At 43.9% G+C, this 72,089-nt stretch overlaps 2 protein-coding genes across 8 annotated transcripts; both read left to right on the forward strand.

Annotated features, from left to right (window-relative positions):
- Nucleotides 1–11,193: 11,193 nt before the first annotated feature.
- LOC140736315 (uncharacterized) lies at nt 11,194–25,574 on the forward strand. Of its 3 annotated transcripts, XM_073062319.1 has the most exons (3): nt 11,194–11,255; nt 22,734–22,880; nt 23,709–25,574. In XM_073062319.1, the coding sequence occupies exon 3, from the start codon at nt 24,172–24,174 to the stop codon at nt 25,276–25,278; it is 1,107 nt and encodes a 368-aa protein (XP_072918420.1). In that variant the 5' UTR covers nt 11,194–11,255; nt 22,734–22,880; nt 23,709–24,171; the 3' UTR covers nt 25,279–25,574. The 3 variants fall into 3 exon arrangements, with proteins under 3 accessions (XP_072918420.1, XP_072918421.1, XP_072918419.1); XM_073062320.1 differs by lacking the exon at nt 22,734–22,880 and having other exon boundaries at nt 11,216–11,255; XM_073062318.1 differs by lacking the exon at nt 11,194–11,255 and adding an exon at nt 11,301–11,673 and having other exon boundaries at nt 22,734–25,574.
- Nucleotides 25,575–28,029: 2,455 nt separating this feature from the next.
- LOC140736313 (uncharacterized) lies at nt 28,030–41,334 on the forward strand. Of its 5 annotated transcripts, none has more exons than XM_073062314.1 (3): nt 28,031–30,636; nt 32,651–32,896; nt 36,666–41,334. In XM_073062314.1, exon 3 carries the CDS (start codon nt 37,906–37,908, stop codon nt 39,439–39,441), a length of 1,536 nt encoding a protein of 511 aa, XP_072918415.1. In that variant the 5' UTR covers nt 28,031–30,636; nt 32,651–32,896; nt 36,666–37,905; the 3' UTR covers nt 39,442–41,334. The 5 variants fall into 5 exon arrangements, with proteins under 5 accessions (XP_072918417.1, XP_072918415.1, XP_072918416.1 ...); XM_073062315.1 differs by having other exon boundaries at nt 32,678–32,896; XM_073062316.1 differs by lacking the exon at nt 32,651–32,896 and having other exon boundaries at nt 28,030–30,636.
- The last annotated feature ends 30,755 nt before the right edge of the window (nt 41,335–72,089 follow it).

Genomic DNA, 72,089 nt, shown 5'->3' on the forward strand with positions numbered 1-72,089 from the left:
TCTGCCTCAGCAAGGACCTGGACCCATTGCAATTTGCCTATCGTCAAAATAGGTCAATGGCAGATGCAATCTCCATGGCTTTTCACACTTCTTTAGACCACCTAGACAACACAAACACCTAAATCAGGATGCTGTGCATCGACTATAGCTCAGCATTTAATACCATCATTCCCACAATCCTGATTGAGAAGTTGCAAAACCTGGGCCTCTATACCTCCCTCTGTAATTGGATCCTCGACTTCCTAACTGGAAGACCACAGTCTGTGCGGATTGGTGATAACATATCCTCTTCACTGACGATCAACACTGGCGCACCACGGGGGAGCTAGGGCTTTACTCTTTGGAGAGAAGGAGGATGAGAGGAGACATGATAGAGGTATACAAGATATTAAGAGGAATAGATAGAGTGGACAGCCAGTGCCTCTTCCACAGGGCACCACTGCTCAATACAAAGAGGACATCGCTTTAAGGTGAGGGTTGGGAAGTTCAAGGGGGATATTGGGGTTAAGTCTTTTACTCAAGAGAGTGGTTGGTGCATGGAATGCATTGCCTGAGTCAGTGGTGGAGGCAGATACACTAGTGAAGTTTAAGAGACTACTAGACAGGTATATGGAAGAATTTAAGGTGGAGAGTTATATGAGAGGCAGGGTTTAAGGGTTGGCACAGTATTGTGGACCGAAGGGCCTGTACTGTGCTGTATTGTTCTATGTTCTATGTGTGTGCTTAGCCCACTGCTCTACTCTCTGTATACACATGACTGTGTGTCTAGGCATAGCTCAAATACCATCTACAAATTTGCTGATGATACAACCATTGTTGGTAGAATCTCAGGTGGTGGCGAGAGGGTGTACAGGAGTGAGATATACCAAATAGTGGAATGGTGCTGCAGCAACAACCTGGCACTCAACATCAGTAAGACGAAAGAGCTGATTGAAGACTTCAGGAAGGGTAAGATGAAGGAACACATACCAATCCTCATAGAAAGATCAGAAGTGGAGAGAGTGAGCAGCTTCAAGTTCCTGGGTGTCCAGATCTCTGAGGATCTAGCCTGGTTCCAATATATTGATATAGTCATAAAGAAGGCAAGACAGCGGCTATACTTTATTAAGATTTTGAAGTGATTTGGCATGTCAACAAATACACTTAAAACTTCTATAGTTGTACTGTGGAGAGCATTCTGACAGGCTGCATCACTGTCTGGTATGGAGGGGCTACTGCACAGGACCGAAAGAAGCTGCAGAAGGTTGTAAATCTCGTCAGCTTCATCTTGGGCTCTACCTTACAAAGTACCCAGGACATCTTTAGGGAATGGTGTCTCAGAAAGGCAATGTCCATTATAAAAGACCTCCAGCACCCAGGGCATGCCCTTCTCTCACTGTTACCATCAGGTAGGAGATACAGAAGCCTGAAGGCACACACTCAGCAATTCAGGAACAGCTTCTTCCCTTCTGCCATACAATTCCTAAATGGACTTTGAAGCTTTGGACACTACCTCACTTTTTTTTAATATACAGTATTTCTGTTTTTGCACATTTTTAATAATCTATTCAATATATGTAATTGATTTACTTGTTTATTATTATGTTTTATTTTATTTATTTTTTCTTTCTCTCTCTCTCTCTCTGCTAGATTATGTATTGCATTGAACTGCTGCTGCTAAGTTAACAAATTTCACATCACATGCTGGTGATAACTAACCTGATTCTGAAATCCAAGAATGATAATAGAATCATAAAAACTGCACCCAAAAAGATAGATGAAAACAATGTGTAAAAGACAACAAACTGTGCAAATTACAAAAATAATAATAATTAATTAAGCAATAAGTATTGAGAACATGATATGAAGAGTTCTTGAAATTGAGTCCATTGGTAGTGGATACAGTTCATTGAGGAGGCGAGTGAATTTGATTAAAATCTTCCCATCTGGTTCAGAGGGGTTGTTGCTTGAGGGGTAATAACTGTTTCTGAACCTGGTGGCATGAGTTCTGAGGCTCCTGCACCTTCTTCCTGATGGCAGCAGTGAGAAGAGAACATGGTCTGGGTGGTAGGGAGGGAGGTCCTTGATGATGGACACTGCCTTCCTGTGACAGCACTGTGTAGAGATATCTCCAGTGGTGGGGAGGGTTTTATTCATGATATACTGCACTATTTTTTGTAGAAATTTCCTTTCAAAGGCTTTGGTGTTTCCATACCAAACCATGATGCAACCACTGAACATGATCTCCACACATCTGTAGAAATTCGTCAAGGTCTTAGATGTCATGCTGAATCTTTGCAAGCTTCTAAGGAAGCAGACATTGCCATGCTTTCTTCATAATTGCACTTACAGTGCCAATAAAAGGTATTCACCCCTCTTGGATGTTTTCATGTTTTACTGATTTACAATATTGAAGCACAGTAGACTTAATTTGGATTTTTTTTGATAATGATCAGCAGAAAAAGACTCTTTCATGTCAAAGTGACAACAGATCTCTACAAAGTGATCTAAATTAAGTACAAATATAAAGCACAAAATAATTGATTGCATAAGTACTCACCCCTTTCAAGTTAGTACTCTACACCTTGCAATCCTATGTCACCTTTCAAAGATTTTATTTTATTTTTACCAACAGAGCCTCCTCTCCCCCTCTGCCTACCTGCCTGTCCTTTAAATACAATGTGTATCCCAGCTATAATCTTCTTTCCACCATTATTTAGTGATGCCCACAAGATCATTATGCCAATCTGTAACTGTCACAAGTTCACCTCCTTTATTTCATAGACTGCACACATCAAATCTTCAGTCCTGTATTCATCAACCTTTTTGATTTTCTCACCCTTTTGCATTGCAACTCATCCTGTCCACTGAAATTTTGCCCTATCACCAGCCTCTCATTGCTGGCAGATCTCATTGTTAAAATCACAGAAACATAGAAAACCTACAGCACAACACAGGCACTTCAACCCACAATGCTGTGCTGAACATGTACTTACTTTAGAAATTACCTAGGGTTACCCATAGTCCTCTATTTTTCTAAGCTCCATGTACATATCCAGGAGTCTCTTAAAAGACCCTATAGTTTCCGCCTCCACCACTGTCACCGGCAGCCCATTCCACGTACTCACCACCCTCTGCGTAAAAAGCTTGTCCCTGACATCTCTGTGCCTACTTCCAAGCACCTTAAAACTATGCCCTCTTGATTTTAATCGAGTTAAAATCAAGCTGAGTTCCTCTAGAATTCTGTGCATATTGTTTGATTTCCAGCATCTACATATTCTCTCTTGTTTGTGATTCCTTTCTAGCCATTCTCTTTGGAGCTCATCATGATATCAGCTGTGTTACTTCAGGGGCCACATGCCTGACTGGAGCCAGTGACGGATGCATCTCGAATGCTTACACCAGTTGGACAATGATATGCAACATGTGAGCAACATCTATTAGCATGTTTTGGACAGTTTGGATAGTTGGATGAGTCAGCAAGGGAGATGAGGCTGAGTACAGGGCTATGGTGGGAAACTTTGTCACATGGTGTAAGCAGAATCATCTGCAGCGTAATGTAAAAAAGACTAAGGAGCTGGTGGTGGACCTGAGGAGGGCTAAGGCACTGGTGACCCCTGTTTCCATCCAAGGGGTCAGTGTGGACATATTGGAGGATTACAAATACCTGGGGATATGAACTGACAATAAACTGGACTGGTCAAAGAACACTGAGGCTGTCTACAAGAAGGGTCAGAGCTGTCTCTATTTCCTAATGAGACTGAGGTCCTTCAACATCTGTTGGACGATGCTGAGGATGTTCTATGAGTCTGTGGTGGCCAGTGCTATCATGTTTGCTGTTGTGTGCTGGGGCAGCAGGCTGAGGGTAGCAGACACCAACAGAATCAACAAACTCATTCGTAAAGCCAGTGATGTTGTGGGGGTGGAACTGGACTCTCTGACGGTGGTGTCTGAAAAGAGGATGCTGTCCAAGTTGCATGCCATCTTGGACAATGTCTCCCATCCATTCCATAATGTACTGGTTAAGCACAGGAGTACATTTAGCCAGAGACTCATTCCACCGAGATGCAACACTGAGCGTCATAGGAAGTCATTCCTGCCTGTGGCCATCAAACTTTACAATTCCTCCCTCGGAGTGTCAATCCTGGACTTATTTCCACTTGGCATAATTTAGTTATTATCATTTAATTATTTTTGGTTTTATTTTGCTATGTTTCTACTCTATTCTTGGATGGTGCAACTGTAATGAAACCCAATTTCCCTCGGGATCAATAAAGTATGTCTGTCTGTCTGTTAACCATTTCACTTATTTTGTGGGTCTTAATCCACTGACCATTTTAACAGAGTAAACTCCAATTCAGCTTATTCTGGATGGTTGTACCAATGATGGAACAGTCAATCAAACTCAACCAGTCCAATGGATATTGTTATTACAGGATTGTAATGTCTGTAGCGTTGTGCTACACACAGCGCTGAAATAATGACACGGAGTCCGTGAGCTGCAGTTGCAAAAGAGATTTATTCAAACTTCACGGCCTCGCTTTAAAGCCTTCCTGATCCCGCCCTCCCCGGGCGGGAATACTGTAGGGGGCGCGTATTCCCAGTCCCGTCCTGTGCGCGGGCTTTTCCCCTTGCTGGTGAAGCAGACTTGCCGCCCTTTTTGGGACTGGCCTCAATGCCGGCGCGCGCCACTTTGTGAGCCGGTTCGAGTGCGCTGGGAAGTGGGTCGCCACATGTCGTTGTTAACAGTGTTAACAGTACAAACATACTCACTGACAATTTAACTTACCGGGCAAACCTCATGAGTGTCAGGTGACAGTAGTATAAGTATAGAATGGACCATTCATTCCCATATTAAAATCAGGAGAGGAAAATAAAGTTGGGCCCCTCATCTTAGAAAAGATCTGCTAGCATTGGAGAGGGTCCAGAGGAGGTTTACAACGATGATTACAGGAATGAAAGGGTTATCATACGAGGAACATTTGATGGCACTGGGTCTGTACTCGCTGGAATTCAGAAGGATGAGGGGAATCTCACTGAAATTTTTTGAAGGTTGAAAGGCCTACACAGAGTAGATGTGGAAACGATGTTTCCCATGGTGGGAGAGTGCAGGACAAGAGGGCACAGCCTTAGGATAGAGGGGTGCCCTTTCAAAACAGAGATGCGGAGAACTTTCTTTAGCCAAAGGGTGGTGAATTTGTGGAATTTGTTGCCACATGCAGCTGTGGAGGCCAGGTCATTTGGTGTATTTCAGTCACTCCCTTAACTTCTCTATGTGCAAGACACACCAAAGAAGATATACTTTGAACACTTGGAATATGATAAAAACACAAAATGCTGGCAGAACTCAGCAGGCCAGACAGCATCTATGGGAGGAGGTAGTCACTACCTCCTCCCATAGATGCTGTCTGGCCTGCTGAGTTCTGCCAGCATTTTGTGTTTTTATTTATTTCCAGCATCTGCAGATTCACTCGTGTTGCCTTTGAATATGATAGAATGTTTGATGATTTTCTGACAGCAAGTCTACCTACTGCTAGAATGTCTTGTTTTAAGAGTCATCAGAAGAGAAAAGGAATCTAAAAAAAAAACTTTATAAGGACAAATTTCTTCCACAAACTGTAAGCCTTAAATGATGGCAACCAATTCTGCTGTATATACTGATAAATGGTTGGCAAGTTGTTCCTTAATCGTATGTGTACTTCAGGCAAAGAAAAACAGGCAGACTACCATTCACAGTTAAATTATCTTTTAAACCAACTGTAAAAGCAGTCAACATAATAGTTCTCCTCAATATACTGATGAACCAACCGACTTGCAGGCATAACAGAAGCCTTAGACTTTATTAACTCTTGTAACCTAAAAGCACTTAAACCATTGGGGGGAAAAAAGGTGGGGCTACAGAGAAAGCTGCATTGGGACATATTGTGTAATCCAACAAACCCATATTCCGATTGTGATAAGAACCCAGCCACCCAAAACTAAAAGCAGTTTAGTTTAATAATCCCAAAAGTCATCCAACATACCTTTAACAGGATAATCTTTTGTTTGCCCCTCAAATTAATCCAGTATGTTAACATGAAATTCAATGTCCATAATTGTAAAGATAATTTGTATTATTTCAACCAGTAAAGCCTAAACAGCGATGACCTTATTCTGCCGCAATATAACCTTAAAGCCTGTGCTTGAATCACATCTAGACATTTTAAAGTTGAAGATGAAGCTGACGCATAATCCACTGTCAAATCAAGAACAGATCTAATTAAACAAATATAAATGGTCAACAATGAATTTCATATAGCACCCCAAGAATACCCACAAAGACACCTGAGAATATTTAATATGCCTGTACATTTATCAATTATGTTACTGATATGGTGCTAACATGTCAGCTTATTACCCAGCCTCATGGCTAGAAATCCTACCACTGACACTTTTTCAAGAGTTTAACCATATAATTTCAAATCAAGTGCGCTCTATGAATTTTATTTGTAAAACACGTAATTTGTGTTTTAGCTACTGTCTATCTTCCCACATTTTAAACTTAATAATCGTTAATTATTTAAAAACCCTATAATTTCTATCTCTAATCCATAAAGCTCCATCATCTGCACATTGTGATTTACCCACAACAGTACCTATCTCAGAGAAAATATTATTAATCATGATATTAAATATTAACAGGGTATGAATACTTCCTTGTGGAGTCCCATTCTCTAACTCAGGAAAATACCTTGCCCACCAATATCTGCATAAATTGTCCAAATTGAAAACTTGGAAAAAATTAAACAAGTCCCTCACTCTAAATTTCCATTATTTAATTAAAAGTCCGTCCTTCGATAACATATCATATGCTTTTTCAAAGTCAAAAAATATTGCTATTACAACCTCCTGAAAACGGCCGTCTGGCCCCAATACAAAACCCAACCCAAGCTTAAAGAGACAGGAAAATGATTACTACCCAATGTTTCATTACCCAAAACTTCCCACATACTTAGTCCAGCCAGTGTTCAAAACTATAGTTAAATCCATAGCAGTTTCAGAATTATTATGAACATTCCATTTCATACCCCTCCCATCATGAAGACACATAAGATGGGAAATATCTAAAAGGCTTTTCTACAATCAATCTATTACCATCATTCCATGAACAACACCACAGAGAACTATGTGCGTTAAAATCCCCACATCATACAACCCTTCATGAGCTAGAACTATATACTGTATACATTCTAACAAATCTGTCACAACCACAGATTCAGCAGCACAGGAGATACGGCAATTGCGCTCGTGAATATGCACGTGTCAGCTAATTACTACTTCATTGTGATAGTATTTAACTCCATTCATTCCATCGTAATGGTTGTCGAGACTTGACCCCAACATGGCAACGCTTCGTTGCCTGCTTGCATTTGACCTTGCCTGAGAAATTGGACTGTCGAGTCAACTGATGCTGAAAACTAAAAGTGTTTGTTTTATATTTAATTATTCCTTTCAACTGCAGTGTAGGCTTCGGTTCCCATTTGAGAGTTTTAGTTGAAGGCCCTGTTTGGCTTAGCATTTATTGTATTTGCTTCCCTTTAACACTGGTTGCATTAAAGTCGGTGAACTATCAACACGCTTCAGTGTCTCTCACTCCACGCTTGGGCCATATCCGAACCAGGTGACACAAATCAATAGAAAGTTTTCCACAGGGTTACAAAAATTAACCACTTCAATACTCACGGAAACATAGAAAACCTACAGCACAATACAGGCCCTTAGGCCCAAAATGCTGTGCCGAACACGTACTTAGTTTAGAAATTACCTAGGGTTACCTATGGCCCTCTATTTTCCTAGGCTCCATGTACCTATCCAGGAGTTAGAATAGAATAGAATTAGAATTGACTTTATTTCTTACATCCTTCACATATGAGGAATAAAAATCTTTATGTTATAACTCTGTCTAAATGTGCAATGTGTAATCATAGTAATTTATAATAAATAGTCAATGTAACATAGAAATACACTCAAATCAACATGAGTTAATCAGTTGATGGCCTGGTGGAAGAAGCTGTCCCGAAGCCTGTTGGTCCTGGCTTTTAAGCTGCGGTACCACTTCCTGGATGGTAGCAGTTGGAATAGATTTTGGGTGGAGTGACTCGGGTCCCCAGTGATCCTACAGGCCCTTTTTACACACCTGTCTTTGTAAATGTCCTGCATCATGCATCATGGGAAGTTCACAACTACAGATGCACTGGGCTGTCCAAACCACTCTGCAGAATCCTATGATTAAGGGAGTTACAGGTACAGTTCCCATACCTGGCAGTGATGCAGCCAGTCAAGATGTTCTCAATTGTGCCCCTGTAGAAAGTTCTTAGGATTTGGGGACCCATACCATACTTCCTCAGCCATCTGAGGTGCTATTGTGTCTTTTTCACCACACAGCCGGTATGTACAGACCACGTGAAGTCCTCAGTGATGTGGATGCCAAGAAACTTAAAGCTGTTCACCCTCTCAACTGCAGATCCATTTATGTCAATGGGGGTTAGCCTGTCTCCATTCCTCCTGTGGTCCACAACCAGCTCCTTCGTTTTTGCAACATTGAGGGAGAGGTTGTTTTCTTGACACCACTGTGTCAGAGAGATGACTTCTTTCCTGTAGGCCACCTCATTATTGTTTGAGATTAGGCCAATCAACATAGTGTTGTCAGCAAACTTAATTAGCAGATTTGAGTTGCAGGTGGCGACACAGTCACGTGTATACAGGGAGTGAAGGAGGGGACTTAGTACACAGCCCTGAGGGGCTCCTGTGCTGAGAGTCAGAGGGGTGAAGGTGAGGGAGCCCACTCTTACTACCGGCCAGCGATCTCTCACACACACACACACACACACACACACAAATTGCTGGAGGAACTCAGCAGGCCAGGCAGTATCGATACAAAAAGAATAAACAGTCAATGTTTCTGGCTGAGATGGAAGGGGAGAAGTCTGAGTAAGAAGGTAGGGAGATGAGAGGCAGAAGTGCTACGTGGCAGATGATAGGTGAAACCGGGAGAGAATGAATGGGTGATGGAAAGCTGATTGGCTGGAGAAAGGGCAATCTCATCAGAGAAGACAGAAGACCATGGAAGAAAGGGAAGGAGAAGCACCAAAGGGAGGTGATTGGCAGGAAAGGTGGTGAGAGGGGGAAATGGAAATGGCAATTGGGATGGCAATTACCAGAAGTTCAGGAAATGGATGTTCATGTTATCAGGTTGGAGGCTATCCAGATGGAATATCAGGTGTTGCTCCTCCGAGCTGAGTGTGGCCTCATTGCAGAGGATATGGATTGAAATGTCGGAATAGGAATGGGAAATGGAATTGAAGTGAGTAGCTGCAGGGTGATTCCACTTTTACTGGCAGATGGAGTGGGGGTGCTCAATGAAACAGTCTACATCGGGTCACATCACACCTGGAGCACTGAATACAGATGACCCCAACAGACTCGCAGGTAAAGAGTCACCCAACCTGGAAGGACTGTTTGGGGCCATAAGTGGTAGTGAGGGAGGAGGTGTAGGGGCAGGTATTTGTCCCACTTGCAAGGATAAGTACCATGACAGAGATCATTGGGGAGGGAGGAACGGACAGGGAGTCGTGTGAGGAGTGATCCCTGCAGAAAGCAGAAAATGAGGGAGCAGGAGGGAAAGATGTACTCAGTGGTGAGATCCGTAGCAGCAGAACCATAAGCAATACAACCATAATCAATTACTGATCTAATCATAGCTAGATATATTAAGTACATAGTTTCCCACCCTGCTCCCCAGTCACATCCAGCAATACTTCTCATAACATTTAAAACTTTCTCACACTTTCCAATTGTTTTATCTATATGAACCCTCCAAGTGAGTCTTTCATCAAGCCAGACACCTAAAAACTTGAATACCTTGACTCTTTCTAATGGAGAATCATATAGACACAACTCACAATCAGGAATCTTTCTTCTAAAGCCAAAAATCATATATTTGGACTTAGAAGCAGAAATCCTGGAACCCCATTTGTTTGCCCAGTTTTCAACTTATCTTAAAGCCTTTTCTTTAATATATACTTGACGTTTCTTCCTCTTTTTCAGACTGCACCATCGTCTGCAAGCAACGATTTGCCAAAACCTGTCCCTACCTGCTCAGAGATATAGTTTATCATGATATTAAAAAGAACTGGACTAATGATGCTTCCTTGAGGGGTACCATTATCTATTTTAATTGACTTGGAGCTTGTTCCACCTATTCTTACTTGAATTGTCCTTTCCTTAAGAAAATCTTCGATCCAATTAAACATTCTACCTCTAATTCCCACATCATAGAGTTTAATTAATAAATCATCCTTCCATAGTGAGTCATATGCTCTTTCAATAATCTAGAAATACAGTTACCATTACTTCTCTATTTTGAAACACCTTTTTAATATCATGATCTAAAAGGGCAACAGATTCCATTGTTGATCTTCCTGCTCTAACACCATTTTGATTGGCAGCAAAATGTCCCTTATTTTCTAAAAAAATAAACAAGTCTATTGGCAACCATTCCTTCCATAGTTTTACAAAGCACTGATGTTAAAGCTATAGGCCAATACAAACTAAGACTAGACACGTCTTTACCTGGCTTTAAGACTGGAACTACCACCGTATGCTTCCATTCTACTGATAATTTTCCTTCTTTCCACACTGAATTAAACAAAGCTCATTTCTATTAATACAGAGTCATCTAAATGCTTAAACAATTCATAACACAGTCCATCCCTACTAGAAGTGCTTGAACCTGATTGGACAGTTTCCTGCAATTCCTGAGCTGTTATCATCCAAGCTCCTGTCCTATTCCCACTTTCCTTTAACATAATTTCCTTTCTCAAATCACCAGACTCTCCAGAACTGTGTAATGCTTGGAACACCTCTACAAAGATAACAGCCTTTTCCTTGTTGGTTACAGCTCCAATATCTCCTTCCAGCAAAGGTTTTCTATATGTTCTTGACATTCTGTGAATGATCATCCATAGCTGCTTTACAGGTATCATCAGGGCCTAGGGTTCCACAAAGTCTTCTCCAACTATCTCTTTGCATCTTTAATTACTCTCCTTGCTACTGCTCTTTCCTTTTCATATTCCATAACATTATCTTTCTTAATTTGTTGCTTTGGATTTCCAGCATCTGCAGATTTTATCGTGTTTGTTGCAGTATTCACTGCCCGTGACCAGACGACCAAATGCGCATGCGCAAACGCAAACAGCGTCGGGGAAATTGCGCGTCAGCAAGGATTTCGGGAGCAGGTAGGAGCCACGGTAAAATCCGGGATTTATTTGGCACCGGCGTCCGAACCATGACTGAGGGACAACTTCTGTGAGCTCTGGACACAACGAGGCTCCGTACCCTGACAGTCCCGGTCCTTTCCCTCTTTCTCAGCTCCACGATCCGTACCTGGGCCCTGGCGAGCTTTCTGCTGGTCTGCGAAGGTGGTGGCGCCTTTTCTGCGGCGCATGCCCATCGCTGGGACATTGACGGCTGGATGACTTTCTCGCTCTTGGGGTTTCTGGGTAAAGAGGCAGCCATTGTTGACCTGTGCTTTTCCCTGCTCGGCCATTCGGTGTGTTTGGAAGCGCAGGGGCATGGCAGAGGAGCAGATGGGTCTCCCAACACTGCTGAGCTCCAGATATTTAAATCCAGTGATTAGGAACTCTGAACAAAAAGGTAGTTCCTAGTTTACCTTCCAGTCAAAAAATGGCAATTAGTGCTGCATGGAAAAAAAGAACAGAATCCCTCTATTTATTTGTTTTTCTTCTTAACTAGATTCATCACCTCTCTGGACATCCAAGGTTCTCTTATCTTTCCATCCCCATCCTTCCTTCAAACAGGAACATCCCTTTGCTGCACTTGTGCAAATGATCTTTAAACACCCTCTACCCATGCAAATCACTTGTTCTACCACCTTGCGTTCTGGAACTTTCTACCTGTGAGAACATGTTTTACACCATTCTGTCAGGGTATATACTGATATCAATCACTGTTGTCCTGAGTGACAATAGTGCAGGAGTAGACCATTCAGCCCTTCGAGCCAGCACCACCATTCACTTGATCATGGTTGATCATCCACAATCAGTACCCCATTCCTGCCTTCTCCCCATATCCCTTGACTCCGCTATCTTTAAGAGCTCTATCTAATTCTTTCTTGAAAACATCCAGAGAATTGGCCTCCACTGTCTTCTGAGGCAGAGCATTCAACAGATCCACAACTCTCTGGGTGAAAAAGTTTTTCCTCAACTCCATTCTAATGGCTTACCCCTTATTCTTAAACTGGCCTCTGGTTCTGGACTCCCCCAACATCGGGAACATGTTTCCTGCCTCTAACGTGTCCAATCCCTTAATAATCTTGTATGTTTCAATCAGATCCCCTCTCATCCTTCTAAATTCTAGTGTATACAAGCCCAGTCACTTCAATCTCTCAACATATGACAGTCACGCCATCCCGGGAATTAACCTCGTGAACCTACACTGCACTCTCTCAATAGCAAGAATGTCCTCCCTCAAATTTGGAGACCAAAACTGCACATAATACTCCAGGTGTGGTCTCACCAGGGCCCTGTACAACTGCAGAAGGACCTCTTTGCTCTTATACTCAACTCCCCTTGTTATGAAGGTCAACATGCCATTAGCTTTCTTCATTGCCTGCTGTACCTGCATGCTTACTTTCAGTGACTGATGAACGAGGACACCTAGATCTCGTTGTATTTCCCATTTTCCTAACTTGACACTATTCATAGTAATCTGCCTTCCTGTTCTTGCCACCAAAGTGGATAACCTCACATTTATCCACATTAAACTGCATCTGCCCACTCACCCAACCTGTCCAAGTCACCCTGCATTCTCCTAACATCCTCCTCAACTTTTCACACTGCCACCCAGCTTTATGTCATCTGCAAATTTGCTAATGTTACTTTTAATCCTTTCATCTAAATCATTAATGTATATTGTAAATAGCTGCGGTCCCAGCACCAAGCCTTGCAGTACCCCACTAGTCACTGCCTGCCATTCTGAAAGGAACCAGTTAATCCCTAGTCTTTGTTTCCTGTCTGCCAACCAATTTTCTATCCATGTCAGTACCCTAACCCCAATACCATGTGCTCTAATTTTGCCCACTAATCTCCTATCTGGGACCTTATCAAAGGCTTTCTGAAAGTCCAGGTGCATTACATCCACTGGCTCTCCCTTGTCCATTTTCATAGTTACATCCTCAAAAAATTCCAGAAGATTAGTCAAGCATGATTTCCCCTTCATAAATCCATGCTGACTTGGACTGATCCTGTTACTGCTAGCCAAATGTACCGCTATTTCATCTTTTATAATTGACTCCAGCATCTTCCCCACCACTGATGTCAGGCTAACTGGTCTATGTCACCCCTCACAAGGAACTGAATTTCATTCCTCAGCTACAGATCCACCCCACCCCCTCTGCCCACCTGTCTGTCCTTTCGATAGGATGTATACCTTGAATATTCATTTCCCAGCGCTGGAAAACAAGTGACCTGTAGATTTCACATCACAAAAGTGCAGTACCCCTTCCCAAGTATTCATTGGCATTGCCATCAATGAGTTCACCACCATCAATCAACTGTGGGAGAGGGTCAGTAATCCAGGATTAGCCATCTAATATCACATGCTGTGGGACATGGCCAGAATATCAATGTTCCCTCTAGCATAGACCAACCATTGGTGTGAACAGGAAATTTTTACACGGCCTGAAAATGGCTCAGCATTTTAAATTAAAATCATAAAAAATCCAGCTGTGGCAACAAAGGCCTGGGAACATTTCAATAACTCTGTGGTCAGACACTCACAGCTCACAGGGAACAGCAAATAATACTAATGGAAGGAATGAAACTGAGCCAAGCCACAGACTGAAGATGGGCAGAAACATCCCGGTCATATAGACATAGACATGAATGCTCGTTAAAATAAGTTTTTCAGGCGGCTGGGAATTGGAAGGTTTGGACCAGAAGGTAAATATCAGGAGAAGTACCGAAAGTTAAAATCGAAATAACGTATGATGGGTTGGACAGTTTGAATATATTTTAATGCTAAGAGTATTAGGGGTAAGGTGATGAACAGAGCATGGATCTGTACAGGGGACTACGATGTTGAAGTCATTGGTTGAGAGGTGGCCAGGAATGGGTGATCAATATACCAGGTTTTTGAAATTTTACAAAAGATAGAGGAGGTAAAAGAGGGGGTGGAGTTAGTAAGTACTTAATGAGAACTTTGCTTCAGTATTTACCAAGAAAAGAGATATGGAGGACCAGGAGATCAGTGCTGAGTCTATAAATACATGAGGGCATTTAGAGGTCAAGGAGGAGGAAGTGTTGGATTTTCTCATGAGTATTAAGGTGGATAATGGGGCTGGTGAGATTTACCCCAAGTTATTGAAGGAGGTAAAAGATGAAATTGCTTGGCCCTTGACCAGTATTTTTTGTGTTTCTCTGGGCACAGGTGTGGTCCTGGAGGACTGGTGAGTGGCTCATGTGCCTCTGTTTAAGATCATAAACATAGAACGTGACACAGATCCTTTGTCCCACAATGCTGTGCCAAACATGTACTTACTTTAGAAATTACCTAAGGTTACCCATAGCCCTCTATTTTCCTAAGCTCTATGTGCCTATCCAAGAGTCTCTAAGAAAACCCTATCGTATCCGCCTCCACCACTGCTGCCGGCAGCCCATTCCACGCACTCATCGCTCTCTGTATAACAAAAACTTACCCCTAACATCTACTCTGTACTTACTTTCAAGCACCTTAGAACTGTGCCCTCTCGTGTTAGCCATTTCAGCCCTGGGGAAAAAGCCTCTGACCATCCACACGATCAATGCCTCTCATCATCTTATACACCTCTATCAGGTCACCTCTCATTCTCCGTCACTCCAAAGAAAAAAAGGCCAAGTTCACTCAACCTGTTTGAGTAAGACATGCACCCCAATCCAGGCAATATCCTTGCAAATCTCCTCTGCACCCTTTCTATGGTTTCCACATTTTTCCTGCAGTGAGGCAACCAGAACTGAGCACAGTATTCCAAGTGGGGTCTGACCGGGGTCCTAATAGCTGAAGCATGACATCTCAGCTCCTAAACTCAATCCCACGGTTGATGAAGGCCAATGCACCATATGCCTTCTTAACCACAGAGTCAACCTGCGTAGCAGCTTTGAGTGTCCTATGGACTCGAACCTCAAGATACCTCTGGTCCTCCACACTGCCAAGTCTTAACATTAATGCTATATTCTGCCATCATATTTGACCTACCAAAATGAACCAACTCACACTTATCTGGATTGAACGCCATCTGCCACTTCTCAGCCCAGTTTTGCATCCTATCGATGTCCCACTGTAACATCTGACAGCCCTCCACACTATCCACAACACCCCCAACATTTGTTAGCAGATTTACTAACCCATCCCTTCACTTCCTCATCAAGGTCATTTATAAACATCACGAAGAGAGGGGGTCTCAGAACAGATCCCTGAGGCACACCACTGGTCACCAACCTCCATGCAGAATATGACCCATCTGTAACCACTTTTTGCTTTCTGTGGGCAAGCCAATTCTGGATCCACAATGCAATTTCCCCTTGGATCCCATGCCTCCTTACTTTCTCAATAAGCCTTGCATGGGGTACCTTATCAAGTGCCTTGCTGAAATCCATATACACTACATCTATTGCTCTTCCTTCATCAATGTGTTTAGTCACATCCTCAAAATATTCAATCATGTTCATAAGGCACAACCTGCCCTTGACAAAGCCATGCTGACTACTACTAATCATATTATACTTCTCCAAATGTTCATAAATCCTGCCTCTCAGGATCTTCTCCATCAACTGAAGTAAGACTCACTGGTCTATAATTTCCTGGGCTATCTCTACTCCCTTTCTTGAATAAGGGAACAATACCTGCAATCCTCCAATCCTCCAGAACCTCTCCCGTCCCCATTGATGATGCAAAGATCATTGCCAGAGGCTCATCAATCTCCAACCTTGCCTCCCACAGTAGCCTGGGGTACATCTTGTCCGGTCCTGGTGACTTATCCAATGCGATGCTTTTCAAAAGCTCCAACACATCCTCTTCCTTAATATCTACATGCTCAAGCTTTTCAGTCCACTGTAAATCATCTCCCTACAATCACAAAGATCCTCTTCTGTAGTGAATACTGAAGCAAACTACTCATTAATTACCTCTGATATCTCCTCTGGTTCCATACACTCTTTTCCACTGTCACACTTGATTGGTCCTATTCTCTCACGTCTTATCCTCTTGCTCTTTCCATACTTGTAGAATGCCTAGGGGTTTTCCTTAATCCTGCCCACCAAGGCCTTCTCATGGCCCCTTCTGGCTCTCCTAATTTCATTCTTAAGCTCCTTCCTGCTAGCCTTATAATCTTCTAGATCTCAATCATTACCTAGTTTTATGAACCTTTCATAAGCTTTTCTTCTTGACTAGATTTTCAACAGCCTTTGTGCACCACAGTTCCTGTACCCTACCATCCTTTCCCTGTCTCATTGGAACGTACCTATGCAGAACTCCACGCAAGTATCCCCTGGACATTTGCCACATTTCTGCCATACATTTCCCTGAGAACATCTGTTCCCAATTTATGCTTCCAAGTTCCTGCCTGATAGCTTCTTATTTCGCCTTACTCTAATTAAATGCTTTCCTAACAGATGGAGTTCAACCCGGAGAAGTGTGAGGTGGTACACTTTGGAAGGACAAACTCCAAGGCAGAGTACAAAGTAAATGGCAGGATACTTGGTAGTGTGGAGGAGCAGAGGGATCTGGGGGTACATGATCCCTGAAAGTTGCCTCACAGATAGATAGGGTAGTTAAGAAAGCTTATGGGGTGTTAGCTTTCATAAGTCGAGGGATAGAGTTTAAGAGACATGATGTAATGATGCAGCTCTATAAAACTCTAGTTAGGCCACACTTGGAGTACTGTGTCCAGTTCTGGTCGCCTCACTACAGGAAGGATGTGGAAGCATTGGAAAGGGTACAGAGGAGATTTACCAGGATGCTGCCTGGTTTACAGAGTATGGATTATGATCAGAGATGAATGGAGCTAGGGCTTTACTCTTTGGAGAGAAGGAGGATGAGAGGAGACATGATAGAGGTGTACAAGATATTAAGAGGAATAGACAGAGTGGACAGCCAGCGCCTCTTCCCCAGGGCACCACTGCTTAGTACAAGAGGTCATGGCTTTAAGGTAAGGGGAGAGAAGTTCAAGAGGAATATCAGAGAAAGGTTTTTCACTCAAAGAGTGGTTGGTGCGTGGAATGCACTGCCTGAGTCAGTGGTGGAGGCAGATACACTAGTGAAGTTTAAGAGACTGTTGACAGGTATATGGAGGAATTTAAGGTGGGGGGTTATATGGGAGGCAGGGTTTGAGGGTCGGCACAACATTGTGGGCTGAAGGGCCTGTAATGTGCTGTACTGTTCTATATTCTATCTTGTCTGTTCCCATCCCTCTCCAATGCTATGGTAAAGGAGATACAATTGTGATCACTGTCGCCAAAATGCTCTCCCACTGAGAGATCTGACACCTAACCAGGTTCATTTCCCAATACCAGATCAAGTACAACCGCTCCTCTTGAAGGCTTATCTGCATATTATGTCAAGAAACTTCCCTGAACACACCTATCAAACTCCACCCCACCTAAACCCTTCGCTCTAGGGAGATGCCAGTTGACATCTGGGAAATTAAAATCTCCCACCACAACAACCCTTATTATACCTTTCCAAAATCTGTCTCCTTATCTGCTCCTCGATGTCCCTGTTACTATTGGGTGGTCTATAAAAAACACCCAGTAAAGTTATTGACCCCTTCCTGTTTCTAACTTCCACGCAGAGACTCAGTAGACAATCTTTCCATGACTTCCTCCTTTTCTGCAGCCGTGACACTGTCTCTCATCAGCAGTGCCTTGCCCCCCACCTCTTTTGCCTCCCTCCCTGTCCTTTCTGAAACATCTAACACCTGGCACTCTAAGTAACCATTCCTGCCCCTGAGCCATCTCAGTCTTTGTTATGGCCATAACATCATAGCTCCAAGTACTGATTTACACACTAAGCACATCCGCTTTGTTCATAATACTCCTTGCGTTAAAAATAGACACATCTCAAACCATCGGTCTGAGCACATCCCTTCTCTATTACCTGCCCATCCTCCCTCTCGCACTGTCTTCAAGCTTTCTCTATTTGTGTGCCAACTGCCCCATCCTCCATCTCTTCAGTTTGGTTCCCACGCCCCAGTAATTTTAGTTTAAACTCCCCCCAATAGCCTTCGCAAACCTCTCTGCTGCGATATTGGTCCCCTCAGATCCAAGTGCAACCTGTCCTTTTTGTACAGGTGACTCCTACCCCAAAAGAGGTCCCAATGATCCAGAAATCTGAATCCCTGCCCCCTGCTCCAATTCCTCAACCACACATTTATCATCCACCTCACTCTATTCCTATACTCACTGTCGCGTGGCACAGGCAGTAATACTGAGATTACTACCTTTGAGGTCCTGCATTTCAACTTCCTTCCTAACTCTCTGTAGTCTGTTTTCAGGTCTTCCTCCTTTTTCCTACCTATGTTGTTGGTACCAAAATGTACCACGAAGGGAACGAGGGAAAATCTTGGAAACTATAGACTGGAAAATTGCTGGAGAAAATTCTTCAGAATAGGATATATGAGCATTTGGACACCTTTGGCCTAATTTGGAGGAACCAGTATGGCTTTGTGTGTGGCAGGTCTAGCCTTAAAATTTGATTGAGTTTTCTGACTAGGTAATGAGAGAGATTGATGAGGGTAGGGCAGTGCATGTTGTCTACATAGATTTTAGTAAGGCATTTCATGAAGTCCCTCATCGGAGGCTAATCCAGAAGATGAAGATGTATGAGATCTGTGGCATATCGGTTGTTTGGCTTCAGACCTGGCTCTGCACGTAGAAGATGGAGGGTAGTGAGCTGGAGGTCTGTAACTAGCAGAGTAGTGCAGGAATCTGTGCTGGGACCTCTGCTGTTTGTAATGAATGTAAATAATCAGTTGCAGATATGGTCAGAGAAATGGTGGATGGATTTTCATCCAGATAAGTGTGAGGTGTAGCACCTTGGTAGGGCAAATGCAAGAAGGCAGTAAAGTGTTAAGGGCAGGACCTGTCAAGGAGCGCTGAAAATGGCTATAGTGGTTGATAAGATGATTAAGGTTTATGGAATGATTGCTTTTATTAGTCGAGGCATTGAGTTCAAAAGTCAGGAGGTTATGTTGCAACTTTATAAAACTGATTAGGCCACATCTGGAGTATTGTGTACAGTTCTGGTCACCCACTATAACAAGGATGTTAAGGCTTTGGAGAGGGTGCAGAAGTGATTTACCAGGATGCTGTTTCATTTAGAGGCGTGTGCTATCACACAAGAGGATGGACAAACTTGGTTTGTTTTCTCTGGAGCGTCAGAGGCTGAGGGGAGATCTGGGAGAGGTTTACAAGATTATGAGAGGCATAATTAGAGCGGACAGAGAGTATTTGTTTCTCAGGGTTGAAATGTCTGATACCAGAGGCATGTATTGAAGGTGAGAGGGGCTAGGTTCAAGGGGGATGTGAGGTGTGTTTTTCACTCAGAGAGCCGTGGATGCCTGGAATGTGCTGCCTGGTATGGTGGTCGAGGAAAATGCATCAGAGGCTTTTGTTACGTACCCTGTAACTGGGTTGTCAAACCAGCAGAAATGGAACACTTGTTGGAGTCTGTAATTACTAGAAACTAATAATGTTTATTAGTAAATTAAGTAATACAGTACACTAAATGCAAGGATATAAATGTAACAGGTTAGCAATGATAATATACACCTATACACAAAAATATGGGAATAGGAATCAGCTAAGCTCTATCGAAGTCTAGGGGTAAATGATCAGTCTTCAAGTGAAGCAGAGTTCAGTTCAGTTTAGTGTAGTTCGAGGTAATTGTTGTGGTACCGTTGGAGAGAGAGAGAGAGTGAGAGATACAGCTGAAATTTAAGGCAAACCTTACGTTGTCTTCTTGTCCCATTGCGGTCACCGACTATGACCCCTCTGTTCCAGATGCAACCATTGTCCCGTTGAGGTCACCGACTGTGACCTACCATTCCAGATGCGATCGTTCTTCCATGGTGAACCTGTCACCCAGCCAAGGATGGACACACAACAGGTCCCCACCGGTCGTACCTTTACACCCTGTGAGCCTCTGGCCGATTCCTGTGAATCAGTCCTCCAAACTCCCACCAACTTGTGGGGGCACAATGCTCTCTTCAGGGTCTCTTGGCGTGTCTCCTGTGTCTTAGCAAACCCACTATGTTATCCCCCCTCTGACGGGGTTTCACCTGTCCATCAAACCACCATTTCCTGTTGTCTCAGCAGGAGTGTTAACGAACAGTTCAGGTTCAAAGCAAAATGTCCATGGCAGTATCACTGCAGACGCCAAAATACTGAATTGTATGTCTCTCTCTCGTTATCTCTCTCTTATTAGCATTTTGAATGGCTCTCCCTTATATCTCTCTCTCTCGTTATCACCCTTATCTCTTTCTTATTAGCATCACCCATTCTGCAGCTCTGCTTGGTTTCACACATAACACTTTTTAGAGACGTTTGGATAGTCACATGAATGGAAGGAAGATGGAGGGTATGGACATGGTGTAGGTAGGTGGGATTAGTTTGTGGGTGTTCCTGATTTGCTTTTTATTTGGCTTGGCACATATTGTGGACAGAATGGCCTGTTCCTGTGTTGTACTCTTCTATGTCTATATCTAAGGTACAGATAAGAAAAGTATCTTATCAGCCCGTAAGATATAGGAGCAGGATTAGGCAATCTGGTCCATTGAGTGCTGAGCTATTTCATAATGGCTGATCCATTTTGCCTCACAGCACTGATCTCGTGCCTTCTCCCTGTATTCCTTCATAACCCTGACTAATCAAGAATCTATCAACCTCTTAAATATACTCGATGACTTTGCCTCCATGTCTGCCTCTGGAAATGAATTCTGCAGATTCACCACTCTCTAGATAATGAAATTCCTCCACGTCTCCGTTCTAAAAGGACATCTCTTTATTCTGAGACTGTGTGCTCTGGTCTTAGACACTCCCACCATAGGAAACATCCTCTCCACAACCATGCAACACAGACAAAATGCTGGAGGAACTCAGCAGGCTAGCCAGCATCTTTGGTAAAAAGTACAGTCAATGTTTTGAGCCGAAACCCTTTGACAGGTCTGGAGAAAATAAGCTGAGGAGTAGATTTGAAAAGGTGGAGGGAGGGGAGGGAGAAACACTAGGTGAAACCTGGAGGGTGAGAGATAAAGTAAAGAGCTATGAAGTTGATTGGCAAAAGAGAGAGAAGGCCATGGAAGGCAGATAAATGGGGGAGGAGCACTAGTAGGGGGTGATAGGCAGGCAAGGACACAAGATGAGAAAGGAAAGGGGGATAGGAAATGGTGAAGGGGGGGGGGGTTCTTTACTGGAAGTTTGAGAAATCAATGTTCATGACATCAAGTTGGATGCTACCTAAACGGAATGCAAAGGTGTTCCTCCAACCTAAGTGTGGCCTCATCACGACAGTGGAGGAGGACATGGATGGACATATCGGGATGGGAAATGTAATTAAAATGGGTGGCCACTGGGAGATCCCGCTTGTTCTGGCGGATGGAGCATAGATGTTCAGTGAAGCGGTCTCCCAATCTACGTCGGGTATCACTGATATACAGAAGGCCACACCAGGAGCACTGAACACAGTAAATTACCTCAATAGCTCTCTATCAAGGCTTATCAACATTCTGTAGATTTTATAGAACACAGAAATTTACAGCACATTACAGGCCCTTTGGCCCCTAATGTTATGCCAACCATGTAACCTGCTCTAGAGACTTCCTAGAATTTCCCTAGCAATTAGCTCTCTATTTTTCTAAGCTTCATGTACCTATCTAAGAGGCTCTGAAAAGACCCTACTGTATCTGCTTGCACCACCGTCGCCGGCACTGCATTCCATACACCCACCACTCTCTTTGTAAAAACCTTACCCCTGACATCCCCTCTGTACCTACTTCCAAGCACCTTAAAACTATGCCCCCTTGTGTTAGCCATTTCAGTCCTGGGAAAAAGCCTCTGGCTATCCACATGATCAATGCCCCTCATCATCTTATACACCTCTATCAGGTCACCTCTCACCCTTCATCGCTCCAAGAGAAAAGGCCAAGTTCACTCAAACTATTCTCATAAGGTACGCCCTCCAATCCAGGCAACAATCCTTGTAAATCTCCTCTGCACTCTCTCTATAGTATCCACATCCTTCCTGTAGTAAGGTAATCAGAACTGAACACATTACTCCAAGTGGGGTCTGACCAAGGTCTTGTATAGCTGTAACATTACCTCAGGGCTCTTGAACTCAATCCCATGGTTGATGAATGCCAATAAACCATACTCCTTCTTAACAACACTGTCAACCTGCGTAGCAGCTTTGAGGATCCTATCAACACAGACTCCAAGATCTCTCAGATCCTCCATACTGCCAAGAGTCTTATATCTATATTATATTCTGTCTTCAAATTTGACCTACCAAAATAAATCACTTCACAATTATCTGGGTTGAAGTTCATCTGCCACATCTCAGCCCAGTTCTGCATCCTATTGATGTCCTGTTGTAACCTCTGACAACCCTCCAGACTTTATGTCATCAGCAAACTTACTAACCCACCCTTCTACTTCTTCATCCAGGTAATTTATAAAAATCCTAAAGACGAGGGGTCCCAGAACAGATCTCTGTGGAACACCACTGGTCACTAACCTCCATGCAGAATACGAATCATCTACAACCACCCTTTGCCATCTGCGGACAAGCCAATTCTGGATCCACAAAGCAAGGTTTCATCGGATCCCATAACTCCTTACTTTCTGAAGGAGCCTTACATGGGGAACCTTATCAAATGCTTTACTGAAATGCATATACAGTACATCCACTGCTCTACCTTCATCAATGTGTTTTGATAGATCCTCAGAGAATTCAGTCAGGCTCAGAAACAGGACCTGGCCTTGACAAAGCCATGCTGACTGTCCCTAATCAGATTATGTCTCTCCATATGCTCATAAATCCTGCCTCAGAAGATCTTTTCCAACAACTTGCCCACCTCTGAAGTAAGACTCACTGGTCTATAATTTCCTGGATTATCTCTACTCCCTTTCTTGAACAAGGGAACAACATTTGCAACCCTCCAATTCTCCAGTACGTCTTCCATCCCTATTGATGACGTAAAGATCATTGCAAGAGGCTCAGTAATCTCTTCCCTCGCTTCTCACAGTATCCTGGGATATATCTCATCCAGTCCCAGTGATTTATCTAACTTAATGCTTTTCAAAAGCTCCAGCACATCCTCATTCTTAATGTCTATATGCTCAAGCATTTCAGTCCACTGTAAGTTATCCCCACAATTGTCAAGGTCTTTTTCCCTGGTGAATACCGAAGCAAAGTATTCATTAAGTACCTCCACTACCTCCTCCAAATCCATGTACATGTTTTTTGCCTTCCTCACCACCACCTTCACAGAATCCTGCACAAGGGGTCCCAAGTGTCTTTGCGCTTCAGATCTTGAATTTGCTCTCTAATTTCTTATTTCTTCTACCACATTATATGAACATACTCTTCCAGAAATGTGGTCATTCACCAACTGTTGACTTTTGTAAATCTTTTTACAGGTTAGAAGCAGGAAAAAGTTTGTGTACAGGAATCTCAAAAACGACAACACGTCAATTTTGCTGTGTTTAGGGAGTGACCAGATATTTTCTTTGTGACACCAGTTGTTGATCCTTGAAGATCCTTGAAGTATCTCATCCCAGCTAGAAATGTGTTTTATGTCTGAAATGAAGTCTTCTGTTGTAACTCAGTGAAATCCACTGAAACCCGAGAGTTGAGAACACATCAGCATTTGTTCACAAGTGATCATTTCTTCAATTGCACTAATTGTATGAAGGATTCACTACGTCTGACATCTGACTTGATGAATTGAGTGAGAACTAGGGGAGGGGATTCACTGACTCATCCCACCTGCAGACACATCAGCAAGTTCACACTGACAGGCTGTTCACCTGCTCAGTCTGTGGGAAACAATTTGCTTGGTCATCCAGCCTACAGACACACCAGTCCGTTCACGCTGGGGAGATGTCGTTCACCTGCTCTGATTGTGGGAAGGAATTCACTCGGTCATCCGACCTACTGGCACATCAGTCAATTCATACTGGGGAGATGCCGTTCACCTGCTGTGACTGTGGGAAAGGATTCAATCAGTCATCCAACCTCCGGAGACACCAACGAGTTCATGCTGGAAAGCAGCTGTTCACCTGCTCAGACTGTGGGAAGGGATTCACTTGGTCATTTGAACTGAAGGTACACCAGCGAATTCACACAGGGGAGTGGCGGTTCACCTGCTCAGACTGTGGGAAGGGGTTCAGTCAGTCATATGACCTACTGACACACCAATCAGTTCACACTGGGCAGTGGCCATTCACCTGCTCAGACTGTGGGAAGGGGTTTACTCAGTCATCTAAACTGAAGATACATCAACGAATCCATACTGGGGAGAGGCCATTCACCTGTTCAGACTGTGGTAAGGGATTTGCTCACTCATCCGACCTACAGACACACCAGCGATATCACACTGGGGAGAGGCCGTTTACCTGCTCAGACTGTGGGAAGGGGTTTACTCGGTCATCTGAATTGAAGGTACATCAGCGAATTCACACTGGAGAGAGGCCATTCATCTGCTCTGAATGTGGGAAGAGATTCACTCGTTCGTCCAACCTACAGATGCACCAGCAAGTCCACACTGGGGAGAGGCCATTCTCCTGCTCTGAATGTGGGAAGGGATTCACTCGGTCATCTCAACTGACAGTACATCAGCGAATTCACTCTGGGGAGAGGCCATACATCTGTTCAGACTGTGGGAAAGGATTCATTGACTCGTCTAGCCTTCAGACACACCAGCGAGTTCACACTGGGGAAAGGCCGTTCACCTGCTCAGACTGTGGGAAGGGGTTTACCCGGTCATCTCAAATGAAAGTACATCAGCGAATTCACACTGGGGAGAAACCGTTCTCCTGCTCTGAATGTGGGAAGAGATTTAATCGTTCATCCAACCTCCAGACGCATCAGCAGGTCCACACTGGGGAGAGGCCATTCTCCTGCTCTGAATGTGGGAAGAGATTCACTCGGTCATCCACCCTACAGAGACACCAGGAAGTTCACACTGAAGAGATGAAGTTCATCTGATCTGAACGTGGGAAGAGATTCACTTGGTCATCTAACCTTGTGGCACTACGGAGTTCACACTGGGGAAACCGTTTAAATAAACTGATGGATATTTAACCATCACGGTTGGTGAATCCAAAGTTCAGTTCAAAGTTACCATTGGTATTGAACTCTAATTATTTGCTGTTGTTCATCAAACCCAGTTCTTCACCCTGGTCACTGGGCTCGGGAGGAGCTTCTTCTGCTGCCGTTCACCATTTAGGTGACTGGAATTTAATATTCTGGATCTGTTGCAAATAAATCAGTTCTATTTTAAACTCTGCCTTGGATACTTATTGAATTTACAACACACAGTGTACAGTAGGGTGTCACCTCAGCCCATCTGGTCCCTGTCAGCGTTTCTGTGCCTTGACAGTCCTTTTAAATTCATCCTTGCTGTTAACCTATCTCACTGCTTGTTCATGGATTCTGAACAATCACCATTCTGTGGGCAAAGAGTTTTCCCTTGAATTTACTGCGTGACTTTCTGTTGCCTGTGCGGGTGACATCCTCAGTGACTGTGTATAATGAGCAACTTGAAACTACTCATCCTTTCAACTGCAGTCCCATTGATGTTGATCAGTGTGAGTCTGTCTCCGTACCTCCTGTAATCCAATTAACTCTTGATTTTTGGACATTGAGGGAGAGGTTATGTTATGTTGGTACCACTGTGTCAGGGTGTTAACCACTCCTCTGTAAGCTGCCTCATCACTGCTAGAAATAAGGCCAATCAATGTTGTGTCATCTACAAATTTGATCAGATTGGAGCTGTGTGTGGCAGCACAGTCATGGGTGTAAAGAGAGAGGACTCAGGACACAACCCTGAGGGGGCACCTGTGTTGAAAGTCAGAGGGGCAGAGATGAGGGAGCCCATCCTTGCCACCTGTTGGTAATCCGATAGGAAGTCCGGAATCCAGCTCCACAAGGTGGAGTACGGATCGAGGTCTCTGAGCTTCCTGTCAAGACTGGAGGGAACTATGGTGTTGAATGCTGAATTGTAGTCCAGGAACAGCATTTTAACATATTTATTCCTCTTCTCCACGTGTGTGAGGGCAGTGTGTAGTAGTGTAGCTTTGGCATCATCGGTAGACCATTTCCTTTGGTAGGCGAATTATAGGGGGTCCAGTGCGGGTGGTAGCATGCCACAGATGTAATCATTAACCAGCTTCTCAAAGCATTTGCTTATAATTGAGGTGAATGCAATAGGTTGCCAATCGTTCAGGCATGCTACCTTGGTTTTCTTAGGTACAGAGACAATGATGGATGATTTGAAACAGGAGGGCACTACACACTAGGAGAGGGAGAGATTAAGAATGTTCATAAAACACACCAGCTGTTCTGCACACACTTTGAGGACCTGCCCTGGGATGCTGCCTGCAACTGTTGACAATTGGAATGTTCTACGTACCTCAGCCGTAGAGATGACCAAAGAGCAGGTCTCAACACTGTCTCTCCTCGGGGGTTCAGTCTTATTAACCTTGAATCAAGTGTAAAACAATTTAGCATGTCCTGGGTGAGGCAGCACTGTTGGCTGTACTGCTTTGTTTCCTCTTGAAGTCCGCAATGCTGTACATTGCGTGTGTCACTGTCGCAGAGTTGTGACTGGATTTTGTCCCTTTATTGGAGAGGGAGGGAAAGAGAGAGAGAGAGATCTTCCCTTAACTCATCCAGGGGCCATGCTTTTGCAGAGCCCTCAGTGCTGTCAAGGAGTCCATCCATCCGTCCCATAACCTCTACCGTCAGTATGAAGGTACCGCAGTATAAGAACAAGGTCTGCTAGGCTGGGTACGAGCTTCTTTCCCCAGGCTGTGAGACCTATGAACACCCTGCTACCACCTAGAACACATTATTGAATGCAAAACCAGTAGGGTTATACTGTTACAACACACGCAAAATGCTGGTGGAACACAGCAGGCCAGGCAGCATCTATAAGGAGAAGCACTGTCGACGTTTCGGGCCGAGACCCTTCATCAGAACTAACTGAAGAGACAGATACTGAGAGATTTGAAAGTAGTGGGGGGAGGGGGAAATGCGAAATGACAGAAGACCGGAGGGGGTGGGATGAAGCTAAGAGCTGGAAAGGTGATTGGCGAAAGTGATACAGAGCTGGAGAAGGGAAAGGATCATGGGACAGGAGGCCTCGGGAGAAAGAAAGGGGGGGGGGGAGCACCAGAGGGAGATGGAGAACAGGCAGAGAGAGAGAAAAAAACAACTAAATATGTCGGGGATGGGGTAAGAAGGGGAGGAGGGGTATTAACGGAAGTTAGATAAGTCAATGTTCATGCCATCAGGTTGGAGGCTACCCAGCCAGTATATAAAGTGTTGTTCCTCCAACCTGAGTTTGGATTCATTTTGACAGTAGAGGAGTCCATGGATAGACATATCGGAATGGGAATGGGACGTGGAATTAAAATGTGTGGCCACTGGGAGATCCTGCTTTCTCTGGTAGACGGAGCGTAGGTGTTCAGCGAAACGATCTCCCAGTCTGCGTCGGGTCTCACCAATATATAAAAGGCCACACCGGGAGCACCGGATGCAGTATACCACACCAGCCGACTCACAGACAGGTGAAGTGTCACCTCACCTGGAAGGACTGTCTGGGGCCCTGAATGGTGGTGAGGGAGGAAGTGTAAGGGCAGGTGTAGCACTTGTTCCGCTTACAAGAATAAGTGCCAGGAGGGAGATCGGTGGGAAGGGATGGGGGGGACGAGTGGACAAGGGAGTCGCGTAGGGAGCAATCCCTGCGGAAAGCAGAAAGGGGGGTAGGGAAAGATGTGCTTGGTAGTGGGATCCCATTGGAGGTGGCGGAAGTTATGGAGAATTATACGTTGGCGGGGTGGTAGGTGAGGACAAGGGGAACCCTATCCCGAGTGGGGAGGATTATACTGTTGTATATTTAACTGTACACTGTTTTTGCACCTTTATTTCAACTTATATATCTACAGAATGTTTTTTATCTGTTAATACTATTCTGTTAATTCTATTTTTATGTATTGTATGTGATACATTTACTGTGTTTTGTGCCTTGTATATTCCCTGTGGAAGTTCATTATCAAATTCATTGTCGTTGGCAGTGTCATGTTACAAAGTAAACAGAATTCAAAACACTACTTTGTACACGAGGTGGCCATCTTTTAGATACAGGAGATATCTTATAAGCTGGCCACTGAATGCATGGTCTTCTGCTGCAGCCAATCTACTTCAAGATTTGACAAGGTGACCTGATGGAGGTGTATACAATGATGAGAGGCATTGATCATGTGGATAGTCAGAGGCTTTTTTCCAGGGTTGAAATGGTTGCCACAAGAGGACACAGGTTTAAGGTGCTTGGGAGTAGGTACAGAGATGTCAGGGGTAAGTTTTTTACACAGAGAGTGATGAGTGCGTGGAATGGGCTGCCAGCAACAGTAGTGAAGGCGGATACGATAGGGTCTTTTAAGAGACTTCTGGATATGTACATGGAGCTTAGAAAAATAGAGGGCTATGGATAAGCCCAGTAATTTCTAAGGTACGGACATGTTCAGCACAACTTTGTGGGCTGAATGGCCTGTATTGTGCTGTAGGTTTTCTGTGTTTCTATTTTGTGCGTACAGAGATGCTCTTCTGCACATCACTGTTGTAATGTGTGGTTATTTGTGTTACTGTTGCTTTTCTGTCAGCTTAAACCCATCTCCCCTACCTACAATCATGAGATCAATGGGTTAAAACTACCTGCCCCCACCTATCTTTGTGTCATCTGCAAACTTGGGAACAAATCTATCAATTTCATCATCAAAATCATGGATATATAACGTAAAATAAGTGGTACCAAAAAAGGCCACTGTCAAACACCACCAGTCACTGGCAGCCAATCCCAACAGGACCCATTTATTCCCACCCTTTGCCTCCTGCCAATCAGCCAAAGCTCTGTCCATGCCAGTATCTTCCCCGTAATATTGTATCTTGTTTAGCAAACCCGTGTGGCACCTTGTCAAAGACCTTCTGGAAATTACCAGTACACAACGCCACTGATTCTCCTTTGCCAATCCTGCTTGTTATTTCTTCAAGAAATTACAACATTAACCTTTCTCATTAACAAGATATTTTAGACCACACACCTGCTGCTCACTGTTTTTTTCTTTTTTTGTTCATGCCATTCTCTGCAAACTCTGGACACTGTTGTGCATGAAAATCTCAGGAGATCAGCCAATACTTGGTCTTGTACCAACAATCATTCTACTGTCATTCACATATCAAATTTCTGCCTGATTTGGATGGTTGATGATTCCAATTCCATTATGCTGGTCTATGGTCTCTTCAATGAGGCTAAACACTAATGCAGAGCCCTCAGCGCTGTCCATCAGTCCCAATCTCTACGCAGTTTAAGAACAAGGTCTGTTTGACTGGGTAACAAGTTCTTCCCCTATTGAGAAATATACCTGATATAATCATTATATATACCTGAACTATAATCACTATGTATTAGCTATTTACTATACTATGTAATCACTTCTAGGTACCGAATATTAATATGTATTATTTTACTAGGCACATTTTGTTATGTGTTGTTTTCACTAGATACTTTGTACTCTCTTAGCTGCATATTATGGCACTTACAGTACACCTGCTTGTTTTGCAACACCATTAGCTGCGATGTATCCCATGTATTACACTCAGCCTTTGTTTAGTACGAGATAACGGTGGCGGACAGGATGCTGCGAGCAGGAATGTACTGTGAGGGAGGTTGTCTGAAAAACATAATCTTGGCCACGAATAAGGCCCCAATGCGAACGGGTGAAAAACAATGGTGACGTACCGCGGGCTAGGCAAAAGCGATTAATTAATTCATATATAGATGATATGCAACTAAAAATTGATTGGGTATGCTAATAAAACCGAAATGTAACTGAGATAAGAAATTACTATAAAGAATGCTGTACACTGGAGTTCGGTGGGCTTTCGGTGACAAGTTCATTGATTGCCTCAGCCTTTGTTTGCAAATAAAGGTTTAATTTTCTTGAAGAATTGTCTGTGTCTCCAAGTCATTTCAAGTAACCACGACAAAATTGGCGACCGCGAGCAGGGTCGGAAAGAGACCCGCGGAAAAGAAACGGCAGATTGGGGACGCTTCCCAGTCCTCTAGGGACCCCCATAAGGCTAACAGAATTAAGGGTGCACTCAAACAAAAGGTAAGCGCTTTTTGCGACAATTTGGACTAAGAATTCTGTTGGCTTTGGGGAGGTCTTGGAGTCTCAGAAGTGTGGAACCACTGCCGAAGGGTCTCTCCGGTCCAAAGAATCTGGCAGAATTGGGAGTTAACAGAGGAGGCTCAGAGGATTGATCAAGAACACTGCAGTGAGGGTAAGTACAAATAAGTTAATAAGAAGTTAAGTTTAAAAAAAATTCCACGTGGTGTTGGTAAATCCCTGTGGATACCGCTTCGCATTGAGCGAAGGGCTGCACGGGCAGGGTAAGGAAAAGTAGAGTAAATCCCTGTGGATACCGCTTCGCACAGAGCGAAGGGCTGCATGGGCAGGGTAAGGAAAAGTAGAGTAAATCCCTGTGGATACCGCTTCGCACAGAGCGATGGGCTGAACGGGCAGGGGAAGGAAAATTGAGTAAATCCCTGTGGATACCGCTTTGCACAGAGCGAAGGGCTGCACGGGCAGGGTAAGGAAAAGTAGAGTAAATCCCTGTGGATACCGCTTTGCACAGAGCGAAGGGCTGCACGGGCAGGGTAAGAAAAAATAGAATAGAATTAGAGTAGAAAATCCTCGTGGATACCGCCTTAAGAGATAAGGGTCTGAACAGACGAGGTGCAAAGAGCAAGTTCTGTGGGTACCGCTCTGAATAGAGGTCTGCACGGGCAGAACAGAATAGACTAGGCATAGAATTAGAGTAAATAATATTATCCAGTAAACAAACTGTGAATCTCTGAAATACCTTAAAAAGAGAGAATAACACGACAGGTGAAGGAACGGCAGTAGAGATTCTGAGCAAAAAATTCCCGTTAATTAAATATGAGATCACAAAAACTTCAGAAAAATGGGGAAAAAAAGAACCAAAAACCTGGTCACAAAGTGGCCAAGAGAAGGAACGTTTGATGTAAGTTTGTGCGAAGAAATGGAGGGACTAATTAAAAAATTACAAACCAGAAGATAAATCTAAGAAAAGAGGGCAAAAAAGAGAACGAGAAATAGAAGTGCTAAAACTCTTCAGAACGGAGGGAGAAAGGCTGAGGAGGACAGGTAGAATATTGATTACAAACGAGGAAGACACTAAGGTGCTGCCTGTTAGAGAGAGAGGAGGGTACGGTGAGAAGCTGGCTTCAGCTCCGTACCCGGATGCGAAAGAAACAGAAAAACCCCCTCCCTATAATGAGGAAGGAACCCCTAAGCAGTGCCCCCTGCTGACGGGAACAGTAAACATGCAGGGAGAAGTCCAAGTTTGGGATAATGAGGAGGAAAAAAACAATACGAGAAGGAAAAAAGCGGCGATGTAGAACGAGATAGAGGGAGAAAAGATAAAGATAGAACAGGAAAGAAGGGAGATGGAAAGAGAAGTGGAAAGGCTACAGCAGCTGAGAGAAGAGGGATTATGAGGAGTATCGGTTATACTGTAGAGACAGACAGACTAGAAGAGAACAGGAATCATCTAGACAGCAAGAATGGAGTGAGTTGAGAGGAAGTTGGAGGAAGGTAGGAGACGAGAGTTTGGAGGAAATACGAGAGAGGACGGAGAAGCAGATATTGGAGATGGAAGAGGGGTCTAGAGTGGAGAAGGAGCAAGGAAGAAGGTATACCCCAGGAAGGTATGAGTGGCAGCCAGTAGTACTAGGCCAGCAATAGATAAAGAACCAAGTGAGGAAGGAAGCTTGATTACATGGAACGGGGAGAAGGAAATGCTGCCACTGCTGGTAAAGGGATCAGGACAAGTACAGTATATCCCTTGGGGATCCCAGGACCTGGAAGGGCTGAAAAATATTCTGCCTAGTCTGCACGAGGGGGCAGGAAAGTGGATTAGAGCCTTTGAGGAGGAAACAACGGGACAATTGTTGGCTATGGGAGATTTGAAGGCACTGCTGATAAGATTGATGGGAACTTCCAAGTTGAAAGAACTGATGGAGATGGCTGGCTTACAGAATGTGGACAGTCCACAGACTGATGGGGCCAATTTTGATCCAGTGAGACAGAGGGTATGGCAGGCCCTCAGGAAGCTTTATCCACCCAGAGTAGACCCCAAAGCCTTAAAGGGGGAACTACTGGGAGACACTGAAAACCCAGCAGCCTATGTAGAAAACCAGTTGAAAAAGTGGAGACTGGAGACTGAGCAAGAGGTGGAAAATAACTTGTTTCTGAACTCACTGTTCCGACAGAGCATTTTGGATGCAATGCCTCCGCAGGTCAAGTCTAAATTGGAGGAGGTGGTTGGGCTGTCATCACTGACCCCACAAGCATTCAGTGATCACGTAGTTCACACAGTGGAGAAATATCGGAGAGACAAACGAAAGCTGGCTGAGCAGCAAGAAGAGGTGCAGCGAAAGCTATTGCAAATGCAGCTCGAAGAACTGAAAAAGAAGGACAAAGACAAAAGCAAAAAGATGCTACCAACCATCACTAATGTGAGTACAGCCATTACACCATTAGATGGAGGAACCGGTCATTCTGTCAGTCAAGGGCCAGAAAACCCCATGCCAATAATGAATGTCTCCGGCGGAACATTTCCACAGATGCCCTATTGGGGACAGAGTAGAGTTAAGCAACAGCCCAGACAGGACTGGAACTCCCGAGGGGGGCAGAGGAGTTATGGGCAAAGAGAATTAGAGAGGAGACAGGGGGAAAAGAGAGGCAGAAAGAATGTGCTGGGGATGCAGCCAGCCTGGACACATGAAGAAAGACTGCCCATTTAAACCATGGCCTGTCTCATATCAGCAGGAGCCGATGGCAAGGGAGCCACAGTTTGGCTACATGCCGGCTCCTGGGGGTCCGAGCGGACCTGTAAAACCCTATGCAAGGTATTAGGGGTGCCCCGAGAACTCGAGTGGGAAGGGACATTACCCAATGATAACGAGGGAGGCAGAGGAGGAACCTATGGTTCAGGTTATGTTAGAAGGGCAACTGACACCAATGATGATAGATACTGGAGCCACGTACACTTGTGTACAGCCACAGTATGCCCTTCACCTTCCCATGTCAGGAAAGTTTATTAAGACGGTAGGGTTCTCGGGGAAAACACAGTTGACACAGTGCACGGCTCCAGTGCATTTGAAAATGGGAAATAAAGGAATTGTCTTACCAGTACTAGTATCTAAAGGAACTCCGATTAATTTGTTAGGCAGAGATGCTTTATTGAAACTGGAATTAAAATTAGAATGCACCAGAAATGGGTTAAGTGTGGAAAGAGCAGGGGCTCAATTGATAGTGCGAGAAGATAAGAGAGCCAATGTTTTTTGGATGGGGACATAGAAGATCAGATCTGGGATACCTGGGAAAAGTGGAAACAGGGTGTGCAGGCCATATTACCTGAGGCTGTAGCGCCCAAATCTGAGTTACATTGTACTGTAATTTTCGATGAGGCTCAGAATAAGGAGGTAGAGAGGAGATGGAACATGAGGACAGATATTTGACAACACCTAAAAGGGGAAGCCATAGTAATTGGGAAGCAGGGGGCAGCCCTGCAAGTCAGGTGGAATACCTTCTTGAAAGAATGGTACAGGATACCGGAAGCTGTACCCCACATAACCTTGCTGGTAAATGAGGGATACCAGTCTAAAGACTTAGGACCCCTAGTAAAGCAGGTAAGCACCATAACGGTTTGGAGAAAGGTTATGCCTGAGATATGGATATCCGGAGACAACAACTACATTAAGATAGGGGTAAACATAGATGTGACAGGAACTATGAAGGAAGTTGAAGTAACTCCTCAGCCACACATGCCGCTGTTGGGGCAGGCAAGGGGTCGGCAGAAAAATAAAATATTGGACAAGTTGCCATCTATTCTGTGGTCGCAACATGACACGGACGTGGGGAAAATAGAAACAGCCAGTCCGGTGGAGGTAAGGTTAAAGAAAGGAGCAGTTCCACCTAGGAGACCACAATATCCCTTAAGACCGGAAGCAGAGGAAGGTATAGTGCTGACAATACAGGGACTGTTAGCGGCAGGAGTGCTTAAGAGAGTAAACAGCCCCTGCAATACTCCGCTGTTGCCTGTCCCAAAAGCGGACAGGTCTAAATGGAGACTGGTGCATGACTTACGAGCAGTGAATGAGGTAGTGGAGGATGTGGCAGCAGTGGTCCCAAATCCACACACACTGCTAATATCCCGCCAGAAGCAAGCTACTTTTCAGTAATTGATTTGTGTTCGGCTTTCTTCAGCATTCCCCTAGCCGAACAGTGTCAGTATTTGTTTGCATTTACATACAGAGGCAACCAGTACACCTACACTAGAATGCCACAAGGATTTAAGCATTCACCACATGTTTTTAATAAAGTATTGAAGGAAGATTTGGATGGCATTTCGTTGGAAAGTACACTGATACAGTATGTGGATGATTTGTTGATTTGCTCTGAAAGTGAAGAGCAGTGTGAACGGGATACTGTGATACTTTTAGAGAAACTGGCGTATGAAGGGCATAAAGTATCTAAGAAAAAGCTGCAATTTTGTAAGCAGCAGGTGGAATATTTAGGAAGGATGGTATCTAAAGGCGTAAAGGCAGTAGCGCCGAGTCAGATTGAGGCGATAACGAAGGCTCCAAAGCCCCAAACAGTAGGGCAGATGATGACGTTTCTGGGAATGACAGGATATAGCTCAGATTGGATAGGAGAATATGCTGAGATTGTGGCACCTTTGAGAAAGATAATGAAAGAAGCAGGACATACAAATTTGAAGAACGGCTTACAGTGGAATGGAGAGGCGGAGATAGCTTTCAATACTATTAAGCAGGAATTGCAGTCAGCACCAGCTTTGCCTGACTACGAGAAGGTTTTTCATTTGTATGTATCCAACCGACAGGAGGGTTATGTCACAGCGGTTCTAACACAAGAGACAGGCACAGGAAAAGCAAAGCAGCCAGGAAAGCGTCTGGGTGTACATCAGTTATTATTGCACCCCAGGTAAGCCTAGAGCCGGAACCCATGATAGAGGACCTGGTTGAAATGCAAGGTAGGGCAACGTTGGCAGAACAGACAATGTGGAGGCGACGGGGGGGCCAAGCAGAACTTAGAAGGCCTGTGGAGCACAGAGGATGGTTTGTGGGTAGCTCCTACTCCTTTGTTGACTATCCTAATTTCAGAAGCACATAGAGTGGACCATTGTGCAAGGGGGGAAGTAATAAGGAAAATAAAAAAGGATGGTTTCTGGTCGCCTTATTTACAGGCTTCGGTAGACTATATTTTAGCACAGTGTGAGGTTTGTGCACAGAATAATGTTCGAAGGGGGATTGCAACCCCAATAGGTCACATACCCGTGCCTGAAGGACCATTTCGACATCTGGTGATCGACTACGTAGATATGATAAAGACGGTAAGAGGAAAAAGATACATTCTGGTGGTAATTGACAGGTTCAGCAGATGGGTAGAGGCAATACCCTCGAAGGATCAAGGGGCAGGAACAGTGGTAAGGTTCCTGACAAATGAAGTGATCCCAAGGTTTGGAATACCTTCGGAGATTAGCTCGGACAGCGGTTCAGCCTTCATTCAAAAGGTGGTCAAATTGGTATTACAAGTACTGAGAATATAACAAAGGTTTGAATGTGTGTACCACCCACAGTCACAGGGCATGGTGGAAAGAATCAATGGCACTCTGAAGGCCAAACTAAACAAAATTTGTGCAGACACTAAACTTAATTGGGTCGATGTTTTACCGTTAGCATTGATGAGTTACCGCATGCAAACTAATCGAGTGACATGCCTGACACCGCATGAGATGCTCACTGGGAAGCTATCATACCTGTGATAGGGGTAAGCAAAAATGTTGAATGGATAAATTATATATACTACAATCAACAGAGGTTCATCAACTACACTGATGATGCACTGGAGGCCTTAGGGTAACAGCTGGATGCAACTAGCAGGATGGCGTGGCAAAACAGACAGGTACTGGATTGGCTTTTGGCAGAAAAAGGGGGTGTGTGTGTGATGTTTGGAGATCAATGCTGCACTTTCATACCGAATAATACTAGCCCAGAAGGGTCTTTCACCAGAGCAATGAATAAATTAAAGGATCTGCGGAAGGAGGTCAAACAGAATGCAGGATTTGGGCATCGGTGGTTTGACTGGTTAGAAAGCAAACTAGGGGGATGGGGTGCGTGGCTGATTAAATTGGCAATGACTGCAGGCATTGTGCTGATAAGTTGTGCATTTATTCTGTGCTGTTTTTTTCCATGTCTCAAGACTTTGATAATGCGTGCGACAGCAAAACAATTCCCGATGCTCCTGGAAATTGTTGAATCTGACCCTAGACAAGGAGAAAAGCCGATGATGTACTGTTACAGTCTGCACGATGCATCAAGCAGACTGGAAGGTGTTAATAATGTGGACACTAGTCTGTAAGGGTGTCTGAGTCTTTTTTCCTGTCTCATCTACGGAGGGACAGGTTTTTGGCTCAACAGAGAGAGATCATTTTGAGCTCTGAGTATGGAAATTGTAGTTGACCCAAATTTGGGATTAAAATGCTGGACTTTATTTTGGTTTTGGTTGTTATGATACCAGCCCCCCCTCCTTTGTGAGAATTGCAAGAGCCCTAGAAAAGGGGGGTCAATGACCCAAAAGAGAGAGAGAGAGACAGGCTGAATGGACACAGGAAATGGAAAGACATTCCACTGGGACAAAAGCTGGTGACTGTGGCATTGTTCTCAGGAGACACCTGGGAACTGCAGACGTGCCAACTCGCAGGGACATTGTAAAGCCCTCGGGCAAAGTGGGCTGGTTGAGAGAGAGATTGCATCACCTGCAACCTGATTGACACCTGAGATCCCGTGAGGCAGTATAAAGAAGGGTCTGAAAGAGGACGACCCTCAGACGCACCAAGGAGACACCAAGAAGCACGATAACGCTTCCCGTGGGAACGGGAAGCCATTTTGAAATAAGCCACGTGCGTTAAATTCCGAATGCGGGGTTTGTGGCTGGAACCAACGGAAGATCGCTTTTTAACTAACAACGGGGAAGATCGCTCCCCTGATTCCACGGATGTAAACAGCAAGTTTTTCCGTTTTATCTCTCTCTCTCTCCAACACGTGAAACCAAAAGAGAAAAGCCTGCAGACTTCAGAGTGACTCTTTATATTTCCAATTGGACTCAGTATTATACCCTAGACAACGAAAGAGCTTATTTCTGAGTGATTATTAATGTACCTGCGTTTTAGATTGAGTATTGACGCATGTTATCTGAATGTTTGTATTAACCTTAATTTTTGTGCCCCTTTATTAATAAAACTTTTGAAAATAGTAGCATCCGACTCAGCTGATCCATCTATCTTTGCTGGTAAGTTACCTGGTTACGGGGTTTTCGTAACAAGTGGGGGCTCGTCCGGGATTTGACACCAAAAAGGGGGAGGTCAGTCAATCGGGATTGTAAGTCAAAACAAAATAATTTGGATCTGGTACGCAGGTAGCCAGACAGAAAACCAGCAAAGATGGACGTGTGTGAATTTATGAAAAACGCGACTGTGGCGGCGCTAGAGGTGAGCGCCAAAGCAGACTTGTTAAATTTGGCGAAGGGGTTAGAGATGGAAAACGAGCAGAATCAAGCGGAGAGGCAAAGACAGCATGAAATTCGGATCAGAGAGTTAGCAGCAGCCGAGAGAGCGGCAGCGGGGAGAGAAAGAGAGAGGGAGGAGCTAAGGAGAGAGCGGTTTAATGTTAGTCGGGAGCTGAGATTAGTACCTCCGTTCGAGGAGACGGATGTTGATAGTTATTTCTTGTTTTTTGAAACGGTGGCAGTGAACCAGAAGTGGCCACAAGAGCAGTGGGTCGCGTTGTTACAAAGTGTGTTAGCAGGAGGGAGGATTTGGGCAGCCATGATGCCGACCCGCCGACCGGCGAGTACGGTGGCCCCGCCCCTAGAGTCCCAAAGCTATCGCGCATGCGCGGTCACTCGCAGCCTGTCGGAAAAAGCGGCTGAGAAAGAGGACAGTTTAAATGAAGCCAGCGGTGATCTGGCCAAGATGTTTGTACCGACCCTGTACCATGAGGGTTCCGAGGGTGGTAAAACAGAAAGCAGTAAAGTAAAAGGGGGTAAGGGAGAGGAAATAGCCCTGCCCTTAGTGAAGAGAAAGGTCCTAGAGGTAGGAACGAAAGTTGAGAAACGGATAAAGTTGTTAAAATGTCCAGAGTTGGACATGGTTAATCTGTCTGGTTTGGCAGAATTGTTTGAAGAAGTTCAGAGTTCTAAAGGTGTTCTCGATTGTCCCGAGAGTGAAATGAGGGCAGTCTTAGAGAGGAAGGGTATCCTTGCTGTGGAGAAGTCAGCTGAAATGGCCGAGGAGGTTGTTCCAGCTCGCAGGGTTGCGCCTTCCCCAACGGGGGGCTGCCTAGAGAGTAACTGGAAGGATCGGGAGACGTTAGAATTTGAAAAAGGTACGGGTATTGAAAGCCTGGAAGGGGCCAATGTCCCGTTTGAGTGTGTCCAAGATGGGGATGCACGTGGTGCTGAACCTGGTAACAGAGCTCAGGGGAAGTCTGAGGTGTTTGATTCGGGGGGACGGGGCGGCCGTCTTTGTGGATCAGATAGGGTTGGTTCAGTAGGAAAAGGGTTAACCTTGGTAACCGTGGGAAGTGTGAGTTCCACGGTGTTTGTATTCGAGAGTGGGGCCAAGGTTAATGCCGAATTTAAGGGGGGAATGAGGATTGTTATTGAAGGAAACGGAAGGTCTGTAGTTCCCAAGTCGAAGGAAGAAATTTTAAACCTGGCAGATCGCTCACAGAGTGAGTCGGGAAATAGCGGGGCCCCCCACTCTATTGTTACGCCAGGGTGGGGTGTGAAGAGGTTGCATTCGAAATGCTACCTGAAAGAGGAGTTGGAATTAAAAACAAATAGCCTGAAGGGTCTTGACAGTTTGGGGCATGGTGTTGAAAAAATAGCCCCGATGAACGAGGCGGGCGGGAGTTCACCACGCCAAATTACTCAAAGTCCCAACGGGGGGACTCGCCAGAAAAGAGGTGACGGTTAATGGGGATGCCATTTTTTTTTAAAACAGCAAAGCAGGTTTTACGGGTTGCGCTAAAGCCTGTGAATAATAAAGACAGACCTTTGGAGACCTGCCGGCGAAGTAAACCGACCGAAACGATTAGTATTCGCATAAACTTTTGTAGATGCACCTAAGCTAAGATCACACCTCCTTAGTTATGTTGCTGAAGAAAGCAAATAAATAAGGTGGTTATTGAGCTGAAGTTTGATGCTACCAGGCGTTAGTAGGGCACATGAGGTTAAGGTATTAAAGGAAAGGGGCACTGTACTTGTTAACTGTTTAGATGCTGACTTGAATGTATAACTGTATTACTCTGTATTAGATTCAAAATTTCTGTAAGACTGTACCACTCTGGGTTTTAACCGCTGGTAAAAACCTTTTTAAGAGGGGAGGTGTTATGATACCAGCCCCCCCTCCTTTGTGAGAATTGCAAGAGCCCTAGAAAAGGGGGGTCAATGACCCAAAAGAGAGAGAGAGAGACAGGCTGAATGGACACAGGAAATGGAAAGACATTCCACTGGGACAAAAGCTGGTGACTGTGGCATTGTTCTCAGGAGACACCTGGGAACTGCAGACGTGCCAACTCGCAGGGACATTGTAAAGCCCTCGGGCAAAGTGGGCTGGTTGAGAGAGAGATTGCATCACCTGCAACCTGATTGACACCTGAGATCCCGTGAGGCAGTATAAAGAAGGGTCTGAAAGAGGACGACCCTCAGACGCACCAAGGAGACACCAAGAAGCACGATAACGCTTCCCGTGGGAACGGGAAGCCATTTTGAAATAAGCCACGTGCGTTAAATTCCGAATGCGGGGTTTGTGGCTGGAACCAACGGAAGATCGCTTTTTAACTAACAACGGGGAAGATCGCTCCCCTGATTCCACGGATGTAAACGGCAAGTTTTTCCGTTTTATCTCTCTCTCTCTCCAACACGTGAAACCAAAAGAGAAAAGCCTGCAGACTTCAGAGTGACTCTTTATATTTCCAATTGGACTCAGTATTATACCCTAGACAACGAAAGAGCTTATTTCTGAGTGATTATTAATGTACCTGCGTTTTAGATTGAGTATTGACGCATGTTATCTGAATGTTTGTATTAACCTTAATTTTTGTGCCCCTTTATTAATAAAACTTTTGAAAATAGTAGCATCCGACTCAGCTGATCCATCTATCTTTGCTGGTAAGTTACCTGGTTACGGGGTTTTCGTAACATGGTGCACGGCCTCTGAGTGTTCTCTTTCTGTGTGAGACCCTGTGGGTCTCAAAGGGGGGATTATATTGAGAAATATACCTGATATAATCATTATATATACCTGAACTATAATCACTATGTATTAGCTATTTACTATACTATGTAATCACTTCTAGGTACCGAATATTAATATGTATTATTTTACTAGGCACATTTTGTTATGTGTTGTTTTCACTAGATACTTTGTACTCTCTTAGCTGCATATTATGGCACTTACAGTACACCTGCTTGTTTTCCAACACTATTAGCTGCGATGTATCCCATGTATTACACTCAGCCTTTGTTTAGTACGAGATAACGGTGGCGGACAGGATGCTGCGAGCAGGAATGTACTGTGAGGGAGGTTGTCTGAAAAACATAATCTTGGCCACGAATAAGGCCCCAATGCGAACGGGTGAAAAACAATGGTGACGTACCGCGGGCTAGGCAAAAGCGATTAATTAATTCATATATAGATGATATGCAACTAAAAATTGATTGGGTATGCTAATAAAACCGAAATGTAACTGAGATAAGAAATTACTATAAAGAATGCTGTACACCGGAGCTCGGTGGGCTTTCGGTGACAAGTTCATTGATTGCCTCAGCCTTTGTTTGCAAATAAAGGTTTAATTTTCTTGAAGAATTGTCTGTGTCTCCAAGTCATTTCAAGTAACCACGACACCCCCAGGCATGCTTTTATGGATTGAGCTGCTGCCACATGATTGGCTGGTTTGATAGGTGTATTAATGAGCAGGTGCACAGGTGTATGCAATGTAGTGGTCACTGAGTGTACATGACAGATGGCGTGAAGAGCTCAGTTCTTCCCTCTCATCCCATCTTACCGAATACCCAAGCACACAAACTGCATGACATGTTTCAGCCTTTCTGTTGAAGCACAGATGTTGTTCAAGGACTGGAAGGTCCCTGTGATAGTGATACTTGGTGTCACAGTATCTAAACCAATACTTCATTAAATCAACCCTCTTCACTCCACAGAAGAGAAACAATTCCAACACCTGTCTTTATTCCTCATCCCTCACCTCCATTCAGGGCCCCAAATGGTCTTTCCAGGTGAGGCAAGACTTCACCTGTGAGCCCATCTGGTTTATCCCCATTGTATCTGGTGGTTTCAGCGTAACCCCTAGATCATAGAGCACAGCACAATCCAGAACAGGAACAAACCATTCAGCCCACAATGTTGTGTGAACCAAATAAATTAGTAATCAATAAATTAAGCTGTTCTTCCTACCAGATGTTGATATCCCTCCAGTTTCCTCTTATCTGGAGGAGTGGCACCTCATATTCTTTCTGGGTATATGGCACACCTTGCCTGTGCCAATCACACCAGTACCCAAAAAGAGCAGGGTGAACTGCCTCAATGACTATCATCACCCAGTGGCAATCATATCTACTGTGCAACACACACAAAATGCTGGAGGAACTCAGCAGGCCAGGCAGCATCTCTGAAAAAAAAATAACAGTTGACGTTTCAGGCCTTTTGCAAGAATGGAGAGAAAAGGCTGAGCAGTAGATGTAAAAGGTGGGGGGAGGGGAGAGAGAACCAACAGGTGATAGGTGAAACCTGGAGGGGGGAGCGATAAAGTAAAGCACTGGGGAGTTAATTGGTGAAATAGACCGATGGCCTTGGAACTTATCCACTAGCTTCTCCCCTCTGCCATCAGATTTCTAAATGGACAATGAATCCATGAACACTTACTCAGTATTTTCCCTCTTTTTTTGCACTACTTTTTAAATTTTAATTTTATACATACTTATTGTAATTTATAGTTTTTATTACTATGTATTGGAATGTACTGTTGTCACAAAGTAACATATTTCACACACATGCCAGTGATATTAAACCTGATTCTGGAACACAAACACACACAGCTGGGCTCAGACATACAACACTCCCACATTCCTCCCTTTGTGACACCCTGCTTGTTCCGTGGCCCCCCAACTCCCAGTATGATTCTCAAACTATTGCAACACCTGCCTTTTAAATTCATGGCTGTGGGTGTGTTGTATCTTTTCACTTAGTTCAATATTAAATGAAGAACATTGAATGGGAAGGAAGGTTTGAATTATAGGAGGAATGAAGGCGGGCTCAACCCTAATGATATCAATGGATCTGGGGTTGAGAGGGTACACAGTTTCAAGTTCCTCAGTATATTCATCACTGAGGACCCCACGAGGGCTGTGCACACCAGCTGTGTGGTGAAAAAGGCACACCACCACCTCTTTCACCTCAGACGGTTGAGGATGTTCGGTATGGGCCTCCAAATCCTAAGAACTTTCTACAGGGGCACAATTGAGAGTATCCTGACTGGCTGCATCACTGCCAGGTATGGGAACTGTACCTCCCTTAATCACAGGACTCTGCAGGGAGTGGTGTGGACAGCCCAGCACATCTGTAGTTGTGAACTTCGCATGATTCAGGACATTTACAAGGACAGGTGTGTAAAAAGGGCCTGTAGGATCATTGGGGACCCAAGTCATCCCAACCACAAACTATTCCAGCTGCTACCATCTGGGAAGCGGTACCGCAGCATAAAAGCCAGGACCGGGACAGCTTCTTCCACCAGGCCATCAGACTGATGAACTCATGTTTTACTTATTATAAATTACTGTGATTGCACATTTAGATGGAGACATAACGTGAAGATTTTTACTCCTTGTGTATGTGAAGGCTGTAAGAAATAAAGTCAATTCAATAAAGATCTCCTCTGAAGGTATATGGGGTTCTGTTGAGATTGTAAATCGAACACTGTGCAGAAGTCTTGTCTCCCTCCCAGAGACACCCTGTGAGATGAAGGAAATGAAGAGAAGGTTTCCCAGATTGATTTGAGGGGTGAGGTAATGTCCACGGAGAGATTACACTGACTAGGCCTTTTTAAGAATAAGAGAAATAAGAGGTTCTCTGACTGAGACATACACAATTTCACAGGGTAGAGGCAGGAATGATGTTTCCCCTGGCTGGGGTGTGGAACCACGGGTCACAAAGTCAAAATCAGAGGTCACCTCAGCAGGACTGGGATGAGGAGAGATTTCCTCACCCAGAGTGCTGTGAATCTTAGAATTTTCTTCATAAGGTTTCTAAATTCAAAAGGCAACTTCAGGGGTTCAGGGATTATGGTAATATTGCAGAAAAGTGAAGTCGTCAAAAATCAGGCATGTTCTGAGTGAAGGGCAGAACAGGTGCAAGGGACCGAATGGCCATGCCTGCTCCTGTTTCTTTTTTTTTTGTAATTTTTTTTATTGAAGTTCATCATCAAACATTTCCGTAAGATGTATTTCAGACATTGTACATATATATCCTATAATCATATATATCACAAATCTCCACAAAGTATTTATCTGAGGTATACACTTATAGAAAAGAGTGGAAAGGAAAAACAAGCAAAAGGAAAGAACTATGTACAAGTAGGGAGTGATCTTTTTTTTTACAACAGATTCATTGATTTGTGAGAATAAAATCAGGCCTATGAGGGATTATGTAGTTAAACCATTTTTCCCAGTATGAATCAAATTGTTCCAGCTTATGATTAACAGATGCTGTTATCTTCTCCATTTTGTAAATGTCCATTGTAATTTCCATCCATGTATTTAAAGTTGGGCTCTCCTGTGATAACCATTTCCTAGTAAGAGTCTTTTTACCAGCCACCAACAGGATATTCATTAAATATTTATCTTTTCAACCACTCTTGAGGTATATATCCAAAATATATGGTCTTACTCTCTAAGGGTATTTACATTTAACGATGTCTTGTAGGGCATTGTGTATCCCCATCCAGTAGTTTTTGATAACAGGGCAGTCCCAAAAAATATGATAATGATTTGCATTTTGATTTCCACAATTTCTCCAGCAAACAGGGAGGTTACTATCATAATGGGATTTCTGACAGGGTGTAATAAAATATCTTATCAAGTTTTTCCATCCAAACTCCCTCCATTTCTGTGAACTGGTACACTTCCATTGATATCTCCATATTGTTGTCCATTCTTCCTCAGATATAATTATCCCTCCTTCCTTCTCCCATTTTGTTTTAATGTATGAAGTCGAATGTGTTTTAAGATTTGACAAACCCTTATACATGCTTGAAATGATTCTACTACCATTGTCTGAATTATATGCTTTTCTAAAGAGCTCTATCAAGCATGTATTTGCCTTGGTTACATTTTTAAGCATCTTATTAACATATTGTCGCATCTATAAATACCGATAAAAATCTTGTTTTTCTAATAAGTGTTTCTCTTTAAGCATTTCAAAACTGAACAGTGTTCTTTCTTTCATTATGTTGCAAAGAACTGTTATTCCTTTAGCTGTCCAGTCCTTAAATCTAGCATCCAGTTTATTTGGTGTAAAATCCGAGTCATAGGCACACCATTTAAGAATTGCAATATCTCCCTCTAGATTATATTCTTTTATAGTAGTTTTCCATATTTTAAGAGTCAATTTCACCCATGGGTTATCAATAGTATTTATGTACCTTTGCAGGTTGTTATCAGCCAAAATTGCTTGTATGGGGATGGGAAGTACCCGCTCCTCAATGTTTTTTCATTGAGCGTCATATGATGGGTTGCACCAACATATCACAGCTCTCAACTGTGCTGCAAAATAATAATCTCTAAGAGAAGGTAGGCCCCATCCCCCTTTTTCCTTTGCTAATTGCAAAGTTTTGAGATGAACTCTAGGCCTTTTATCCTGCCAAATATACCTTGATAGCATCTTGTTCCATTCATTGAATTGATTTTGAATAATCTCTATTGGTAGGGTCTGAAAGAGATATAATAGTCTGGGCAGTACATTCATTTTAATAGACTCAATCCTTGAACTGAGACTGAGAAAAGGAATCAGGTTCCATCTTGCCACATCTTCCTTAATTTTTTTTATATAAAGGCTGATAATTACATTCTGATTATTTTGCCAAATCTTTTGGTATAATGATGCCCAAATATTTGAAAGACTCTGTGTGCCATGCCCAGGGGTATCGAATTTCAATTTCTCTTGGTGGGCTATAGTAATATGAAAGTAATTGTGTTTTATCTATGTTGATCTTATATCCTGATAATTGACCATATTGTTCAAAGGATTGCATCAATTTAGGTAAAGAGTATGTCGGTTGCCCTAGATAGATCAAGATGTCATCTGAATAACAAGCCAATTTATGCTCTGTCCCTTTAATAGTAATTCCCTTGATATCTTCATTCTGTCTGATGTATTGAGCTAATGGTTCCAGATATAACGCGAAGAGTAGTGGTGACCATGCACGACCCTGTCTCGTGCCCCTTTCTAGGGTAAGACTATTTGATAAATATCCATTGATTTTAATCCTAACAGTAGAATCGTCATATAATGTCTGTATAGTTTTAATAATTGTGTCTTGGAAACCAAATCTATGTAAAACTCTGTAAAGGAAATTCCAATTAACCGAATCAAATGCTTTTTCAGTGATCACGCTTATTACTATTGCTTCGATTTTATTTTTTTTGTAGATGATCCATAATGTGGAGTGTCCTTCGTATATTGTCTTGAGGCTGGCGTTGTCGTATAAAACCTGTCTGATCGTTACGTATCATTATGGGTAGAAACTCCTCTAATCATTTGGCCATGATGGAGGTAAATAACCTACAATCTACATTAAGAACGGATATTGGTCTAAATGACCCGCATTCCATTTTATCCTTGCCTTCTTTTGGTATAGCTGAGATTATCGCTTCCTTCCAACTGGGTGGCATTTGTGCCTTTTTTAGAGCCCAGTTCAGTGTGGGGAGTAAAACAGGAATTAACTCATTTTTAAATTCTTTGTACCACTCTGCCGTATACCCATCTGATCCTGGTGACTTGCTTAATTTAAGCCTATTAATTGCAGCTTTTAATTCAACTTCAGTTATATCAGCAGTCATCGTTCTATTTTGTTCTTCGCTTAAAGTGGGTAACTCTAGAGAATTCAAGAAGGTGTCAATTTGGGTTATGTTTCCCCCTGGAACTTTGGAATATAGAGTTTTGTAAAACACTTCAAAAGCTTCTTGAATTTCACTTAGCTTATGTTTTATCATTTTCGTTCTTGGGTCCCTAATTCTATGAATTGTATTTTCTGCTATCTTTTTTTTCAGTTTCCATGCCAGTATTTTCATAGATTTCGATCCACTTTCATAATGTCTCTGTTTCAGAAACATTAAGTTTTTCCTGATTTCTTGCGTAGCCAAATTATTTATTTCATCCCTAATTCTTTTAATTTCCCCTAATGTATCCTGTCCCAAATTCAATTTGTGTTTTTTCTCTATTTCCTTCAGCCAATTTTGTAATTCCTCTAATGTTTTATTCCTTATTTTTCTCTTATATGAAGATATCGCCATAAGTTTCCCTCTTAAGACTGCCTTCAGAGTATCCCATAAAATGGGAGGTGAAACCTCTCCATTATCATTAAATTCTAAGTAGAGACCAATTTCTTTTTTAATTTGTTCCTTAAAGTATGGATCATTGAGTAGACTTGAACTTAGTTTCCAAATAGTATTCTTTGGTTGTAGGTCAAAATCAACAGATAAATATATAGGTGCATGGTCACTTACCTCTATTGTCCCAATTCCACAGGTGTTTATTTTGTCTTTGTCTTTTCCAAATGTTATGAAATAGTCTATTCTTGTATATACAGAATGGGGAGCAGAATAATGAGTGTAATCCCTTTGTCAGGGAACAGGTCCCTCCATATATCAATTAAACCAACATCCTCAAAAAGTGTATTAACTTTCTTGTGTAAAGATTTTGTTTCATAGGTTTTTCTATTGGAAGAGTCTTAAGTTTGGTTGTAATTATAAATTTAAGTCTCCCCCACATATCAGGAGACCTTCTGTTTCCATTACCATAATATCAATAATTTTCTGAAAGAAACCAATATCACTTCCCGGGGGTGCGTATATATTCAATAGAGTAACTGAATTGCCATCTATATTCCCCCTTACCAGAATATATCTGCCCTCTTTATCTCCCATTTCGAATACTTTTTCAAAATTTACCTTACTTGAGATAAGAATAGCAACTCCTCTCCTATGTCCTGATTTATATGAGGAGAAAAACAGATTAGTGTAGCCCATTCTCTTTAGTTTTTTATGCTCATTATCACTTAAATGAGTTTCCTGTAAATATACTACATGGGCTTGTTCTTTTTTCATTTTGGATAAAATTCTCTTACATTTGATTGGATTTAATAGCCCATTGACATTAAAAGAAATTAATTTTACTTTATCCTTAGCCATCTGTATTTATCTGTCAATGTATCATTGAAATTAGAATAAAACTTAATCGATCTACTTCCTGAACAAATAAGAACCAAGAAACGCAAATAATAACAAAAATGGCAACGAACGTGTGATTCCAAGGCTGAGGTGTCTAGTAGAGGACCCTGTGTTGAGCTAGAGGAAATGTCTAGCTGTGGGGGATAACCCCTCCTAGTTGTGAGTTGAGGGCCCCCATTGCAGTATTCATAAAAGTCAGTGAACAAATCCATTACACAGAAAAGGTTTCCCTGTGTACTTCTCCTATATATATATGTGCGCACACACACACACACACACACACACACACACACACACACACACACACATTACATACATACACATATATATTCTTATTTTGGTGGGGAAAAAGGAGTAAGTGAGCGAATAAAGAATAACAACTAATTAATATAAAATCAACATTATAATCAGTGTTTCTTGAGATAGGTATATCACTATGTACTTTCGCTTCTGTTTAGCTTCTCAACATTTTTAAAGTTAGCCAAACCTTATGGCTCTTCTGAAGGGGGTGAGGACTGTCTTTGGGAAACTCCCGGTCCCTTCCTGATATATTTCTCTTGGCCTCCTCCCGTCTCCTGCCTTCTCGATTCTCATAGTATTTCCCAAGCGGAGCGGGATAATTCCTGAGTCAGGCTTTCCTTTGTTTTAGTCATGCTGACAGGCAACCCTTTGGTGTTCATGTCTGTAGTTGCCTCTTCCACTGTCTGGTACAACCGCGTCCTGTTGTCATAAAAAACTTGAAGTTTAGCAGGGTACAGAGTTTGAAACCTAATCTTATTTTGCTTTAGTACTCGCTTTACTTCAAAGTATTCTTTGCGTTTCTGGAGGACCGCGGGGGGGGGGGTAATCTCGGTCAAAATATATTAATTTATCATCAAGAAACACTCTCTTCTTACCCCAGGACCTTCGTAGAATCTCCGCCTTGGTGCTGTACCGAAGGAATTTTATTATTATTGAGCGTGGCTTTCTATCCCGGGTAGGTTTCGGGACAAGCGCGCGGTGCGTTCTCTCGATTTACAGCTCCATAGCCGGGGGAAGCTCCAGTGCGTCCCGCAGTAACTTTCCGACAAACTCCGTCATGGACGAGCCCTCCGCTCCTTCGGGAACGTTGTAGATTCTGATATTTCTCCGCCATGATCTTCCCTCCAGATCAAGCAGTTTACCTTCTTGGTGATGTATTATTTTTATTGTCTTGTTCAGTATGCACTCCATGTTTTGAACGCGATCTTCCACCTTCTTAATGCGAGTCTCTGCTACCGCTATTTTTTGATTAACGCTGGCGAGCTCTGACTTAATATCCCGGAGCTGCTGCTTTATATCTTTCTGGACCTCCATTATTTCTTTCAGGATTTCGAAGACATTCGCCGCTTCGACTGAATGAGGCCCGGCGGCTGCCTCGCTAGCACACAGTCGGGTCGGAGAGCCGCTCGCTGCACTCCTCTCGGACGCAGGCTCCGCAGAGTCACTTTTTTTATTTCCGTTCTTTTTCCCCATTCTTGCCCCTCTTTTCAGTTCAAATATTTTTTGAAAAATATTATATTTGACGGGTTAATAGGGCTTAATACGCGTTTTTCAGGAGGAGCTAGTGACTTAAGCTGCCATTCTCGACAATGACGTCACCGGAAAAACCCTGTTTCTTATTTTCTAAAATCCACATACACTCCCAAATCTATGTGCACCCCAAACCCACTAACACTCCACCATGCACGTGAGATTATTCTAGAGCAAGAATCACTTCAAACAGTTCATAAAATGGCCACTTCAACGTTAAAAAATAGCAATACAGACAGACAGACATACTTTATTGATCCCAAGGGAAATTAGGTTTTGTTACAGCCACACCAACCAAGAATAGTGAAGAAATATAGCAATATAAAACCATAAATAAATAGATAGATAGATAGATTGATTAATCATGCCAAGTGGAAATAAGTCCAGGACCAGCCTATTGGCTCAGGGTGTCTGACACTCTGAGGGAGGAGTTTTAAATTTTGATGGCCACAGGTAGGAATGACTTCCTATGACGCTCAGTGTTACATCTCGGTGGAATGAGCCTCTGGCTGAATGTACTCCTGTGCCTAACCAGTACATTATGGAGTGGATGGGAGTCATTGTCCAAGATGGCATGCAACTTGGACAGCATCCTCTTTTCAGACACCACCATCAGAGAGTCCAGTTCCACCCCCACAACATCACTGGCCTTACGAATGAGTTTGTTGATTCTGTTGGTGTCTGCTACCCTCAGCCTGCTGCCCCAGCACACAACAGCAAACATGATTGCACTGGCCACCACAGACTCGTACAACATCCTCAGCATCATCCGGCAGATGTTAAAGGACCTCAGTCTCCTCAGAAAATAGAGACGGCTCTGACCCTTCTTGTAGACAGCCTCAGTGTTCTTTGACCAGTCGTTTATTGTCCATTCATATCCCCAGGTATTTGTAATCCTCCAATATGTCCACACTGACCCCTTGGATGGAAACAGAGGTCACCAGTGCCTTAGCCCTCCTCAGGTCCACCACCAGCTCCTTAGTCTTTTTCACATTATGCTGCAGGTGATTCTGCTGGCACCATGTGACAAAGTTTCCCACCGTAGCCCTGTACTCAGCCTCATCTCCCTTGCTGATGCATCCAACTATGGCAGAGTCATCAGAAAACTTCTGAAGATGGCAAGACTCTGTGTTGTAGTTGAAGTCCAAGGTGTAGATGGTGAATAGAAAGGGAGACAGCAAAGTTCAAAGTGCATTTATTTATCTATAAATGAAACAACCTTGAGATTCGTCACAACCCGGAAATCCATGCACACCCACAAATCTGTGTTTAACCCGATATTCACCCCCATAGGCAGAGCTCTGAGCAGTTGAGGAATTAGAGTGACCAGTCAGCAAAAGGCATTCATTAGAAAGTGGTACAGGTACAAGTGGAGCCAGCATTCATTTGAGTCTGCCAGTGTTTAGAGTGGCTTTGGCTCATTAGGCTTAAGCCAGATAAGGCTTAGGTGAGGTAAATTGTCTTGTAAGTTACTCTCTCCCTCTGTTCTTATTTGTTCAGTCCTCAACTATTCGTGCACAGTGTAGAGAGAATGACTCTAGGGCAGTGTTCTGTACTGTGTGTAGAATGTTGGAAGTCTGGGAGACTTTGAGTCTTCCATATCAACACATCTGCACCAGGTTCACTGAGCAGCAGCTCCTAAAAGAACATATTAAGGAACAGGAGCTGCAGCTCAATAACCTTTGACTCATATGGGAGAACCAGGATTTGATAGACAGCAGCAGGAGGTAGTCACTACTAACTTTTAGGAGACAGGTAAGTGGGAAGGAAAAGAAATGCACAGCCAGTGCGGAGTACACCAGTGGCCAACCCCCTCAATAATAAGTCAATAACTTTAGATGCTATTGAGAGGGATGTCCTACCAGAGGGAAGGCACAGTGACCGGGTCACTGGCAATGAGAATAGTGCTGTGGCTCAGAGGAGCAGAGAGGTGAAGAGGACCGCAGTGTTGATAGGAGATTCTTCAGTCAGAGGAACAGAGATGAGATTCTGTGAGTGCGGTGGAGACATCAAGATGGTATATAGCCTCCCAGGTATCAGATTTAAGGAGCCCCTGGCATTCTCAAGGGTGAGAGGCAATTGATACAGTCTTGATTGGTCAGGGCATGAAGGGGTTCAGGGAGAAGGCAGGAGCTTGAGAATGAGAGGAAAAATGGATCAGCCATGATGGAAAGGTGAAATGCACCAGTCCTGTACATATTGGCACCAATAACAGAGGTAGACGGTGAGGAGGTTCTGAGAGAGATTTTAGGGAGATCTTAGAAGAAACAGGACCTCCAGGTTAGTAATAGCTGGATTGCTGCTGGTGCCATAAACTTGTGAGGGTCAGAATAGGATGGCTTGGCAAGTGAATGAGTGACTGAGGAACTGGTGCAGGGAGCAGTGTTTCAGATTTATGGATCATTGGAATCTCTTCTGGGGAATATATGACCTGTACAAAAAGGGATGGATTACACTTGAACGTGAGGGGGTTCAATATCCTTGCGGGCTGTTTGGCTAGAGTGGTTCAGGTATGTTTGAATTAATTTGGCAGGAAGATAGGAACCAGAATGAGTGCTGAAGATGAGATAGTTGGTTTACAAACAGAGGCATTGTGCAGTGAGACTCCTAGCAAGGAGAGGCTGGTGATAGGGCAAATTTGCAGTCAACAGGATGAGTTGCAATGTTAAAAAGTGGACAAAATCGAAAAGGGTGAATACAGAACTAAAGCTGTTATATTTGAATGCATGCTGTATATGGAATAAGTTCGATGAACTAGTAGCACATTTACAGATTGGCAAGTATGATGTTGGACACATCACATCACTGAATGTGAAAGAGGTGGCATTGGATTGGAAGGTGTTGAATCATTGTGGATAGAGCTAGGGAAATGCAAGGATTAAATCACACTGATGAAAGATATATACAGACCCCCAAACAGTAGTAAGAATGTGGTCTACAAGTTACAATGGGAGAAAGAAAATGCATGTCAAAAGGGCAATGTTACTGTAGTCATGGGGATTTCAATATACAGGTAGACTGGGAAAAGCAGGTTGGTGCAGGATTACAAGAGGGGAAACTTCTAGAATGCGTATAAGATGGTATTTTAGAGAAGCTCGTGTTTGAGCCCACTAGGGGATCAGCTATTCAGAATTGAGTGTTGTACAATGAACCAGAAAAACCCTTCAGGGCAAGTGATCATGATATGATCGAATTCACCTTGAAATCTGAGAAGGAGAAGCTAAAGTCAGATGGATCAGTATTACAGTGGAGTAAAGGGAATTAAAGAGACATGAGAGAGGAGTTGGCCAGAATTGATTGGAAGAGAACACTGGCAGGGATGATGGTAGAGCAGAAATGGCTGGAATTTTTGGAAACAATTTGGAAGGCACAGGAGATATACATCCCAAAGAGGAAGAAGTATTCTAAAGACAAGATGATACAACCATGGCTAACAAGAGAAGACGAAGCCAACATAAAAACCAAAGAGAGGGCATATTAATGATGATACCAACAGTTTCTTCAGTTACATAAAGTTAAAAGAGAGATGATAGTGGACATCAAACCGCTGGAAAACAATGCTGAGAGGTAGTATGGAGAGCAAGGAAAAGGCAAATGAATTAAGTATTTTGCAGTCCTCGCTGTGGAAGGTATGAGCAGTATGGTGGAAGTTCCAGGTGTGAGGGCTCATAAAGTGTGTGACGTTACCATTACTAGGGAGAAGGTTCTTGGGAAACTAAAGATCTGAAGGTAGATAAGACAACTCAAACAGATGGTGTACACCCTAGGATTAGAAACATATAAACATAGAAAACCTACAGCACAATACAGGCCCTTCAGCCCACAAAGTTGTGCCAAACATGTCCCTACCTTAGAAATTACAAACCTATGGTATTACAGGAAAGATTCTAGCATGGATAAAGCAGTGGTTGATTGGCGGAAGGCAAAGAGTGGGAATGAATTGAGCCTTTTCTTGTTGGCTGCCAGTGACCAGTGGTGTTCCACAGGGTTTTGTGTTCAGACTTATTATTTTTACATTATATGTGTCAGTGATTTGGATGGTGAAATTGATGGCTGTGTTGCAACGTTTTTAGATGATAGGAAGATAGGTGGAGGAGCAGGTAATTTTGAGGAAATAGAGAAGCTACAGAAGGACTTCTACAGATTAGGAGAATGGGCAAAGAAGTTGCAGGTGGAATAAAATATCATGCATTGTATGTTCATGTACTTTGGTAGAAGAAATGAAAGGATTGACTATTTTCTAAATGGAGAGAAAATACAATAATTTGAGGCGCAAAGGGATTTGAGAGTCCACATGCAGGATTCCTTAAGGGTTAATTTGCAGATTGAGTCTGTGGTGGGGGAAGGCAAATGCGATGTTAGCATTCATTTCAAGAGGACTAGAATATAAATGCAAGGATGTAATGTTGAGACTTTATAAAGCATTGGTGAGGCCTCACTTGGAGTATTGTGAGCAGGTTTGCACCCCCTTCTCTTAGAAAGGATGTGCTGAATCTGGAGAGGGTTCAAAGCAGGTTAACAAAAATGATTACAAGATTAAACAGCTTGTTATATAAAGAGCTTTTGAAGGCTCTGAGCCTGTATTCACTGGAATTCAGAAGAATGACGGCTGACCTAATTGAAACCTGTGGAATTGTGAAAGGTTTTAGAGTGGACATGGAGAGGATGTTTCTTATCATGGGACTGCCTCAGACCAGAGGACAGTTTCAAAATAAAGGGGCATCATTTTAGAATGGAGACTAGCAGGAATTTCTTAATCCAGAGAGTAAATAATCTGTATAGAGGGAGAAGACAGGAGACTAGGGTTGAAAGGAAAAATGGATCAGCCATGATGAAATGGTGGAGTAGACTCAATGGGCTAAAGGGCTGAATTCTGCTCCTATATTTTATGGTCTTATAACAATAGTCATTCAATGTCAGCAACAGCAAGGTTATTGATTATTGACTTCAGGAGCAGGAAACAGGAGGTCCATGAGCCAGTCCTCATTGGGGATCAAAGGTGGAAAGGGTCAGCAAATTTAAATTCCTCTGTGTTATTCTTTCAGAGGATCTGACCTGAGCCTAGCCCATAAGTGCAATTACCAAGAAGGCATGGCAGCACCTCTGCTTCCTTTGAAGTTCGCAAAGATTCAGCGTGACATCTAAAACCTTGATAAACTTCTATAGATATGTGGCGGGGAGTATGTTTAATGGTTGCATCATGGCATGGTATTGAAACACCAATTGCCTTGAAGGGAAATTCCTCCAAAAAGTAGTGGATATGGCCCAGTACCTCACAGTTAAATCCCTCCCCACCACTGAGAACATCTCTGCGGAGTGCTGTCGCAGGACAGTAGCATCCATAATCAAGATCCCCCAATGCCTAGGACATGCTCTCTTCTCACTGCTGCCATCAGGAAGCAGGAGCAGGAACCTCAGGACTCACCAGGTTCAGGAACGGTTATTACCCCTCAATCATCAAGCTCCTGGAATAGAGGGGATAACTTTACTCAAATTCAGTTGCCCCATCACTGAACTGTTCTCACCACCTATGAACTCACTTTCAAGAACTCTTCATCTCATGTTCCCGATATTTATTTCTTATTATTTCATTTTTTTCTTCTGTATTTGTACAAATTGTTGTCTTTTGCATATTTTTTTTTGTCCGTCCTGTTGGGTATGGTCTTCCATTGATTCTGTTATGGTCTTTCATCAATTCTGTTATGGTCTTTCAATTTACTGAATCTGCCCACAAAAAACGAATTGTACATGGTGACATGTGGATACTTTGGTAATAAATTTACTTCATACATTTAAATTTGCACACACGCAGAGACACAGGGACTGACACAGGCACTCACAAAGGCACACAGACACACACACACACACACACACACACACACACACACACACACACACACACACACACACACACACACACACACACACACACACACACGAACTACATACAGAGACTGACATACACACACTGACATGCAGCCACAGACAGAGACACAGGGACTGAGACAGACAGACACTCACTAATATAACAAGACTGGCGACACCGCATCTTGAGACCTAGTCCTCGCTACAACTGAAGACACGCAGCTTCCCGCTGCCGTCCCCCAGTAAATCAGTGAAGGGGACCTGCAGCAATTAATATCAACAACACGGTATTGTGATCACAGAAAAGGCGACTAAGATGATAACTCGCTCTTTGGCTTCACACCTCCTTTACATCAACTCCTCCGCTGCCTCTCTAACGCAGAGAGCAGCACAATCCACACCAACGCCAATCCAGTTCCTTCAATTTCTCTGCCACTGAGCAACTCACTGATGGTGCAGACCTGCAGTACTTTCAGTTCTCAATGTCAGACAGGTTCTTCCCATTGTAAAAAATATGTGCCTAAGAGACAATAACACATTCGTTTTGATCCCGGAGAAGCCTGGAGATTTGAGAACGTACCATGGTCACCAGTTTGCAAATAATATCTCTGAGCCTCCAGCCACTGATGTGAGCCAGCAGCTTCTGCTCTGTAGGCAGTATTGTCTCTTCGCAATTTTCTCTTTGTAACTTCAAATTGACTCCTGCTTGCAATTTTCATTGGTTTTCCTTTGAATATATTCACAGAATTTCAGAACTGCTCAAATCGCTCACCTTTTGTATAAATAATATTTATTTCAGACTACCCATTTTGTTATACCTGTAAAAATGAGCTTTGTTTAATTGTCAGCAGATGTTTCATTTGAGGTGTTGTGCTGTTCTCTCCTCCTCATGAAACCGTTCTGCTGCCACAGTCAGTGACGTTTGCTGTCTATACACCGGGCTGTTTATTGTGAGCCCAGGTGTAGACCCGCCTACCCTTAGCTCCCTGGATAATAAGGCGGCTGCCAATAGAGACTGGGAGTGGCAGATCCTCCCTTAGAGGTTCCATGCAGGTTTTCGTTGTGTGGGATTATGGGTGAAGTGTCTATTTATGTGTGTGCGTGCCTCTCTCTTTTTGTGTCTCTCTTTCCCTCCATCTTTCTCTATTTCTGCATAGAATCTTGATGAACAGAAATCACTGATAATATACAGAAGAACACTGTCTGAGTTACACCCTGCAAGGAACCACAATGACCCAAAGAAGAGGGGTTGGCATGCCCCCCTCCCTGAAATATACCCTGGAAAATGTAGGAGTCCAGACATTGACATTGACAATTAAATTATCCCAAATTGAATAAAAAGTGATAAAAACAAAGAGTTTAACAATCCCCATGATCCCAAATGAGCCTACTGCAAAACAAAGTGGAAAACCAGAGCTCGGGAAAAGACAAACAATTAGAAGAGGGAAACAATTCAAGGACCAAGTGGTGACACTGAGAAAATACAGTCCACATACTAACTGACAAAAAAAGTTTTATTTTTACAAACTAAACCCCGTTGTGACAGAATTATGATGCTGTGTTTCCTCATCCTTTTGTTCTAACACACTCTGCCGTTCACTCTGCACGTCCTACCAAAGTGTAGCACCTCAAGTCAAATCAAACTTTTATTGTCATTTCGACCATAACTGCTGGTACAGTGCATAGTAAAAATGAGACAACGTTTTTCAGGACTATGGTGTTACACAACACAGTACAAAAAACTAGACTGAACTACGTAATAAAAAAAACACAGAGAAAGCTACACTAGACTACAGACCTATACAGGACTGCATAAAATGCACAAAAATAGTGCAGGCATTACAATAAATAATAAACACAAAGTACACTGCAGATGCTGTGGTCAAATCAAGACACAAAAAAGCTGGATGAACTCAGCAGGTCGGGCAGCATCCGTTGAAAGAAGGAGTCAACGTTTCAGGTTGAGACCCTTCGTCAGGACAGTCCTGACCCCAATCTTGGTGTCATCCGCAAATTTACCAATCCAGTTAACCACATTGTCATCCAGATCATTGATAGGGATAACAAACAATAACAGACCAGCACTGATCCCTGCAGCACTCTACAAATCACCAGCTTCCAATCAGAGGCAACCCTGTTACTACCACACTCTGTCTTCTGCTATAAAGCCAATGTCTAATCTAATTTACTATCTCATCTTGAACGCCGAACGACCAAACCTCCTGACCAGCCTCCCACATGAGACTTTGTTAAGTTCATTATTAAAGACCATGCAGACAAAACCACTGTCTTGCCTTCATCAACTTTCCTTGTAACTTCCTCGATAAACTGTATGTTTGGTTACACATGACCTACGATCAGCAAGCCATACTAACAATCATTAATCAGTCCAGGTCTAGAAACATAGAAAACCTACAGCACAATACAGGCCACTTGGCCCACAATGCTGTGCCGAACATGTACTTAATTTATAAATTACCTAGGGTTACCCATAGCCCTCTCTTTTTCTAAGTTCCATGTACCTATCCAGGAGTCTCTTAAGAGACCCTATCGTATCTGCCTCCACCACTGTTGTCGGCAGCCCATTCCATGCACTCACCACTCTCTGTGTGAAAAATCTTGTCTCCAACATTTCTGTACCTACTTCCAAGCACCTTAAAACTGTGCTGTCTCATGTTAGCCTTTGCAGCCCTGGGAAAAAACCTCTGGCTATCCACACGATCAATGCCTCTCATCAACTTATACACCTCTATCAGGTCACCTCTCATCCTCTGCCAAGGAGAAAAGATCGAGTTCGCTCAACCTATTCTCATCAGGCATGATGAGACCTATTCTCCCCAATCCAGACAACATCCTTGTAAATCTCCTCTCCACCCTTTCTATAGTTTCCACGTCCTTACTGTAGTGAACTGACCAGAACAGAGCGCTGTACTCCAAGTGGGATCTGACCAAGGACCTATAAAGCTGTAACGTTACCTCTCGGCACTTAAACGCAATCCCACAGTTGATGAAGACCAATGCACCGTATGCCTTCTTAACCACAGAGTCAACCTGCACAGCAGCTTTGAGTGTCCTATCGACTCGGACTCCAAGATCCCTCTGATCCTCCACACTGCCAAGAGTCTTACCATTAATACGCTATTCTTCCATCATATTTTACCTACCAAAATGAACCACTTCACACTTATCTGGGTTGAACTCCATTTGCCACTTCTCAGCCCAGTTTTGCATCCTATCAATGTCCCGCTGTAACCTCTGACAGCCCTCCACACTATCCACAACACCCCTAAACTTTGTGTCATCACCAAATTTACTAACCCATTCCTCCACTTCCTCATCCAAGTCATTTATAAAAATCATTAAGAGAACGTGTCCAGAACAGATCCCTGAGGCACACCACTGGTCACCAACCTCCATTCAGAATATGACCCATCTACAACCTCTCTTTGTCTTCTGTGAGCAAGCCAATTCTGGATCCACAAAGCGAGGTCCCCTTGCATCCCATGCCTCCTTACTTTATAAATAATCCTCGCATGGGGTACCTTATCAAATGCCTTGCTGAAATCCATATACAGTACACTACATCTACTGCTCTACCTTCATCAATGTGTTTAGTCACATCCTCAAAAAATGCAATCAGGCTCAGAGAGAACAACCTGCCTTTCACAAAGCCATGCTGACTATTCTTAATCATAAATGTTTATAATTCCTGCCTCTCAGGATCTTTTCCATTAACTTACCAACCACTGAAGTAAGACTCACTGGTCTATAATTTCCTGGGCTATCTCTACTCTATTTCTTGAATAAGAAAACAACATCCGCAACCCTCCAATCCTCCAGAACCTCTCCCATCCCCATTGATGATGCAAAGATCATTGCCAGAGGTTCAGCAATCTCCTTCCTCGCCTCCCACAGTAGCCTGGGGTTCATCTCGTCCAGTCCTGGAGACTTAGCCAACTTGATGCTTTCCAAAACCTCCAGCACATACTCTTTCTTGATGTCCATATGCTCAAGCTTTTCAGTCCGCTGTAAGTCATCTCTACAATCACCAAGAACCCTTTCCGTAGTGAATACTGAAGTAAAGTACTCATTAAGTACCTCTGCTATCTCCTCCAGTTCCATACATACTTTTCCACTGTCACGCTTGATTGGTCCTATTTTCTTATGTCTTACCCTCTTGCTCTTCACATACTTGCAGAATGCCTTGGGATTTTCCTTAATCCTGTCCATCAAGGCCTTCTCAATGCCCCTCTTGCTCTCCCAATTTAATTCTTAAGCTCCTTCCTGCTAGCCATATAATCTTCTACATCTCTATCTGTCATGGTCCAGTCCATGAAGTCCGCATTCTGGTTCACGGTCCAGTCTGTGGACTCCGGACTCCGGACTCCGGGTCTCCTGGCTGTCCGTTGTTTCAGTTGGGCTTAATCACATGCACCTGATTCTCATATTCGGGCTGAAATATAAGTGGCCCTGGGTTCGAGTGTGGTTGCTGGTTCGTCTCGTTGGTATCCTGTCCTTGCCTCTGTGGGCCTGGCCTGAAGCCCTGCCTGCAACCTACACCTGAAGCCTTGCCAGCAACCTCACCTGCGTCCTCGTCTGTATTGCCATCAAGTTCAGCTGCCAGAGTGAGACCGGAGCCTTGCCACGCCAACAGAAGGAACTATCTATCGTTGAACTTGGAACTGTCTCTTTGTGTCCCTGTGTTTAGTGTCTGTGTATGAGTCCCGGCCCTATGTCCTGTCCCCAAGGAGAGGTCCTGACTCTGTGTAAAGGCCCCAGCCCTACATCCTGTTCCCAAGTAGGGGTCCCGGCTCTGTGTTCACCGTTCCTGTGCTCCAGTCCAAGGCTCAGTGGTCCTGTGCTCAAGTCCAAGGCTTCGTGGAGGTTCCATTCCGTGTCCAAGGCTCCGAGGAGGTTCCAGTCTGTGTCCAAGTTCAAGTCGTAGCCTAGGCCCTGAGTCCTGGTCTCGTCTAGGGTTAGTGTCCATGTCCAGCTATGCCTGTCCCCACTTCTGCTTTGCTCTCCCTCGACCTAGGCTCTGCGTTCCTGCTCTCCCTCATCCTAGGCTCTGAGTTCCTGCTCTCCCTCGATCAAAACCAAGTCTGAGCTTCATGTCCTCATCCAGTCCTGGAGTCCTACGTCCTGCCCCCACGTCCAGTCCTGTTGCCTTGCCACGTCCAGTCCTCGCCTGGATCCAGAGTCCAAGCCCGAGGCAAGACTCAGGTTCCGGGTCCCTGTCCAGTCTCTGGCTCGGAGTCCTTGTCCAGGTTCCTAGTTCTTAGTTCCTCGTCCAGGTCCCACTTTCCTAGTCTAGTCCTAGCCCAGGCCCTGTATCCTAGTCTTGTCCTGGGCCTATGTCTTGTCCAGTGTCGTTTCTTCCCCACTTCCCTTGCTTTCTTGACTCACCTAGTCCTCTCCCTAGTACTTCAGTGTCTGTGTCTTGCATTTGGGTCCGTTCTCAACATCCACCTTATGACACTATCATTACCTAGTTTTTTGAGCTTTTCGTAAGCTCTTCTTTTCTTGACTAGATTTACAACCTTTGTACACCATGGTTCCTGTACCCTACCATCCTTTCCCTGTCTCATTGGAATGTACCTATGCAGAACTCCACACAAATATCCCCTGAACTTTTGTCACATTTCTTCCATACATTTCCCTGATAACTCTGTTCCCAATTTATGCTTCCAAGTTCCTGCCTGATAGCTTCATATTTTCCCTTACTCCAATTAAACGCTTTCCTGACTTGTCTGCTCCTATCCCTCTCCAAAAGGAGATAGAATTGTGATGACTATCACCAAAATGCTCTCCCTCTGAGAGACCTGACACCTGACCAGGTTCACTTCCCAATACCAAATCAAGTACAGCCTCTCCTCTTGTAGGCTTATCTACATATTGTGTCAAGAAACCTTTATGAACACACCTAACAAACTCCACCCCATCTAAACCCCTTGCTCTAGGAAGATGCCAATCAACATTGGGGGAGTTAGAATCTCCCATCATGGCTACCTGTTATTATTGCACCACACACAAGCACATGCTTACACAAACACACAGACATAAACACACACCCAAGAACACATGCACAAGCCCAAAGAAACATTCACAAATCCACACACACATGTTGTAGGGACTAAATAGGGTGGATATGAAGGGAATATTTCCTTTAGTGGGGTTATTCAGAACTAGAGGTCACAGCTTCAAAATTATGGGGTGATCCTTTAGAACAGAGGTAAAGAGGATTGATTTTTTTTTTAGCTAGAGAGTAGTAAATCTGTGTAATGCTTTGCCACAGACTGCGGTGGAGACCAAGTCCATGCACATATTTAAGGCAGAAGTTGATCTTTTCCTGATCGGTCAGGGCAACAAAGGATATGGTGAGAAGATAGGTGTATGGGATTGAGCGGGATCCAAGATTGGCTGTTACAGAATGGTAGAGCAGACTCGATGGGCTGATGGCCTAATTCAGCTCCTATGTCTGGTGATCTTATGGTCTAAAAAACACAGACAAAAACATACACAAAAAGAAACATACAGTCATACACAATTGCACACAGAAAAATACACAAACCCACAGAAAAAGAAACACCAAGCACACATATGCAAACACGCATAAGAACACATAAACAAAACAGATGAACAAAATCACATGCAAACAAATGCAGAGACACACACACACACACACAAACAACACAAACACAGATGCACTCACAGAAATAACACACAAGCACACACACAGAACTACTCACACGCAAACACACGCACAAAACACAGACAAATACACGTATATAAATAAAAACACACACACATACACTCACTCAGTCGCAAACAGAAATCTCCAGATCAGATTCCAGAGGCCCCATCAGTGGCTGGAGCTGAGCACCTTGAGGAGGTTACTTGCAGGTCGGCGAAGCTTGAATAAAAGAAGAACTTTGTGGGCATTCAGGCATTCCGACAGTCCAATCAGCAGCGGGAACAGAGCAGTTCAAAGTAACTAAAAGTACAGAAGGGACAAGTGGGTGGGGGGGGGGGGGGGGTGTCATTGTTGGGAGTGGGCCAGCAGTGAGCCTGAGGCCAAAGAAACAGGTTTGAATATTTGGTCTTGGTTGCCCATTGTACAGTGCAGGGAGGGTGGCAGATACAGCAGTGGAATGCTCCTTCTGTAGGACGTGGGAATTCATGGAACCTGATAGTTTCCCTGATGACTCCACATGTGGGAAGTGCAGCCAACTCCAGCTCCTGGAAGACCACATTAAGGAGCTAGAGCAGGAGTTGGATGAACTAAGGATCATCCAGGAGGCAGAGCAATTGATAGAGACAACTTTTGAGTAGGTGGTTACATCCAGAGTGCAGAATTCAGGGAGTAGATGGGTGTACACTGAGAGAGGTAAAGGGAGAAAGAAGTCAGTGCAGGTTCCCCCTGTGACCATTCCCCTCAACACAAGGTGTACCCCTTTAGATACTGATGAGGGGGGTGACCTATCTGGGCAAAGCGGCAGCAGCCAGACCAATAGCACTGTGGTCAGCTCTGAGCCTCAGAAAGGTAGGGTGAAGTCAGGCAGAGTAACAGTCATAGGGGACTCGATAGATAAGAGGACAGATAGGAGATTCTATGGCAGCATAAGAGACACCAGGGTAGTGTGTTGCCTCCAAGATGCTGGGGTCCAGGATGTCTCTGAGCGGTTGCAGAATATTCTTGAAGGGGAGGTCATGGTACATATCGGTAACAATGACATAGGCAGGAGAGGGGTTGAAGTCCTGCACAGTAAGTTTAGGGAGTTAGGAAGGAGGCTGAAGAGCAAGATCCCCAAGGTTGTAATCTCTAGGTTACTCCTGGTGCCATCAGCTAGTGAAGGTCAGAAACAGGAAGATAGCACAGATGAATGAGTGGCTGAGGAGATGGTGCAAGGAGCAGGCTTTCAAATTCTTGGATCATTGGAACCTTTTCTGGGGAAGGAGCGACTTATACAAAACCATAGACTATAAGACAATGGTCTTCTAAAGTAAGTACATGCTCAGCACAGCATTGTCAGCTTAAGAGCCTGTATTATGTTGTAGGTTTCCTATGTTTCTTAAACCATAAGACATTGGAATATAATTAGGCTATCTGGCTCATCATGTCTGCTCCACCATTCAATCATGGCTGAAACTTTTTTTTTCTCAACCCCAGTATAAGTTGCATCTGAACTGGAAGGGAGGTTTGCTAATGCTATTGGGGAGTGTTCAAACTACATATGAAGGGGGATGGGAACCAAAGTGAAGAGGCAGAGGATTGGGTGGTTGGCACACAAGTAGAGACAGCTTGTAGTAAGTTTGTGAGGAAGGATGACAGAGCAAAGATGCACTCAGCCAGATGGTTTGAGATGTGTCTATTTTAATGCAAAGAGTATCATAAACAAGACGGATGAACTTAAAGTGTGGATCAATACATGGAACTATGATGTTGTGGCCATTACATACAACTGACTGTCTCAGGGGCAGCAATGGCTGCTGAGTGTACTTGGATTTCGATTTTTCAAAAGGGCCAGGGAGGGAGGCAAAAGAGGTGGGGGAGTGGCATTGCTAATCGGTGACAGTTGTCATGGCTGCAGAATAGGAGTAAGTCATAGAGGGATTATCTACTCAGTCAGTGTGGGTGGAAGTCAGAAACAGGAAGGGAGCAAGAACTCTACAGGATGTTTTTTATAGGCTACCCAATAGTAACAGGGATATCAAGGAGCAGAAAAGGAAACACATTCTGGAAAGGTGTAATAATAACAGAGTTGTCGTGATGGGAGATCTTAATTTCCCAAATATCAATTGGCATCTCCCCAGAGCAAGGGGTTTAGATGGGGTGGAGTTTGTTAAGTGTGTTCAGGAAGGTTTCTTGACACAATATGTAGATAAGCCTACAAGAGCAGAGGCTGTACCTGATTTGGTATTGGGAAATTAACCTGGTCAGGGAGTCAGATCTCTCAGTGGGAGAGCATTTTGGAGATAGTGATCATAATTCTATCTCCTTTACAATAGCATTGGAGAGAGATAGGAACAGACAAGTTAGAAAAGCGTTTAATTGGAGTAAGGGGAATTATGAGGCTATCAGGCAGGAAATTGGAAGCTTAAATTAGAAACATGTTCTCAGGGAAAAGTATGGAAGAAATGTGGCAAACATTCAGGGGATATTTGTGTGGAGTTCTACATATGTAACACTTACCCAACAGGCTGGTATATGTCTAGGGGAAAAGGAGATCCAGCCACTCACCAACCCCACCTCCCGTACACGCAGGTGCTGTGAGAATCAAGTTTATGCCGCGCGCACACACACCATATCAAACTCACACCAGATACCGTTATGGAATACACTTTAAAGATTTTACTAAAACTAAAAGAATACTATGCAATACAATATATATGAAGGTACGTTTCAATGAGACAGGGAAGTTATGGTAGGGTACAGGAACCATGGTGTACAAAGGCTGTAATAAATCTAGTCAAAAAGAAAAGCTTACAAAAGGTTCAGAGAGCTAGGTAATGTTAGGGATCTAGAAGATTATAAGGCTAATAGGAAGGAGCTTAAGAAGGAAATTAGGAGAGCCGGAAGGGGCCATGAGAAGGCCTTGGCAGGCAGGATTAAGGAAAATCCCAAGGCATTCTACAAGTATGTGAACAGCAATAGGATAAGACGTGAAAGAATAGGACCTATCAAGTGTGACAGTGGGAAAGTATGTATGGAACCAGAAGAAATAGCAGAGGTACTTAATGAATACTTTACTTCAGTATGGACTTTACTTCACTATGGAAAAGGATCTTAGTGATTGTAGCGATGACTTGCAGCAGACTGAAAAGCTTGAGCATGTAGATATCAAGAAAGAGGATGTGCTGGAGCTTTTGGAAAGCATCAAGTTGGACAAGTCAGCTGGACCGGACAAAATGTACCCCAGGCTACTGTGGGATGCGAGGGAGGGGATTGCCGAGCCTCTGGCGATGATCTTTGCATCATCAATGGGGATGGGAGAGGTTCCAGAGGTTTGGAGGGTTGTAGATGTTGTTCCTTTATTCAAGAAAGGGAGCAGAGATAGCCCAGGAATTTATAGACCAGTGAGTCTTAGCTCAGTGTTTGGTAAGTTAATGGAGAAGATCCTGAGAGGCAGGATTTATGAAGATTTGGAGAGGTATAACATGATAAGGAATAGTCAGCATGGCTTTGTCAAGGGCAGGTCGTGCCTTATGAGACTGATTGATTTTTTTGAGGATGTGACTAAACACATTGATGAAGGAACAGCAGTAGATGTATATGGATTTCAGCAAGGCATTTGATAAGGTACCCCATGCAAGGCTTACTGAGAAAGTAAGGAGGCATGGGATCCAAGGGGATATTGCTTTGTGGATCCAGAACTGGCTTGCACACAGAAGGCAAAGAGTGGTTGTAGATGGGTCATATTCTGCATGGGGAGCATGCAGAGGGGGAGCAATATCCTTGCTGGTAGGTTTGCTAGCATGGTTCGGAAGGTTTTAAACTAATTTACAAGGGGGATGGGACCTGGAGCGATAGAGCAGTAAAAGAAGTGTATGGAGTAAAGCCAGATCTAACATATAGAGAGGGTTTGAGGAAAGAGCAGCAGAATAAAGGGTATAAAGGTAGTAAGGTAGAAGGGCTGAAGTGTGTGTACTTCAATGCAAGAAGCATCAGGAACAAAGGTGATGAACTAAGAGCTTGGATACATACATGGAATTATGATGTAGTGGCCATTACAGAGACTTGGCTGGCACCAGGGCAGGAATGGATTCTGAATATTCCTGGATTTCAGTGCTTTAAAAGGGATAGAGAGGGGGGGAAAGGGGAGGAGGGGTGGCATTACTGGTCAGGGATACTATTACAGCTGCAGAAAGGGTGGGTAATGTAGCAGGATCCTCTTTTGAGTCAGAATGGGTGGAAGTCAGGAACAGGAAGGGAGCAGTTACTCTACTGGGGGTATTCTATAGGCCCCCTGGTAGCAGCAGAGATACCGAGGAGCAGATTGGGAGGCAGATTTTGGAAAGGTGCAAAAATAACAGGGTTGTTATCATGGGTGACTTTAACTTCCCTAATATTGATTGGCACTTGATTAGTTCCAAGGGTTTAGATGAGGCAGAGTTTGTTAAGTGTGTCCAGGATGGATTCCTGTCACAGTATGTTGACAGGCCGACTAGGGGGAATGCCATACTAGATTTAGTATTAGGTAACGAACCGGGTCAGGTCACAGATCTGTCAGTGGGTGAGCATCTGGGGGAAAGTGATCACTGCTCCCTTACCTTTAGCATTATCATGGAAAAGGATAGAATCAGAGAGGACAGGAAAATTTTTAATTGGGGAAGGGCAAATTATGAGGCTATAAGGCTAGAACTTGCGGGTGTGAATTGGGATGATGTTTTTGCAGAGAAATGTACTATGGACATGTGGTCAATGTTTAAGGATCTCTTGCAAGATGTTAGGGATAAATTTGTCCCGGTGAGGAAGATAAAGAATGGTAGGGTGAAGGAACCATGGGTGACAAGTGAAGTGGAAAATCTAGTCAGGTGGAAGAATGCAGCATACATGAGGTTTAGGAAGCAAGGATCAGATGGGTCTATTGAGGAATATAGGGTAGCAAGAAAGAAGCTCAAGAAGGGGCTGAGAAGTGCAAGAAGGGGGCATGAGAAGGCCTTGGCGAGTAGGGTAAAGGAAAACCCCAAGGCATTCTTCAATTATGTGAAGAACAAAAGGATGACAGGAGTGAAGGTAGGACCGATTAGAGATAAAAGCGGGACGATGTGCCTGGAGGCTGTGGAAGTGAGCGAGGTCCTCAATGAATATTTCTCTTCGTTATTCACCACTGAGAAGGAACTTGATGACGGTGAGGACAATATGAGTGAGGTTGATGTTCTGGAGCATGTTGATATTAAGGGAGAGGAGGTGTTGGAGTTGTTAAAATACATTAGGACGGATAAGTCCCCGGGGCCTGACGGAATATTCCCCAGGCTGCTCCACGAGGAAAGGGAAGAGATTGCTGAACCTCTGGCTAGGATTTTTATGTCCTCATTGTCCACGGGAATGGTACCAGAGGATTGGAGGGAGGCGAATGTTGTCCCCTTGTTCAAAAAAGGTAGTAGGGATAGTCCAGGTAATTATAGACCAGTGAGCCTTACGTCTGTGGTGGGAAAGCTGTTTGAAAAGATTCTTAGAGATAGGATTTATGGGCATTTAGAGAATCATGCTCTGATCAGGGACAGTCAGCATGGCTTTGTGAAGGGCATATCGTGCCTAACAAGCCTGATAGAGTTCTTTGAGGAGGTGACCAGGCATATAAGATGAGGGTAGTGCAGTGGATGTGATCTACATGGATTTTAGTAAGGCATTTGACAAGGTTCCACATGGTAGGCTTATTCAGAAAGTCAGAAGGCATGGGATCCAGGGAAGTTTGGCCAGGTGGATTCAGAATTGGCTTGCCTGCAGAAGGCAGAGGGTCGTGGTTGAGGGAGTACATTCAGATTGGAGGGTTGTGGCTAGTGGTGTCCCACAAGGATCTGTTCTGACACCTCTACTTTGTGTGATTTTTATTAATGACCTGGATGTGGGGGTAGAAGGGTGGGTTGGCAAGTTTGCAGACGACACAAAGGTTGGTGGTGTTGTAGGTAGTGCAGAGGATTGTCGAAGATTGCAGAGAGATATTGATAGGATGCAGAAGTGGGCTGAGAAGTGGCAGATGGAGTTCAACCCGGAGAAGTGTGAGGTGGTACACTTTGGAAGTACAAACTCCAAGGCAGAGTACAAAGTAAATGGCAGGATACTTGGTAGTGTAGAGGAGCAGAGGGATCTGGGGGTACATGTCCACAGATCCCTGAAAGTTGCCTCACAGATAGATAGGGTAGTTAAGAAAGCTTATGGGGTGTTAGCTTTCATAAGTCGAGGGATAGAGTTTAAGAGATGCGATGCAATGATGCAGCTCTATAAAACTCTAGTTAGGCCACACTTGGAGTACTGTGTCCAGTTCTGGTCGCCTCACTATAGGAAGGATGTGGAAGCACTGGAAAGGGTACAGAGGAGATTTACCAGGATGCTGCCTGGTTTAGAGAGTATGGATTATGATCAGAGATTAAGGGAGCTAGGGCTTTACTCTTTGGAGAGAAGGAGGATGAGAGGAGACATGATAGAGGTGTACAAGATATTAAGAGGAATAGACAGAGTGGACAGCCAGCGCCTCTTCCCCAGGGCACCACTGCTCAGTACAAGAGGACATGGCTTTAAGGTAAGGGGAGGGAAGTTCAAGGGGGATATTAGAGGAAGGTTTTTCACTCAAAGAGTGGTTGGTGCGTGGAATGCACTGCCTGAGTCAGTGGTGGAGGCAGATACACTAGTGAAGTTTAAGAGACTGTTGACAGGTATATGGAGGAATTTAAGGCGGGGGGTTATATGGGAGGCAGGGTTTGAGGGTCGGCACAACATTGTGGGTCAAAGGGCCTGTAATGTGCTGTACTATTCTGTGTTCTATGGTGGTGGGTCACCCGTGGAGTGCCTCAGGGATCTGTTCTGGGACCCTTACTCTTTGTGATTTTTATAAGTGACCTGGATGAGGAAGTGGAAGGATGGGTTAATAGGTTTACTGATGACAAAAAGGTTGGAGGTGTAGTGGATAGTGTGGAGGGATGTCAGAAGTTACAGCGGGACATTGATAGGATGCAAAACTGGGCTGAGAAGTGGCAGATTGGGTTCAAGCCAGATAAGTGTGAAGTGGTTCATTTTGATAGGTCAAATATAGTTTTAACGGTAAGACTCTTGGCAGTGTGGAGGATCAGTGGGATCTTGGGGTCCCAGTCCATATGACACTTAAAGCAGCTGTGCATGTTGACTCTGTGGTTAAGAAGGCATATGGTGTATTGGCCTTCTTCAATCGTGGAATTGAATTTAGGAGCCGAGAGGTAATGTTGCAGCTATATAGGACCCTGGTCAGACCCCACTTGGACTGAACTTGGCCTTTTCTCCTTGGAGCGGCAGAGGATGAGAGGTGACCTGATAGCGGTGTATAAGATGATGAGAGGCATTGATAGCCAGAGGCTTTTTCCCAGGGCTGAAATGGTTGCCACAAGAGGACATAGGTTTAAGGTGCTGAGGAGGTACAGAGATGTCGAGGGTAAATTTTTTACTCAGAGAGTGGTGAGTACATGGAATGGGCTGCCGGCAACGGTGGTGGAGGCGAATAAGATAGGGACTTTTAAGAGACTTTTGGATAGGTACATGGAGTTTAGAAAAATAGAGGGCTGTGGGGAAGTCTAGTAATTTCTAAGTAGGGACATGTTCGGCACAACTTTGTGGGCTGAAGGGCCTGTATTGTGCTATAGGTTTTCTATGTATTCCCTCGAGTTCAGGAGAATGAGGAGAGACCTCATAGAAACATTCTGAACGTTAAAAAGGCCTGAACAGATTAGATCTGGCAAAGTTATTTCCCATGGTAGGGGAGTCTCGGACAAGAGGGCATAACTTCAGGATTGAAGGATGTCCATTTAGAACAGAGATGTGTCGAAATTACTTTAGTCAGAGGGTGGTAAATCTGTGGAATTTGTTGCAACAAGCAGCTGTGGAGGCCAAGTCATTGGATGTGTTTAAGGCAGAGATCGATAGGTTCTTGCTTAGCCAGGGCATCAAAGGGTATGAGGTGAACATAGAACATAGAACAGTACAGCACATTACAGGCAGGGGAGTGGGAATATCTGGAAGAATTGGATCAGCCCATAATTGAATGGCAGTGCAGACTCGATGGGCCAAATGGTCTACTTCTGCTCCTATATCTAATGGTCTTACTGTCTTATAGTAACCGGCTTGAGATGGGAAACATGGAATACTGGATGGATCTTCAGTAATGCTGGTAGATGCAATCTATGCAAACTTTTTTGACAGCCTTTTCCATTACAAACAGTCCCACGTAGCGTTGCTAATTTGCAGCTCTCGACTTTCAGAGCAAGATCCCTTGATACCAACCAGACTTCCTCTCCTGGCCTGAATGGCCTTACCTGTCGACGGAAAACAAGTTGGTTGGGTTGGGTGGAAAAGTGGATCTGGTTGGCGTCCAGAGGTCGATCCTCCAGCACCTTGGCTTTGATCTTTTTTCTTAATTCCTGAGTCGGAATTTCCCATCTTTGAGATAGACAGATGTCCATGAGATTCTCAGCAATACTGCAGTCGATAAACGCCTTAAGTGCATGGATCTGAGACCTCCAGGATAAAGAAGCTGCGTGCTTTACACAATCAGCTGACTGATTGTGAAGCTGACTGAAGGGAGAACCGACCCATCAGGACCCCCCTGCTGACAGGTATCCTCTTTTAGTTGATGCTTGGGACATGCTGCCTGGAAGTGCCTCAATAGAGAGAGAAACCTGTTCTCCTGCACCTCTCTCGTTCCTCCTGAGACAGGCGAATGCGCCCTTCTTACATAGGCTTCTCCATGGACTGGGTGCTGGGTGGTGAAGGAGGGAGAGAAGGCGAGGAAAGATGGTGATCAGACAGTGCGTAGGAAGCTTGAAACATTCTTTCCCTGCACCATTCAGTTACCCGGTCATCAAACTCCAATAGCCAGAATAATCAGGTCATCCAGACCAAATAACATTGGATAGGTATATGGACAGGAAAGGAATGGAGGGTTATGGGCTGAGTGCAGGTCAGTGGGACTAGGTGAGAGTAAACGTTCAGCATGGACTAGAAGGGCCAAGATGGCCTGTTTCCATGCTGTAATTATTATATGGTTAAGTGGTTATAAGGTTATATCCTGCTTGTCCCGGACGGCAATCTCATGCCAATCCCCTGTGTTCAGTCCTCGCTGGAAGGCAGTGATGAGAGATTTCTCATTCCAACCCGCCTCTACTGCAAGTGTGCGGAATTTGACAGCATAGTTCACTGTTCCTCTGCTTTGACACAGGTCCAAGAGTCAATGGGCAACCCCCTGATCCCATACTGGAAGTTCTAAAGCCCTCCTAAACTCCGCCATGGAATGTCAGAACAACTGGGCTGTGGGGTATCATTGTGCCCGTAAAGTGCTGAACAAGCTGAGTGGAGGTCCATCTAGAAGATTGACCATGTACGTCAGTTTTTGCACATTATCACCAGGCTGGGCTTGGAATGTCAGCTCACATTGGGTAATAAAATTCTTGAACCATTGTGATCACCAGTATATCTGCTTGGTGGTGAAATACTCAGTTCCTGTAAGGTCCTGGGAGTCTGTGGGGGCTTCCGAAGGCGGGAGTTAGTTCTGGTCCGGGCGTGGGAATGGGAACATTAGTGGCAGAGATCATCAGGGTAACAGGAAAGGAGGACCTGCAAGATGCTGGGAGTGAGACCGAGTCAGCCTGAGGTGCTGATTTGCATTGGCAACAACGTTAATGGTTGTCAGCTGACACTGTTGAGACCGATTGTCTGCGATGAGCTGTTCAACCGTTGAAGCTGGGGATGATACCTGTTCCTCCAGATGAGACTGGGCTTGTTGGCATGAGATAATCTGCTTCATTGCTTCTGTAACTGCATTCAGAACAGATTCCATTGCCTGTAGCTTGTCCCCTACCCTGACCAATGAATCGGAGGGCCAAGGTCAGCTACTTTCTCTGCTGGATCCATCTTTATTTGATCGAGACTTGCTGACACTACGTTTGGATCTGGCCCAAGTGCAGAGTGAGAGACAATGAAGCAGGTCGATACTTAAACTT

Source organism: Hemitrygon akajei, chromosome 11, assembly GCF_048418815.1.
Source record: "Hemitrygon akajei chromosome 11, sHemAka1.3, whole genome shotgun sequence".
NCBI classification, from domain to species: Eukaryota; Metazoa; Chordata; class Chondrichthyes; order Myliobatiformes; family Dasyatidae; genus Hemitrygon; species Hemitrygon akajei.

Coding starts and splice junctions, on each gene's coding strand:
- LOC140736315 (XM_073062319.1), top strand. CDS start 24,172: ATGTCGTTCACCTGCTCTGATTGTGGGAAGGAATTCACTCGGTCATCC.
- LOC140736313 (XM_073062316.1), top strand. CDS start 37,906: ATGGACGTGTGTGAATTTATGAAAAACGCGACTGTGGCGGCGCTAGAG.